The following is a 56,681-nucleotide window of genomic DNA, read 5'->3' on the forward strand; positions in this document are numbered from 1 at the left end:
AAGCTATAAATTTTCATTGGGCTTGAATCTTTTTATTTGGTAACAAATGTTTGTATTATATATTTCCTCTTTTATTACAACATGATTAGTGAGTGTGATGATCTTTTTGTTTTTGTAATTTAATGAGGTTTTCTTTGGGATGAATTTATGGTGAATTTTCATCAACGTACCAAATGAGCTTAAAAGGCATGTTTCTTTTATATCGGTTTATTCAAGCATTTTATGACTCAAATAATGTTTTTTGCTTGTATTTCTCAAAACTTGCAGGTTAAAAACTCTCATGACTATTGTGTTTTTGTTAGTTTCTCCTATCTCTAGGAAAATCTTTAAATTATTTTTTATTATTTGTATATTATGTGACTTGGTCATAAGGACTTTTTGTTGCCTAATATTAATATGGCATCCTTTGACCTTCTATGTTGCATTTTGTGACCTATCTTTGCCTCTCCTTACCCATGTTAGCGCTACTGTACTAGGGACCTCTGGAAATACAAATGTGACTTTATCACCACACTGCTTAAATCCTATGGCTGCTTATCACCCCTGGGACTAATCTCGGGTGCCTCCAGGAGGCATTCAATGCTCTGGGCATCCAAGACCTTGCACCCCTCCCAGCTGAGTCTCTCACTGCTAACTCTGTGACAGAATCACAACATTGCTTCTTTTTTCAGCATCCTGACCTTTGGCTACAATGGTCTGCCCACCTAGAAACCATACCTCCACAAGCATCTGCTCTTCTTTGAAATTGCCATCTACATGTCACCCGGAAAAGCCTGTTCTTCCCCTTGTTTAACCGGCTTCTCTCACCGGTGTGCTCCCACAATGCTTTTTGTACAATGCTTAAGGACAAGGACAGTATCTTACTCATCACGTATCTCATTCATCATTCATCACTAGTCTCCAGTGCAGCCGGCGTGTGGCTGGCACCTCACAGATACCGGCTGCGTAAGATGATTAATTGTGAACAGCGGCTCACGAAGAACAGTAACCCAGGGCGGTGGTAGCACAGGAGGGCAAACATGTATGATTCTGCTCACACAGACTGCCGCTGGCACCGGGGACTCCCACAATTAATATTTGCTGGATGAATGTTGAACGGATGGACAATGGTGTGACCACCTGTGTGAAGCAGGGAACACGAGCTTCCACAGACCTGTTTTCAGGAAGGTCTTCACTCATGGAACAGAATGCCGTCACATTGAGACAGTAAAGAAGTGACGGGAGGATGATCTGAATTCGGAGCAAGAGCAAAGTAAGGCAAGGTAGCAATCGCAGGCAGTGTGCCTACTTGGTATCAGTACTAGACATCCTCTTAACATATTTCTTTTGCACACTAAAGTGCAAATTAATAAATAACAATTATATGTCACAGCCTGTAATGGATTTCTCAGCTTAATATCAATTTTCTACAGCCTAGAAAAACTTACCACCTGAAGTCCCGATAGGGGAAGCCAAAATTCCTGGTGGGAAGGAAGCCCGTTTTTCCCTTGGTTGTACTGGAGAAGAAAACATTGTTTCTTTCCAGCTCCTTTTCCCATGTCTTACCTCAAGAACAGCTTGGTTTCCTCTTCTTATTTTCTATCCTTCATTTCTAGGGCCCAGAGTAAATAATTTAGATAATTTATCAACCTGAATTAAATCTGAATTGGAGAGACGGTGGTTTTTGTGACAGTAAACAAATCACTTTTGTGTTCCTAAAAGCGAAGGAGAGAAACTACATTAGTTATAGTTAAAAGAAAAGAAAAGAAAAGAAAAGCTTCATACACACGTATGAGGCAGAATAATTAGATTAAAATATTCCAGATCCAATGGGATACAGGTGTCTCCCATGTTACAAACGTTTGCATTACACCACTTGGCTTTTGTGAAAGACCTCCATGAGTGCCCGTTCGCACTAAGAGAAATTCAGAGAGGGTTTTGGCTTTTGCAGAGGGCTGGGTCTCTTCCCCTTCGTGAGGTCTTTGTTTCATTGGCTACAGGAGGACCTCGCAGCCCGTTTTCCTTGTGCCACACACCAATAACTGAAGGAAGCAAAAAGTGATATTCTGTGCTCCTGACTGATTGCACCCTAGACATTAGGATTTTATACCAAGGGTTCTTCTTAAACATTGGTTTTGGCCTGAGCTTCAAGCCAGACTACTGAGAATCATCCCGATTGGACCGTGCTGGGTCCCATGCCCTGGCTGAACCAATCACTGCGGTGGGCGGGGCCAAGGGCGCTGATTGACAGCCTGGAACCAGAGCACGCAGGAGAGGGGGTGGAGTCAGTTCCTCAAAACCACAGCGACCTCCAGGCACAATCAGGGGCTCTCGGGAAGCCCGCGGTGGGGAATGGATTTGAGGGGCTGTATGAGGCCCCATTTTCATGCTGCCGCATTTTCTGCTCTAATGCACCCAGAGATGCTTCCCTTAGCTTCTCTATAGAGGTCTTTTAGCAGCATTCCAACGTTCCTCAGGTCCACATTCACAATATTTAGAAAACGAGAGCGGAACGAACCTTCTGAGCAGTTATCCCGCGAAAAGCTATGTTTCTGGAGCCCGGCAGTTAACCTAGACCCACGACACTGTTTCCCCGCGCCACCGTGGTAGCTCGGAAGTGTCCGAAGGAAGGAGCTGGGTGGAGGAAAAGCAGCTTCGGCTTCCGTCCTCAAGGATGCCAGTCAATTCTACACGATGGATGAATTTAAAATAACTTAAAATCGAATTTGGGCACCTTTTAATGCTGTCTGCACCGGGTGGGGGGAGGCTGCTTTCTCTTTCAGAGGGTGGGCTTTGAGGAAACTGTGGTACTTTAATCGTTAGATTTCTCTAGAGAAACAGACCCAGTTGGAGGGGGAAGAAGAGGAGGAGGGGGAGGGGGAGGGCAGGGAGAGGGGGAGGGGAAGCAGGTAGGGGAGGAGAGGGAGAGAGGAGAAGCAGTTGGCTCACGTGGTTATGGAGGCAGGGAAGTCTCGCAGTCCTGCCTGCAAGCTGGAGAACCCAGCTGGGAAAGCAGGTGGTGTAATTCAGTCGGAATCCAAAGGCCTGAGAATATTAATCAAGCAATAGAATTCTTCTCAAAAATCTGAAAGTAGTTTAAAGGCAATTCTCAGGAAAACATACCAAGCTTCCAATTCCCAGCAGTTACACACAACCATGCCTTCCTTTCCCTCCTCACCCCACGCTGAGGCGCCACAAATGTTTTTGCAAACGCAGGAGGCCAAGACCCCTGTCTCAGACTCAAGCAGTGACTAGGAGGTGACATTCTATGGTGACCACCAGGGTGAGCGCTAATGGCAGAGTTGCAGCTGCCTTGAAAGATTTATTTTTATTTTCAAAGGCTGAAGCAAAGGAAACCCCCTTCCTCATGCCCTGGCAGAAAACAGAAACTGCCCATCTACATTTGTTTCAGTGGGAGCCTCAGCATAGAGGCTGCCAGGGGGGTGGGTCCTCTCCTGGAGTTGAGGGCCACTGACCCAGGCACTGCTGTGAGTCCCTTTGCTAAGGGTCTGCCCCCAGAGCTCATTCAGGGTCGGGGTGGGCTCAGAGAGGACACAGAGTGCACATCTAACCCTGCAGATCAGGTGCCTGAGAACCTTCCCTCTAGAAGCCTCTCTACTTACTTCCTCAAACAAAAAAATATGGCCTTGAGTGAGCACCTTCACTCCTCAGTGTTCTCCTCTCTCTGGGCAACAGGAAGAGTGGAACACAGGATACTAGCCTTGTGGACTCACAGGGTAAGAAATAATGATCCAACATTCATGGGTTTCCTTCTCTTCCTTTCTTTCCTGGCTTTGGCTTCTTAGACAGTAAAGCTAGTCCACCCATGCACAGCCTGTCTCCAGAGAGTCCGACCTCCGCTGTCCCCACTTCCCGCCACACACTTATCCCGAGACCCACTCAAGTGACTCTCTAGTACCATTCCTGTTGGCCCAGACAAAAAAGAAAAGCAATGTGTGGTGGAAAATTTGTATCAAATTCTTTACATATTGGATAGGGCCAAATGGTCCATCTGCTTTCTGAAGTCGTGTGTACACAGGTGCACCTGCACACGTGCCCAGGGCCACCACTTGTGAGTGTGCAGGTGGAACACAAAACTGAGAAGCTCTTCACTTTTGGAACCACCATGGATTTATGTGCTTCTTACAGCTTCCCGGTGAATAGGGAAAGGGTTAAGGTACAGACAGTGGGGGAGTGAAGGGGTCCTGCTCTAAATCTATTCCTGGCAGGCAGAAGTGCTAAGGCAGTTAGTTAACAAAAGATAAGGAAACAGACCTCCTGGCCCTGGATGTGAGGGAGTATTTTTCCTTGGTGGCTACAGTGTCATCATAGAAAGTAACCAAACCTCAAAGAATTAAGTCATTAAGGGTGTTATCGATAGTCCTTGCTCAAACCAAGAGGGCACAAGAATCTCAAGGCCACAAGCTTCCCAGGCAGTTCTCAGTAAAAGACGGCCACCAAAAGCCCTCAGTGGCAACCCATTTGGGACCCCTGTCACTGGAGAGAGCCCTTTCTGTATCCTTGCTTCATAAAACTCTATCTCCTGCGCTCACTTTCCTTTGCCCACAACATTCATTCTTTTACTCCATGAGACAAGAACCCTGCGATCCCGTAACACCAGCAGATGGCAGCCAAGTGTCCAGGAGAAGGGCAGAAGACACTGTAAAGACTAGAGGCTAAACTGTCCCTCTGGACCTTAACGGGACTCACATAGGAGACTGTGTTCCGTTTCATCCGAGGCCCAAAGACAACAGATGACAGTACCATGGGAGGGATCTGTCCCAGGGATAGGCCACTTTTATATTAGAATTTTGATCAATGAAAGATTTTTTTCCCCAGAGAGTATTTTATTATCAGTATTGTTTAGGATGCTTGCACATGGATGACATAAGGCAGAAGGCAGTTTTACTGCCTGCCCTGGGAGTGACTATGCCGATCACCACCCCCACCCCTTCGTGATTTGCCAGTGGAGCTGAAATGCCATTCACCCAAACAGAAATTGCAGAAGAAATAGCCAAAAACGGTTTTCTCAACCAGCCTATAAAAGAAACTTAAATATGGGTACCTGGGTGGCTCAGTGGGTTAAAGCCTCTGCCTTCAGCTCAGGGCATGATCCCAGGGTACTGGGATCGAGCCCTGCACCGGGCTTTCTACTTTAGCAGGGAGCCTGCTTCCTCCTCTCTCTCTGCCTACTTGTGATCTCTGTCTGTCAAACAAATAAATAAAATCTTAAAAAGAAAGAAAGAAAGAAAGAAAGAAAGAAAGAAAGAAAGAAAGAAACTTAAATACTGAGTTGGAACTCAGAGAATTTAATTAGCCACAGGATAGTACTTGAAAACTTTACTGAAAATTTCACTGGAAGAAACTTGAGGTTCTATGGGTTTTGTCCCCTCTTCCCACTGTAGGAGAAGGAAGGAGGACTTCTCTCTCTCACCTCTAGGCTCAGAAACAGATGCTGCAGTGGGAGTTGCAATGGGGGGAACTTAATGTGGAGGCTCACAATTTGGGGAAGACGGTAGACTGGAATCTAACACACTCCGAGGAACCAAAAGAGGCTAAGGTTTGGGCTTTCGACTCTGATGGCTGGAGTATTGTCTATCACTGCACACCAAATGACCACAACCTTACAGGTTTAATACAACACAACATTATTATCTCACAGTTTCTACAGGTCAGGGCTGGGCATGGCTTAACTAGGCTCTTCATTTCGGGGTCTCACAAGGCTGCAGTCAAGGTGTTGGCAGGGTTTTGGTCTCAACTGAGGCTTGTCTGGGGAAGGATCCACTTCCAAGCTTCCAGAGTTGGTGACAGAATCCAATTCCTTGCAGCTGTAGAACAAAAGGGCCCCCACCCTTTCTTTTTCTTTCTTTTTTTTTTTTTTTGGCTGGGTATTGCCTGGAAGTCTTTGTAGGCTGTTGGTTAGAGTCTACTCTAAGTTCCTAACAGCTACTCACAGTCCCTGGCCACGTGGAACTCCACAACACGGCTGCCTGCTTCCTCCAAGCAAGCAAGAAGGAGAAAGAGACACCAGTAAGGCATGCTACCATCTCTTGCATTGGGATCATGCAAGCATTCTGTCACCTTGCTGTGTTCTATTTATTCAAAGCAAGTCATAGGTCTCACCTCTACTCAAGGGGAAGCAATCACAAAGGGCATGAACACGAGTGATGATGGAGCAGGAGGCTGGCTGAGGACAAAGCAAAAGCTGGCGCCTTGCACCCCCCCTCCACCCGCTCCCCCCATATGTGTAGCATTCCTCAGGCACCCCTGACTGCCATAAAATGATAAATAGTTAACTTGCTGGAGATCACAATCCTGCAAGACAGGAGTCTCCCTTGGTTTGCAAATGTCCTTGAGATTCAAAAAAGAAGTTACCTTATCAATAGCCCAATTTCCAGGGACACAGAACTCAGTTCCTCAAGCCTAATGTCACCCTCCCCTCCATAAAAAAAAACCGAAGGAGGTGGAAGTAGAAGGAAAAGTAAATAAAGTTAAATTTCTTCTAAACCTAAATCTCATTAACAAGGAATGTAACATTTCACCAGGAGACTCTCAATTGTCTTTACTTGATAGTAACCAAGCCTTCAATATCCTGATAGTATTCTTTGCCCCAATAGCCCTTCTGGACACCCCTTTGTCCTCACCTACCGAACTCCTGTGTATATAACCAACCACTCCCCACAACCCGGTGCAGCAGCTCTTCCTGCCCAGCTCTTCCTGCCCACGGGTCCTGTCCCCATGCTTTAATAAACCACCATTTTGCACCAAAGATGTCTTAAGAATTCTTTCTTTAGTCGTCAGCTCCGAACCTCACCCCACCGAACCTGACTTAGGTTCTGGGACTTCATCACAAGGAGGCAGGAAGCATTAGAGCACCCTAGAGTCGGTCTGCCACAGCTAGCAGGAAAAGCAGGTTGTATTGGGATGGCCTGTCCTTCCATAAGTCAGCCATGTGAAAGTGAACTCCACCTGAGTGGTCTTAGACTTGCTCCAAAAGGATACAAAAAGAGGCAAGGAGAACTTAAAGAAAGAGGCTGGAGATTTTCGATAGACACCCAGGAGTGGGACGTAGGCGGAATCATGAACCACTGGCAGAGGAAGTGAATTAGAGTACTGCGAGGGCAAGCCAAGGAATCCCAGTGGTGCAGCTCTGGTGCACTCAGCCCCTAGCCCCCTGACATCACGGTGGGAAAGTACCCGTTGATGTTCTCTGTCCCTCAGCATTCCTCACTCCTGCCCCTGATTGCAAGGAACAGAAATCCTGTCAGCAAGCTGGGGAGGGCTGTTAGAGAGAAAAAGAGAGTACTCTTTCTTCCTTACCACAATAGATGTCCTGTCTAGAGCAGACCGGAACTGAGAGAGAAGCTTTCACAGTAAATGACAGCTGAACTTTGATTCTTATGTAAAACAGTACATTTTAAATATTCAAGTGGCTAGAATTCTCTACTCCCTGAAAGCAACTTACCTAAGATTTTAAATAATAAGCTGGGGACATGTCCTACTGAGATCGTCTGCATAGGACAGTTGTGGGGGAAGAATGAGGTTGTTTTCTTTGAATTCTGTAAGTCCTGCTTATTCAAATACAAGTTACAAAGATTTTGAAAATCCAAAAAAAAAAAAAGGTGCTATGTTATTATTATTATTATTATTTTTAGATTTTCTTAATTTATTCAAGAGAGAAAGAGCATGTGAGAGAGCACAAGCAGGGGGAGCTGCAGAGGTAAAGGGAGAAGCAGACTCCCCACTGAGTAGGAAGCTGGATGTGGGGCTTAGTCCCAGGACACTGGGATCATGACCTGAGCTGCAGGCAGATGCTTAACCGAGTCACCCAGGTGCCCCAGTGATATATTATTTTTGTGCTCTCCATGTTGCACACACTCATGCTTGAGAAATTGAGCCATTAGATTCCTAACACCATGGTATGCTCCTTAGAGAAGAACTGGGATTTCTTAAGTGCCCATATTAGAAAATGTGCCCTATCCCCAAATTCTAATTAAAGAACCATGACTGTAAACCAGTTGAAATTTAGCAATTTAAAAAAAAATTTTTTTATTTTTTATCCCCAGGGGTACAGGTCTGTGAATCACCAGGTTTACACACTTCACAGCACTCACCAAACACATACCCTCCCCAATGTCCATAATCCCACCCCCTTCTCCCAACCCCCCTCCCCCCAGCAACCCTCAGTTTGTTTTGTGAGATTAAGAGTCACTTATGGTTTGTCTCCCTCCCAATTCCATCTTGTTTCAAGTGGAGAAAGACAACTATCATATGATCTCCCTGATATGAGGAAGTGGTGATGCAACATGGGGGCTTAAGTGGGTAGAAATTTAGCAATTTTAACTAACTCACTTTTTCAACTTAAATAAATGCATTTTAAAAAGTAAATGTCAGGGGCGCCTGGGTGGCTCAGTAGTTAAGCCTCCATCTTTGGCTCAGGTCATGATTACAGGGCCCTGGGATCAAGCCCCACATCAGGCTCCCTGCTTAACAGAGAGCCTGCTTCTCTCTCTCCCTCTGCCTGCTGCTCTGCTTACTTCTACTCTCTCTCTCTCTCTGTCAAATAAATAAAAAATATTAAAAAAAAAAAGTAAACGTCATCATTGTATATTTTTGAGCAGTATTATTTGTTAAAATAAAAATAACCACGAATAAATGTAATTTTATATGACAATCATTGCATATTAAGTAAATAAGAAATATCTGTAGCAATAAATCTAGTTGACTATTTAATGGCAAAAGTTAGTATGATTATAATAGGTTAAGTGGTGAGGGGATTTTGTCTGAGTACCACTTACTTAAAGTGAAGGTGACATTTCATATCAATAAGGAGTTTTTATTCAAAATTTAACCAATATTAAGAATATCAAATCACAGAAGGTTGCTAAGATTTTATCTGATAAGATTTGACGTGTGTTGGGATGCCTGAGGGGCTCAGTCAGTTAAGTATCTGCCTTGGGCTCAGGTCATGATCCCAGGATTGGGTTCCTTACTCAACGAGGAGTCTGCTTCTCCCTCTGCCTCTACCATTCCCCCTGCTTGTGCTTTCTTTCTCTCTCCCTCTGACAAATAAAAACAATCTTTAAAAAAAAAAAAAGATTTGACATGTGTCAAAGAGCAAGATAAACATCATCAGAGCTACCAAACATGAAAGAAAGAAACAATGAAGGAAGGAAGGAAGGAAGGAAAGAAAGAAAGAAAGAGAAGAAAAGAAAAGAAAAGAAAGAGAGAAGGAGAGAGGGAAGGAAGGAAAAGAGGAAGGGAGGGGAGGGAGGAAAGCTCAGTTTATGTGTTGATATATGTGCCTGGTAAGGAAGCACCACAGGGAGTAAATTCATTAAGAAATCACTGAGTGGGGAAAGTAAGGCTTTTTCCAAATGGTAAGAAGGACATTTCACGGTGGTTATGTAAACTGAAGACTGAAAGCTAGCACTCTGGATAGGGAAAATTAGTTGTTTAGAACAAATCCTGCTATTCAACATTTATAATCATTTATTGGCTTCAGTGGGTGGAATCAGTTGTTACGAGACACAATACTCAGTTTTGATTTATTTCCTAGAAATATTTACCTTTCACACTCAAAATTATTTGCTAGCCCAGATTATAGGGAAAAAAAAAAACTAATGAAGAAATTTGGGTCTTCAAAATGTGATTAAAATGTGATATAATATAGGGGTGTGTGTGTGTGTTTAAAAATGAAATATAAAATTCTTCCAAATATATTTTAATATCTGCAAAGTGATGGTAAAATAGTTTCATATCCTTACACTGCTACTATCTGGTTTTAGAAAATAGGAAGAAATCTTCCCAAGTCTTAAATGTGCCATTTCATAATTTTTCAAATATTTTCAGCTATATCTTCAAATGAGTTCCTAACCAGCTTATGTGAACTATATAAATAATCCAGCTAACCAAGATGAATACACACACCTCAACAGAAATTACCTTGCAAATTCAACACTAATTGTAGCAAGATAATTTGTTTCTTCATTGTAGGGTCTCCTTACCTTTCTTACAAAATCATGGTGACTTTATTCAGGAATGGTGTAGTGCACAACTAAAAAATTGGTATTTTCTAGCTTATGGATGGAAATGGCAGTATGAAATGTTTCTGGACAATGAGACTTGAGAAGAATTTTGCTGGAGATCCATGGGAATGTGTCAATGTCTACCTTCTTCTTTGATATCTTTCTTCTGCCTTCCAAAAGTGGAGCACCCAAATTACTACCACCATACAGCTCCCATGAGGATGAAACCCTATTTTAGTTAAGGATAGCTGAGCAGAAAGATGGAGAGGAGGAGCTCAAATGTCAAAGACAATGAACCGTGCTCTGGGGAACCTCTTTTGGATAGTCTGTATCCCCTGTTTCTGGAGAAAAGAAATCTCAGTCATCTCTGTTCCAGTTCATAGATCTGAGATGCACTTCCATACTTACTAACTTCAGGGTCAGCCTGGACCAGGGAGGGGGAAATTGGGAAATTCTTGGACTTCACCCTTGAAGCAAGCTTAGCACCATGAGTCATTTGCCGTCTAAAGTGCTAGGACTCTGGAAAGGGCTGAGGATACCCAATCAATACACAGGAGCATTGATTTAGAGTACGTGTAGAAAAATTATTCATAGAGCCCAGAGATCAATCAAGACATGAAACATACTTTTCTATAAAGGGTGTGGGAGAAGATGTTGGGCAAAGAACACAAATTTTTATGAATTCTAATATATGTGAGAATTTATGCTGGGCACATTATAGACTTATATAAGTGACTTAATATATAACCAACTTCTCACAGAAATTCTGAAAACCTCTTTATTATCATTTTATATATGAGAAAACTGGTTATTTAACTGATTTCCCCAATAATTCCTTCTCAGACTCAGAAGAGGTGTGAGAGAAGCCCAATGACCTATGTCTTTCTTTGACAATTTGTTCAAAGCAGGTCACAGACCCAGAGGAAGGTCTGGACCATGAGGGTTTTTCTCAACGATGATGATGTTGGCCATGAGGATGGAGATGATGACAAAGTGACAGACTGTTGCCCTGATGCACACCTGACCCAGAAGCCAAGAAACTTGGATTCTAGTCCTACTTCTTCCACTGACATGATGAGTCATTTGTGGTAGTCTCCTTCAGTAGATACCTCACTTGGAGATAAAAGGACTAAATTTCTAAATTTGCTAAATTTCTCTCCACGATTTTATGAGTTCCTTAAATACCCCTGATTTAGTTTTGTTCCTCTCTCAGGGGACAGCTTTGCCACCTTCAGGAAATTGAGGAAGTGAATTGCTACCAGCTCTTGGTGTGCAGATCACACTTTCCAGAGCCATCTTAATCTCTGTCCTTCTGAGCAGAGGCTGTTCTCCAAGCAGTCTTTTTTTTTTTTTTTTTTTTTTTTTTTTTTTTTTTTTTTTTTTTCCAAGCAGTCTTAAAAGGAATGTTAAGGTGGCAACAATGTCCCTTCAGTACCCCTACTTCCCAGCATGTGAGCTTGTATGCAGTCTAGATGGCTGTGCTTCTGACTTCCATCTACTGTATCCTCCCCAAGATGTGCCTGGGCTTGCCTGAGCACGAAGTTATTAGGGAGATACAAAGCCAGAGGCAGAGAAAAAAAAAAAGCACCCAAAAAATGACAGTTGGGCAGCAAGTCTCCAGAGGTTGCTTTCAATTTGCCAAGAGCCTGGGAAATGGGAAAATAAATAAATTCTCCCAAACCCAAAATGAATATCACTGTTATCACTAGTTACAGAGTACCTACTTTTTGTAAGCTCTTTGCATCTTTTCTCTTTGTAAGCTCTTTGCATCTTTTCTCTTTAGTCCTCCCAACAGCCAACAGTGGAATCCCTATTATCCATCCCTATTCAGTAGACCAAAAACTCAGGCTCAGATAAACTAGTGGACTTACCTACAGGAATAGGGGAAATGAATTCTAACTGGGATCATGCAAGTCACTAGTCTTCACAAGCTATTTATTCTTTCTTTCTTTCTTTCTTTCTTTATTTTTAAATTTATTTTCTGCATAACCAGTATTCATTATTTTTTCACCACACCCAGTGCTCCTCAACTCTATGGGCAAATAATCTTCGACAAAGCAGGAAAAAATATACAGTGAAAAAAGGACAGTCTCTTCAATAAATGGTGCTGGGAAAACTGGGCAGCTATATGTAGAAGAATGAAGCTCGACCATTCTCTTACACCGTACACGAGCTATTTATTCTTATGTGTTACTTGTATTTTGTGTCAGTTTCCAGTCCTTGAAATTTAGAAAAAGAAAGCAGAGGTACTTCTCATGTATTGACTACAAGTATACCGAAGCTCTTATCTTGTGTAATCATAGCTACTGCTCTGAGAAAGGGGCAGGAAGTCTCAGAGGCTGGAGAGCAGAGGAGCGAGATCATTCTGGCAGGAACAGCAAGTAGGAAGTTCTGGCTGAGAGCTCCCCAGCAGAGAGCTGGCCCACCAACCACCACTTGCAGGACTCGGCTACAAGAACAGGTGGGCACCTTGGTTTGAATCCTGAATTTTGGGGGGAGACGACTGTCCTTAGAATAACCAGCCAGGAATCAGATTCTTATTCTTTCTTCTGAGTTCCTGCATGACTGGTGAGTTAATTCCCTGCTCTGATGATTAGTTTACCTACTTCCCAAACAAAAGAATTGGATGAAACAATCTCTCGGTTCCCTTCAAGAATTGAGGTGATGATTTTCTACAAGTCTCTGCATTTCTTGGCATGTCACTCATTTTTACACAGAATATGCTCTCAGAAATTATTGTGCGATTAGACTGATCCTGCATTAGGACCCCAAGGTTCCATTCTATTCCTGTCATAGAGAAGGTTGCTGGATGCAGAGCAGTTGTCTTCTAAGCTATGATTTGTCTCCAAAGTGGGGGTTTTAGAACTGTCTGGAAAATTTGTGGGCCACCCCAAGTTTGCCTCCACTTGACAAATGTGGAGGGACCAAGCATCCCTCTCAGACTTTGGAGACTGTGGGTGATGGCATCAGTCTGGAGACTCCTATGAAACCACAAAGAATGCTGGCTCTATAGAACTCCCCCTAAAAAGTAGCAATACATGTATCATAGCCTTAAACTCCACAAATCAACTTCTAAATGTTACTCTGAGGAGATAGTTGAATAGATGAGGCACCACAGAAGTGCAAAGACGTTCACTATAGCATTGTTCATAATGGTAAGGAGAGAGAGAGAGAGAAAAAGAGGGAAGGAGGGAGGAGAGAGAGAGAGAGATGAAAACAATCCAAATAACCTTCACTGGTTAAATGAATTTTGAAACATCACTCATTTGGATACACTGTCTTTTTTATTGTGGTAAAATATACATAACACAAGACTTAGCCTTTTAACTATTTTTAAGTGTATCATTCAGTGGTATTTAGTATATCTTTATTCTCGTGCAACCATCCCCACCAATGAACTCCGGAACTTTTCATCTTCCCAGAATGAAACTCCGTGCCCATTAAGCACTAGCCCACATTTCCCTCTCGTCCCAGCCATGGTATCCATTGTTCTACTTTCTGTCCTGATGAACTTGAGTACTCCGGCTGCCTCCCGGAAGTGCCATCATACAATATTTGTCCTTTTGTGACTGGTTATTTCACTTCACATACTGCCTTCAAGGTTTATCCACATTGTATCGTGTGTCAGAATGTACCACTTGGCTCTTAAGCTTAGGATTTTTGTCACCTACATTCATTAGTGTCAGAGATGTCCACAGAATAATGTTGAGTGCAGAAAGATCTCTAACCGGCATGGATAGAATGATTGTGTTTATGCAGAACACTGAATGTGTGTAAAGACATAAAAAGAAAGAAGGAGAAAATGCAAGAATGCAAAGGATACGTACGCAAGGCTAGTTACTGGGCAGAAGTTGGGATGCAAGGCTAGTTACTGGGCAGAAGTTGGGATGCAAGGCTAGTTACTGGGCAGAAGTTGGGATGCAAGGCTAGTTACTGGGCAGAAGTTGGGATTTAAGTAACTTCATTTTCTTCTTCAAAATGTACTTCCTTTTTCATTGTATTTGCTATGTTATATACGCTTTCAAACAGAACAATTAAAAAAATAATAAAAGAAAAGAAATGTACATGGTATCCAGAGTATGGTAATTGTACCAAGGAGGCTTCCAGATCCTAGCCTCAGGACTAGAATCAAGTATATCCTGTAGTCCTTGGGTATGAGGACTGAAAAATATAGGAAGGAATCCTACAGAACTCCTATAGGAAAGGAACCAGAACTAGAGACTATTGTTTTTAAAATCCTAAATTGGGATTTAAAAAAATTTTTTTAGGTTTTTATTGTGGTAAGAACACCTAACATGATATCTACTCTCAAAAATCTCTAAAAGATTTTTAAATGTTTAGTACAGTTGGTCTACCTATAGGCCCAATGCTGTGCAGCAGATCTCTAGAACTTACCTTGCACAACAGAAATTTTATACCCATTGTACAGCCATTCCCCATTCCTTCTTTCCCAGAGCCTGGCAACCACCATTCTAGTCTTTACCTCTGTGAGTGAGTCTATTTTAGGTACCTTATATAAGTTCAGTCACTCAGTATCTGTCATTCTGTGACCAGCTTGTTCCACTTAGCACAGTGTCCTCATGGTCTGCCTTACAAAGGAGGAAATCCTGCAATTTATGACAAAGTGGTTGAACCCCAAGAGACTGGTAATTAAGACTAGAAAGAGAAAGGGGTCTACTTAGCCCTTTGAGTTAGTAAACCACAGGAACTCAGCAGAAGCCAATTTACCAGGAATATGGGACCAAATGTCCAAGGTCAGAAATGCTCCTGTGGCTAATATCCGAAATCTATAAAGAACTTATCAAACTCAACACCCAAGGAACAAATAATCCAATCAAGAAATGGGCAGAAGGCATGAATAGACATTTCTGCAAAGAAGATATCCAAATAGCTAATAGACACATGAAAAAATACTCAACACCACTTGGGTTCAGGGAAATGCAAATCAAAACCACAATGAGATACCACTTCACACCAGTCAGAATGGCTCAAATTAACCAGTCAGGAAGGATAAATGAAGGGCAATAACCTGCCCATGGCCAGCAAATAAATATCTCTGGAATCCTACTGAGTTTTAGATACGACTAATATGTATTGAGAGTATATCATGTGCCTCTGTTCTATGTTGAAGCCATTACATTCATCATCTCATCTCTCCCTCACCATGAACCTATGAAGTGGCTAAAACAACTTGCTTATATTTAGTAATAACCGATGGGTATAGAACACAAGCACAGGACTGTTCTCCAAGACATAACACTCAAATGTGCAAACTGACACATTGGACTCCCAGCTCGATGTCCCTTCCCATCTCCCTCACTGGTAATGAGATTATAGATGCCAGTTTCAATCTTTATAGGTTATGCACTCCCTCCAGGAGAACCTGGATGTTGAGGAGAAGGATCAGGGAACAGAACTGTGGCACCATCAGATTATCACAAGCCTTTATTCAAACTACGGCCTTCAAGGGGGAGAATGTTGTACTGAGAACAGATCTAAGGAGCATCCCAGTGGCTGGACTCTGCTGTTCACACCACAGAGGCTCAGCAATTCTGCTGAGCTGGTGGGCAGCAGGCGACATGCCTCTTGAGTCTACACTGGCACTTCCAATATTAGGAAAGAAGGGAAGATGAGGAGAATTAATGTGGTATTGAGAAAACTGTTACAAGCTTCTGAGCCAGATCGACTTGGTTCAGACTGTCATGCAAATATAGGATAATAATAATTTTATTTCTGGGGCACCTGGGTGGCTCAGTGGGTTAAGCCTTTGCCTTCAGCTCAGGTCATGATCTCAGGGTCCTGGGATCGAGCCCCACCTCAGGCTCTCTGCTCAGCAGGAAGCCTGCTACTCCCTCTCTCTCTGCCTGCTGCTCTGCCTACTTGTGATCTGTCTGTCAAATAAATAAATAAAATCTTTAAAAATAATAATAATTTTATTTGCTACCATGTGTTAAACACCTCAGGCTCTCTGCTCAGCAGGAAGCCTGCTACTCCCTCTCTCTCTGCCTGCTGCTCTGCCTACTTGTGATCTGTCTGTCAAATAAATAAATAAAATCTTTTAAAAATAATAATAATTTTATTTGCTACCATGTGTGCGCCAGGCTGAGCACTTTGTATATTTCATATAATAAAAATCACTTGAACTTAGTCCTGAGTCTCTAATGCATGACGTGGAGTTAGTAACACCCAAGTTGTTATAAAGATTAAAGCTACTATGGCGTAGTGCCCAGAATTAGCAGGAGTTAAATAAAAGTTCATATTAACAGTCATTGAGCTACTATATGCAAGGGGGTCATTCCGTGTGGGACAGGACCGATACAAGAAAGAGATGTGGACTAGGAGTAACCAGCACCTGAATGGAAAGGAAACAAGACTCTGATGGAAGACTGAGCAGTACAGGTGCACGTGAAAGTACAATTCGGGGACATGGGTGTGGGAACGCAGCACAGGTGAAGTAGCCGCACCCGGCTATGAGAGTGGGGCTGGAAGCCGAGCTGGTTGGAAGGACAGTGAGGTGGATACACTCAAGGCTGCAAGGTAAGTTCTATACAAATTGTTTACCTCTCAACTGTGGGACTCCTCAAAATGCTTAGTTTTCCTCCAGTGCCTCCTGTCCACAATGCTTCCTGTCCACGTGGATGGATGGACTGTGCCAAGCGTGCTGGCCTTCCAATGCTTCCACTGCTCCCCACCTTCAGTTTTGTTCCTAAAGGACAGGTCACCCCTTAGGCAATGGAGAAAAATCTTTAACGGTTTCACACCTTCAAGTTGAACCTTGGGTCCTAAATGAATTCACTGCCTCTTCCAGCACCACCAGCATCATGCTGTTCCAGCCCAAGACCAAAGGAGACTTTGACTCCTTTACTCCAAATGGCATCATCATCCTCAAAAGAGAAAAACCCAAGCACAGCTACCAAAAGGAAGATAACCCACAGAACAGTCTGAAGGAAGAAGCTACAGTCCTTGGAGTAAGTTGATGTAGCTGCAAGGGGAACCCTGGGGGAAATGTGGTGACTGTCTTCTGATTACAGATCTATAGTGGATCTGGGAGAGTCTTTGATTTTTTTTCTGTCTGACTCCAGGCTAACTTGGACACGAAATGGGGCTTTATGGGAAGACTCTATCCAACTCTGGCTTTTCTATAAATTAAAACCACTAGGTCTTTACTTGAAATTTGTACCAAAAAAGTATCTTGCAACTTGTCTCTAATATAGTCGATTTTGGATTTAAACACATGATTTTACTCCATAAAGTTAAATTAGATTTTTCTGTTTTGAGCTTATTTCTTAACCATTTTGAGATGAGACAGTCTGGATTAACCTCACTGTACATGTTCTCCCTGTTCACTTATCTATAAGACATCCAAGTGTCTCCAGTCATACCAGGACTTTATTATGTTTTTAAATTTTTATTTATTTTTTAAATTTCTTTTCAGTGTTCCAGAATTCATTGTTTATGCACCACACCCAGTGCTCCATGCAATACCTGCCCTCCCTAATACCACCACCAGGCTCAGCCAACCCCCCACCCCTCTCCCCTCCAAAACCCTCAGTTTGTTTCTCAGAGTCCAGTCTCTCATGGTTCGTCTCCCCCTCCAATTGCCCCCAACTCCCTTCTCCAGGACTGTAATTCCCACCTGGCTCTGAATATCCCTTTTAAGACCTGACTCCTACTCATTTCCAACTTTGGAAACCTGCCTAGTTGTGGCCTCTGGAATTCAGGATCAGTTAACTTCATAATCCTCCTCATTCCTGAAGGTGTTTCTCAAAAGCCTCCAAATCTTTTGTGTAAACAGAAACCCTTGGGCGTTGTTTCCACTGCTACCTTCCTTCTGGGCCTGGAAATGAAAGCAATCCATTCTCTGTTTCTCAGGGACACTTCTAGATCAATCTTTCCCTCTCCATCTCTAAAAGCTCCTACTTTAGAATCTCATGTCATCCAACTAAGTAATTCAGTCCCACTTTTCTTTCTAAAGATTTTACTTATTTATTTGACAGAAAGAGAGAGCACAAGCAGGGAGGAGGAGGAGAAGAGGGAGAAGCAGGCTCCCTGCTGAGCAGGAAGCCCCAGTGTGGGCCTAGAGCCCAGGACCCAGGGATCATGACCTGAACCTCAGGCACAGGCATAACCAACTGAGCTACCCCTCACTAACCAACCCAGATACCGCTCACTCCCACTTCCTTTAAAAAACCACATATTGACTCTTTTTACATATTACTTGAAAAATCCTAATTCACCCTCCTAACCCCAAAAAAGATATTTTTAAAAAGTTATCTGTATTTTGAAAAAGTTATCTATATTTTGAGCATGGGAAAAAATAATTATCTCAAGCAATTTAAACAATTAAAACAATTAAAATCTTTTGATCTTCAAAAGATTCTATTAGGTAATTCCAGTATTTGGAATAATCGAGAATTGGTAGGAGAATTAAAATTTCAGAAGACTGAGTTTAGTTTAAAAACATAAAAATAGGGACGCCTGGGTGGCTTCGGCTCAGGTCATGATCCCAGGGTCCTGGGATCAAGTCCCACATCGGGCTCTCTGCTCAGCAGGGAGCCTGCTTCCTCCTCTTTCTGCCTGCCTCTCTGCCTACTTGTGACTTCTGTCTGTCAAATAAATAAATAAAATCTTTAAAAAAAAACATAAAAATAATCAGTGCTTAGGAAATAACATTAAATGATGTACTGGAAAATTTGAAAAGTGATCATCCTTAGAAAAATCTTTTGATGAATGTGTTGCTTGAAAATAAAACAAATCAATGTTTGTCATCCTGCCATATTAAGACTTAACTGCTTCAATCTTCATGTTTATGATCCCTCCAGTATCACATCCTCTCTGTTCCTTGACCTCTTCTCCCCAGGTATCTTGTCCATCCTTCCTTAGTCAAACATTCTATGAGTCATACCCTGGGCCTAATCAATACTAACAGCAATAAAGCCACCGTTACCTACATTTCGAGCATCCCATATTCCACCAACTCTGACCTTTCCAGATTAACTCCCTCTGACTCTACGTTGACTCTCTCTTTAACATCCCTGACTTATTGATAATATCCCTATTTCATAGAGCCTTTCTCACCTACGCAAGATCCCATAGTTCACTCTCACTTGTGAATACCCTCAACAGCCTTGTGTTCCTCAACTTAAGGCATAATCTTCAGGAAAAACAGCAACATTGTTTTACTTCTAGCTCTGCCCATTTGCCTATTCTACACCTGAACCCATGCAACTAAACTTGGCTGAAAATCCAATGTGGACTCCACTTCTGGTTTATGACCGTAACCTCAGATGGATGGTAAAAGTTGTCTGAAAAGAACATGATCTTTCCTTCATCTATTCACTTACCTACTACCCCAGATAACTATTTCATACATTCTACCTCCTGAAACCTCTGATGCTTCTTCCTTCTCCACTGATTACCTTGCTTCCTAAAATACTAAAAAAAATTGAGGCAATTTGGAAAGAATGTCCACAAGCTGCTACACATCTGCAATTACATCTGTGCCATATATTCTCCCTCCCCTCTCCATTACCAATATGATCTTCTAACTGATGATAACCCTCCCTTTGTGCAATAGATCCTATCCCTTATTACTCGTTCCAGTAAGTCTCTTTATTCTCTCTGCAAAAATTTTTATCAGTCCCATGAGCACAGAATCTTACAGTAATTTCTCCCATCCTGAGAACAAAAAAGCAGAAACAAATAATTATAATTTCACACTCCCTTCAACTATTGCCCACTGGCCAGTTGCTTTCCCAGCAACATTCCTCTAAGGGGTAGGAAGTCCATGTTTCCAGTTCCTCCAGAGCGATATTCTCTCTTGAATCACACCTAATGTCATTTGCCCCCATTGCTCCACATTAGTAACCTAATTTCCGAGTCTCAGTTGTTAATGTTCTTGAACTAATAGAAGTGTTTTACGCAGCTGACTACACTCTCCTACTTGAAATATTTTACTCACTTGGCTTCTTACACACCATGTTCTTCTGGTTTCCCTACTTCCCTCTTGGCTTGTCCTTTTATACTCCTTTACCATTCCTATTTATTTCTCAGATCCTACATTTGCAGTATTTGATAGTGCAGTCCTTAATTCTATTTTGTTTCTGTATCTGCTGCAATAGTGATCCCAACTGGTAATACAGTTTTAAATATCTTCACTTACAACTTTGGGGCAGTATTTGATAGTGCAGTCCTTAATTCTATTTTGTTTCTGTATCTGCTGCAATAGTGATCCCAACTGGTAATACAGTTTTAAATATTATCTTCACTTACAACTTTGGGGGGGGGGACTATATCCCTTACCTGGCTCTCTCCTCTAAACTTAAGATTTATTTACCCACCCCCTGGGTTATCTACTAGATATCTCTCCCCTAACCTGTCCCAGACTGAAATCATCATCTTTGTCCCCAGACCCACCCCTCATACAACATTCCCAGATCAGATCACTGTCAGTTCCATCATTTCAGATGCTCAAGCCAAAACCCTTGGAGGCAACCTTCATCCCTATGTTTCATAATCCACAAACTCTCAGCAAACCCTACAGATTTAATCTTCATCACGCATCTAGGATCCAACTCCATCTTGCTATCTCCATGGTCAACATCTTCTGTGAAGTCAACATCATCTCACATGAATTAATGCAACGTCCTCCTTATTGATCTCCCTACTCTGTTTCCTTATGATCTATTCTCAACACAGCAGGTGGAACGATCCTTTAAAAATATAAATTGGATCATGTAATCTCTTCACTTAAAATTATCCACTTCACTTCCCTTTTTACTTAGAATGATAGGCAACATTCGTAAAATAGCCTACAAAGTCCTACGTGGTTTGCACCATGCTGCCACTACTTTTTGAACCTCATTTCATGTTACTTTACTCTAAATTCGTTCTATAGTTTCCAAGGAACATATCTGTAAAGCACAAAATACGTGGCCAGTGGCAGTGATTTTCATTTGCTTCATTTCCCTGGTGCTGACCCAAAACAGATATTTAATACATATTAATTATATGAATTTTTGAATTCTCTTGACTTTAGGTTATTTCTCCTATGTTTATACCAACTTTAAATTGCATGTGCATTAAATCGTGGGTTACAGTGTGGGTTCCAGATCAAAGTAATAAGGGCTAAAACCTAGCTCTCCCACTTCGCCATTTGTGTGGTTTTGTACAAACTATTTTTAACCTGGTGCCTCATTTTTCTCACCCATAAATAAGATGAGAAGAATAATCAGAGTGTAGAAAGTGTTCAACAAATATAGATTATCATAATTATCACTAATGTCATGAAAATAGTAATTATTATTAAAATCCAATGATGAACAAAATGGATTATGGCACTAAAGACTTTCTACCTTATTTTATTTCAACTGAAATGAATTCAAATTAAAAAATTGAGTCCTTTATTAACTCTTCCTTGATAAGTTTGCTTTCTACATCCATCTAACTGGTGTCCAGAAAAATTTTCTCCATTTGCTTTACCTAGAACAATAAGAATAACAAATTGCCAATTATCTTTTTCAAAACAAAGTTAGGGGCGCCTGGGTGGCTCAGTGTTTAGCCTCTGCCTTCGGCTTGGGTCGTGATCCCAGGGTCCTGGGATCGAGTCCGACTTGCCTGCCTCTCTGCCTACTTGTGATCTCTGTCTGTCAAATAAATAAATAAAATCTTAAAAAAAAAACAAACAAAACAAGAAAACAAAGTTAAAGTGTACATATGATCACTTCCTGACTTGCTAATTTAATAATCCTATCAGAAAGAAGAGGTTGGTTATACATGGATTTCTTCCTCTTAGAAAATGCTTACTGACTCCTTGTAACACATTTTCCCCCTTTTAGTAAATAAAATAAATAAGTAAATTAATTAATTGTTAGAGAAGAGATAGATTGAGCACACATGAGCAGAGCGGGGGAGCAGAAAGAAAGGGAGAGAGAGAATTTTAAGCAGGCTTAATTGACTGAGCAACTCAGGTGTCCCTTTTTTCCTTTTTAATATGACAAATTATAGCAATTATAGCATATTTTATACTCTTTATAAACACAATTTACATTCAAACAGTCACTTTCATCTGTTTATGTGTTCTTAAAATTTTCCTTCTTGTCTCTTGTAGGTTATCCAGATCCTGTGTTGCCTGTTGATTTCAAGTTTGGGGGCCATTTTGGTTTCTGCTCCCTACTCTTCCCACTTCAAGCCAACAGTTTCCACCATTTTGATGTATTGGTATCCATTTGTAGGAGCACCATGTGTGAGTAGAGTGGGGTCTCCAAGAGATGACATGCTTTCTAAATGCTAAGTAGGTACTAAGTCACTCCATGACTCTCAAGAGGTAGGGATAGAGGACAAGGCAGCCAAGGCCTCTGACTTTCCCTCTGTCATTGTGCCACATCACATTTCTCCAATGCAGGAAGAGCAGCAGAGGGGCTTAATCACCTCCTCCTGTGTCAGCACCCCAAGGAGTGGCTCACTGGGGCAGGACACAAGAGGGTCATACAGTGGACATATCAGTCCAGCATTTCTTACCTGGCGTCACAGCCTACCTTTGGAATAATGGAAGATTTTTCACATTCTTCTTTGGGCTTTTGAGAAGGCCATTGGATTTCCTCCAGTTTAAGAATAATCCACCTGCCAGGTAGGGAGTAAAAAGATCATTTTTAAAATAGAATGAGCACCACTGGTAGATTACACAGATTGCAGGGAATTAAACTGGCAATGGTAAAATTCACAGGAAGCAAAGACTCTTGTTATCTGTACAGAAGTAATCCTGAGAATTTGGAAAACTTTTTTGCTGCCTTCCATTGAATCACTCATGGAGAAGGTCCTAGTTAATCTTTTTCTTTGAAGAGAGCCAGGGCCTAGTCATGCCTCCCACAGAGGGCCACTTATTTCCCATGTAGTATCTTGTACAAAATGAGAAAAAAGCACACATTCTGGGCAAATGAACTCTACAAAGGCACCATCACTGTATGGATATAGCCTCTGTGTGAACACAAACTATGCAGTGAGGCAAGGAAGCTGTGCTCCTGCCCCCAGAGCATAATTTGTCCTATATGTCTATCTGATCAGTAGTTGTGGTTCCCACATTCCCTTATGAAAGGTAGAAATAGGTCATGCTGGACCCTCTTTGTCTGTGACTACCCAACCCCTAAAAGCCACAAGCTTAACCAATGTTTCAGCTTCTCCAAACATTCTTCCTCCACCAGCTGGATCTGAAGCACCCCTGGTCTCAAATACTGAGTTCTGGGGCTTCAGGATGACTCTTCACATCTGTCCCTATAACTTTCCACCTTCCTCAGCAACTAGTCTAACACAGGTCCCCTACACTAATACTTGAAGCCCATGTGTTTCTGTACCTTGTGCCATAAGAGACCCTTTCCTAAGTGCTTCTTTTGGCTGCTCTCACCTTCCTATCCCTTCAAGTCATTGGTCTTTCTCAACCTCCACTCTCCCCACCTTGTAATTCAGCACTACTCTCCTCCCTCCCTGTACACCTCCTCTCTAGGCCACCTCAGCTCACAGCGACTTTTGCTAACACAAATCCAGATCCTCTGGATTTCTTCAAAGTCAACATAAGCATTGAGAGTAGATTTCCACATTGCCACTAGACAACTGAACTATTTCTCTCTTTTCTGAGCAGTTTGCCATTACTGGATGCCTCTCAATTATTTCTGGGAAAAAAGCAACTAAGCCCTTTGTAAGTATAAGAACTATCAAATCTCAGCTCATTGGAATAAAGGGAGTTTGACAGTTAATTACCCTAGTTTAGTTTCCATTCACAAGTTAGGAAAATGGCTATGAGCAGGGTAGAGAACCCAAATTCTCAGCACTGGTCCACTGGCAGAACCAGGTGGTAACATCAAATTCCCTACCTTCTAGACAGGTGCTCTTCCCCTACACAATGTCCTCCTGGATCATATTCCAAGTCTGGAGATTTACCTCAGTTGCTTAAACAGTAGAGATTTTTAAATACACCATGGAGTCTTTATAGTTTGTTATCTTGGCCCTGAATAGGGTAGATGACCATCCCAGCTAGAACCTAGACCTTCTTTTTCTGGAAAAACCTGTCTCATAATGAATCAATTTCCTAAATGGCAAGGTCAGAGGCACAGGTGTGTGGGCTTAGATCCTGCGGTTAGCTCCTCCACCCCCTCAGAAACAAGAAATTAGCAGACTGTAGCCACTTTCCTGACAAAAGTCGGGAATGTGTGGGTGGGGTCTTTGATCCTCTCATTGCAACCTTTCCCTTTCCCTTTCCACACACTCACAAAGATGACTCAGGGAAAAGCCACATCCTGATTCAGGAAGATCCAAGGTGTAGTTAGCCATGGATGAGGGAACCTAAGATGGTGTGTGAAGCTGGTATGTGTTCCTGGTACTTGAAGCTAGAATCTAAACCCCAGAATCAGTGGACAGAATTTTGAAATGTTTACCCCATTGGATGGAGTTCTGGACTTGGAACCAGGAAACCTATACTCTTGTCCCAGTGCTGTGACTGACCCATCTGTGTGCTCAAAAAAGTTCCTTCCTTCTCTGGGTTTCGGTATTCTCATTTATAAAATGTGGAAGATGAACATTTGGATCTCACAGGTGGCTTTCCAAGTGTCCTGAACACCCTAAAAGGGAAAACTATACTTGAGCATGATGTGGACTTCATACATAAGACAGAAGCCAACATGTGGGTTCCATTACCCATGTGGCAGCTCTGGGCAAAGGCACTACCCACTTCTGCTCTTCCTTCGGTAACTCAGCACTTGAAGCCACATAGCTACCAGGTCCAGGGAGAAGACGGAAGAGCAACCATTCTCCCACCCCATAGTATCCTATAATGATGTTTAATTAGAAAAGAACATATACTGGGAACCTAGCACAGAATCTAGCACTTCAGTTTCTTTGCAGAGGAACCATATTGTGTGAGAAACCTTTACTCTAAAATGTAGAACACAACTCAGGAGAGAGTGTGGTCCATGTGGTTCTCAGGCCTGACCCACCTATAGGTAAGTATTCCAGCTTCTCCAGTGTTATGGAAAGAAAAGGCACAGAGACCACTAAAGACCATATTCTAGAACATCTTAAAGCAACAGAATGATTCAAAGGCTGTTGAGGAAGTCAAGGAATAGACTAGTAGTGGTTTGAGCAGGGCCACCTCTGTCTGCAGAGAGCCAAGGAGCCAGAATCCCTACCCCGAAGAAATCATTCCTGTGTTCATGCACTGCACTCAACAAATGTGTTAATTATATCAGGTGATAAATTAGATAGTGAAGAGGGATACAGAGGTGAATAAAACACAGTCCGCGCCCCCAGGAGTACACAGATTAGAGAGGAAACAGACTCAGGGAAGCGCCACTGTAGTGTAATGGATGGAAAGATAACAGCATCACACGCTGCTTCTACCGTGAGATCCCAGTACAGATTTATCTTTTTCAGGCCGTGAGCAGCCTGACCTCAAGTGCAGTGAGTTCTCTCACTGCTGGAGCAGGCCTCTTCCTCCTTGCTGATGGTCTGGCAGCCCTAGAGACTGCTTCTCGACGGTGTGACTCAGAAAGGGAGTATCTATCCACACTGCCTTATTCGATGTACTATTATTCGATATATGAATTCAAAGGCTGTCTTCTGGATAGCGTCAGTCTAACAGTAAGTAGCTTCAGACTCAATATCCTGTCATGTGAAATCTCAGCTTCTCTCTTTTGCATGATTTCTGCTTTTTCAGCAGTCTGTATCTTGTTGATCTGAACTCCTGGAAGCAGACAGGAAAAAAAAAAATGTGGTTGAAAAAGTCCTATCATCAGACTGCGAAATCTAGGGGATGTATTGTGCCATGTCAAAATAGGAAATCAAGAAGGGCTGTGGGTTCAAGATATGTCTGGTCTGGCAAGAAAAATAAGCAGAAATAAATTACTGAGACTCCACCCAAAACAAAAAAGCTTCTAGACAGCAAGGGAAAACATCAACAAAAAGAAAAGGCAACCTACTAAATGGGAGAAGATATTTGCATCCTATATGGGGTTAATATCTAAAATACATAAAAACTTACACAACTCAACATTGGAAAAACAAATAATCCAACTTTAAAAATGGGCAGAAGACATGAATAGCTATTTTCCCAAAGAAGACACACCAGATGGCAGAGAGACACATGAAAAGACGTTCAACATCACTAATCATCAAGGAAATGCAATTCAAAACTGTAGTGAGGTATCACTCCATGTGTGTCAGAATGGCTAGTATCAGAAAGACAAGGAACAAGTGTTGGCACTACTGGGCATTGACTCGAAGAAAACAAAAACGCTGGTTTGAAAAGACACATGCACCCTTGTGTTTACTGCTGCATTACTGACGATAGCCAAGATATGGAAGCAACCTAAGAGCCCATCCATAGACAAATGGACAAAGAAGAGGTGGTCAGCAGTCCTTCTTACATTAAAAAATATTCCTTTCTCAGTAGGTTTAGCTCTTGAGGTGCCCCCTTTGTTGAGCAGGCATCTTTCCCCCTCAACACAGGCAGAAATATCCCTCTTTATTTGAATTTTACTTGATTTGCGATTAATGTAGCCACAGTAAGTTAGCTATGGAACTTGGACTTAAGCCCAAGCACATAACTACTATACTTTGGTCCAGGAAGGCTGGCAGAAGGAGAAGGGGATGGGAGATGGCCCACTAGTGGATTCCACTCCTAGCAAAAATGCCAACATCTCTGGGCAGCGTTTTCTTGCCTAAATTCCCCCCAAGCTGGATGGTCATCACCTGTTTGGTAAAAATCCTGGCATAGTCAATCCTTTATCCATAGGTTCATAGTTTTAAAACCATAAGCTCTGGCCTTTTAAGGAGAAAAATTTCTTCCTTTGTGACTCCTCTAGCAAGAAGCCAGGGAGACAAATCTCTTCTTCCCTTGGATCTGTCTCACGGATCCCAGAAAATGTGTGCAAGTTCCTGCCCGTGTGACCCAGAGGCTGTCAAAAGCAACCCTTCTGAGGAAGTAGAAGGGCTTGTAGCTTGAGGAAGTGAAAGGGCACAGAAATGCATCAGGTTAGAAATCAGTGCAAGGAAGCCTGGGAGACAGCATTACCCTGGTGCAGGGCAGACATCAGGCAAATCTGGGAGAGTGAAGGAGACATCCTTCCTGCCAGGATGCTGAAGGTTTAACTCGATGAAAACTACTCTCAATACATCAAACTGTCTCCTGCTCTCAGACAACCAGAGAATTTCCTGCAAAATCAGAGAAGTTGCAACAGGACTGACCCCGAACACCCATTCTTTCTTTATGAACACAAAGATAACCTAAGCAAAGTGATACATCAAAACATTTAAAATATATACCTGAGGTTGGAAGAAGGAAGGAAGGGAGGATTGAAAGAAGGAAGAAAAAATCAAGGAAGAAAGGCATCTTGTGTTCCAGGAGCTAAGAAGGATGCTGCAGCCAGGTAATCAAACAAGAGCTGGGACCAGAAAACCAGAGAAGTCTGGACGGGAACACAGGGGTTACCAGCTGGGGTAATGGCATTTTAATGCCCATGACAAATCTGAAGTTCTTCAGGACCACACTGAGTGTCCTGCAAAAACGTTAAAAGCAGAGACTGAATATTTACTGTATTTTTAAAAATAGGACAAGGAAATCCCTGCCCAACATCCCAGGAAGCATTAAGAAACTCTGCCATAAAGGATGCTAGGGTGAATTCACCTCACCAAGCCATGGGCAGGGATGGACGGCATCCAAATTGAAAATTACATATAATATAAAGGAATCTCGAATACAAGGATTAACTTAAAAACTTCCTGGGTCTGTGGAACTCCTGAGGTTCTATCAAAATCAAACATAAAATTCCCACTGGGGAGTCATCCATAAACCCAACCACTGGGTCTCCTATATATTAAAAAATTCCCCCTCCCCACCCATATGCTAAATCACCTAAGAGTGAAAATGTTTTGAAAAACATAGAATAAATGGGGAACAGCAGGAAATTGAACAAATATGAAAGTTAGATCAAGTTAGCTCAAGAATTGGAGGCTATATACTAATTTGGAAGACTATAATGAAAATGTCTTAAATGATTAAAGGCATAAAAAAGGAGCAAAAATCAAAATAAAAGAACATGATGGTAAGAAAAAGGAACAAGCAGATTTGAAAAAGAACTGAACAGTATGATTAGAAGGGCAAATTATAATCTTTGAAATTAAAAATTCAGCGTATCAGTTAAACTGTAACTCAATATACCCAAAGAAATTGCGAGATGGAATTTAGGTCTAATTAAATCACACAGAGCATACCGCATTGCAATAGAAATCTGAAAAATACGAGTGACAGGCTAACAGGAAGGACACAGTGAAGCACAAAGGGTCACATCTAACATGAGCTCCAGGAGGTTGGCCAAGGAGAGAAGAAATATACAAAGATAAATTACCGGCAAAATTTCAGAATTTTTTTTAAAAAAATGAGATTTCAGATGGAAGGTATGAACGGAGACTGTTCCTGGATAAATAAAAACAAATCCGCACTAGAAATATCATAACAAAGATAAACATTAAAAAACTAGAGATAAAGGAAAGGTTACTCTTCCTGCCGCTTCCCTTTCTGTCCACTGCTGGAACTTTTAAGCCCCAGGCTCCCCTCTGCGGTCAGGCACCAACCATCCCTGGCTTGATTCACAGGGGGTGCTGGTGGTGATGTTGGTCTTCACTGTGCTGGAGCTCTCACTGGCTGCATATGCTTCCATCCTTTGGTGGAAAGAGGTGTACTCCAGCAACCCTGGGGTGAGTACTCTGGTATGTCACACGAAGCTTGCTGGGTCCCAGCATCTGAGCTGTGATGATCCAGGTTGAGAAAGTGTCAGAAAGAGGAGTCAGTTGTTGGTCCTGTGGTTCGTGGAGAAGGCGACTTTCATAGTGAGGAGAGAGTTCTAAGAACGGGTTCCCCTTCATGATGACACTGGTATCTGAGATTATTAGTGGCTGACTTCTGGCCAGCAAGTCAGTTAGAGAACCACTTAATATGAGGTTGGAATGGGTTTAGAAATCATCTGCCTCAGGATGGCTGGGTGGCTCAGTCAGTTAAGTGTCTACTTTAGGCTCAGATCATGATATTGGGGTCCTGGAATTGAGCCCCTCATCGGGCTCCCTGCTCAGCAGGGAGTCTGTTTCTCCCTCTCCTCTCCCGTGCACTTCCCCCCAACTTACGCTCTCTTTTTCTCTCTCAAATGAATAAATAAAATGTTAAACAAACAAACAGAAATCACGGGCCCCCAGCCCTTATGAAAGAACTGAGGGTTGGATAAAATCACATGGACAATGAGTGACACAGACAAACCGGCTGAGAATGAAAACTGGCATCTCCTCCTTCTTGTCACAGACACAGCCACCTGCCTTGGTAGAGTCTCCAGGGCTCCATTCTCCTGCTATGTGATGAGATCTTATTGGGCATCTCTGTTCTGTTGATACTTTCTGTGTTCTTCCTTATCCCTTCTTAGGGCGTGACATTACAATTTAAAAATCTTTGCTTTTTCTCTAAAAGCCATGATTTTTTTTTTTAAGATTTTATTTATTTATTTGACAGAGATCACAAGTAGGCAGAGAGGCAGGCAGAGAGGAGGAATCAGGCTCCCTGCTGAGCAGAAAGCCTGATGTGGGGCTCAATCCCAGGACCCTGGGATCATGACCTGAGCCAAAGGCAGAGACTTAACCCACTGAGCCACCCAGGTTCCCAAAGCCATATATATATATATATATATATATATATATATATATATATATATATATATTTTTTTTTTTTTTTTAAAGGAAATTATTTAAAGGGACAGAATAATGATTCAATTATGGTCTTAAATGGTAACATGGTTAGCAGATTAAAGAATGGAATCTATTTGAAACTAATACTGAATCAATCATATATTTTGGTAAAGTTGGAAAGGCTACTACTGTACAACATGTGGGGAGAATGCATTCTAAATATGGATCAAAGAAAGCCTCCAAAATCAGGTTTTAGTAACGACTACTACTAGACTGATGATTCACAGACCTGTACCCCTGAAACAAATAATATATTATATGTTAATTAAAATAATACTAATATTATTATTATTCACAGACATGTACCCCTGAAGCAAATAATACATTATATGTTAATTAAAATAACAGTAATAATTTAAAAATAATAAAATAATACACTTTCTCTTTTCTAGAGCACATCTTCCTTGCCAAGGTCATATTCAGCATGTCAAAAAGCTCTTCAAGGTCATGTATGAAAGTAATGCTTCAGAAAAAAAAGGAGAAATCCAGCACTCCTGGCAAAGTGTGATTAGAATTTCCTGAAATTTCAGCTACTACAGACGCTGAAAGAAACTTTCAGAAAACAGCTTTGGTGTTGCACTTGCTCAGTGTGAGCGATTTCATTGCTCTTGAAAATAATCTCTCAAAAGCCCAGGTGGGTAAGCTGAACAGAAAGTGATTCACCTACCCATGAATAAGAAGAGAAAATGTGCACTCTTGTGCTAGTGTGAAGTGGCCAAGTCACGTGGCTTTGCAGGCTCTGAGCCTGTATTAGTTTCACACTATGTTGCTTAAACACTGGATATTAGGGACTGCAAGAACTTTTAAATTAGAAGTACTTTAAAAATATATTGCTCCATTTCTGCCAATTGAAGTGCATTTCTGCCAACTAAATGTGGCTCGGTATTCTGTCTCATTTTATGACTTTATTCTTAAATATGTGGCTTCAGAGATTATAATTTATCATAACGCTCTTCCCGATCTAAGTTCTAGACCAAATAAGAAATTAGCCATATAGAATGAATATCCACCCTGTTACTGTATTGGAATAAACAATAAATAACATGACCTACCCAATAAAGAGGGTCCCACTATTGTCCCCTGGATCTAGGCCTTGGGTCCTATCCCAAGACAAGGATGCAGCAGAAATGCATACACGTGTTTTCCAAATGACATGTACAAAAATGGTCATAGAGCCAATACACATAGTTGCCTCCAAAAGGAAACTATCCAAATGACTATAAATAATAAAAGAGAGAAATAAAAATTGTAGTATAGTCATACAATGGAGTACTAAACAGTAATGTGAACGGGCAGACTATAATTACATGCAGCCATGTAGATAGATCCCACAAACATAATGTTCGGGGGGGAAGGGCCTTTTATAAAAGAGTAAATACTGTATGTGTATAAAGTTTAAACACAAGCTGAATTAGCAGGTGGTGTTAGAAGCAGGACGGTGGTTGCCCTTGGGGGCAGATAGTTATAGGAAGGGAACCCAGGGGGTCTATGGGCTTGCAGAAACGTTCTTCTCCTTGATCTGGGTGCTGGTGTCATACGTAGGTGACTTGGGTTCTCTTTCTTCTGTTATAATTGAATAAAAATGTTTTTGAAAAAGTTGCTTTTGACCCCTTGGCCTGTCTAGTTATTAAGCCCCCTCACTTCTCCAGAGTCAATTTCCTTTGAAACATCATCTTCCAAAAACCAAGGAGTTGTCTCTGGCTCTTCTATTTTTTTCATACACTATATCCAGTCTATCATTAAGACTTCAAAATATACTGAGTCTGATTAATTCTCACCATCTCATGAGTCCTCTGGCTCATCATCTCCCACGGACATTACTGCAATGGGCAACTAGCTGGGCACCCACACCAGGTGGTTTGTTCTCCATATAGCGAATAACAGACTTTTTTCCCCATCTAAAATCAGACCATGTCATTCCTCTGTTCAAACCCATTCTATGCCATTCCAAAGAAAAGCCAGAGTCCCTAAATTTCTTTACAGGATCTGAACTGTCATATCTGCTCTGACCTTCTGACAATCCCCCCTGGCTCCTCTATTCCAGGCACATGGGCCTTTTGCTGTCCCTTAACACATTCTTTCTTTAGAAATTTTACACTGGCAGGCCCTCTACCTGGAGTACTTTTCCTGTAATTACTTCCATTGCTTCCTTTCTCACTTCTTTCAGGTCTTTCTTCAAATCTCTTAATTGCAGTAAAATTCTCCCCACCGACACACACAAAATTATGGGCCTCTCTCCCATTCACTTCCTTATTTGTTTCCCCAAAGCACTTATGGCCATCTGACGGGCTATGTATTTTCTTGGTTTGTTAATTTTATGTCTACCCCCACCAGTCTGTAAGCTATGACACTCCCTTACTACTCTCTACTGAGGCTTTCAGCTCCTGTTTATGTGTTTTCAAATCTGTGTGTGTGTGTTTATGCGTGTGTGTGTGTGTTAGTATTTTACATAGGGGGCGGGGGGCCTTGGAGATTCCTCCTCATTCTATAAGCCAAAAATGTAATAAAATATTTAATCCAAGACCTATTTCTTATTTTTTGTTTCTCTGTTAATAGGAAAGCTCTTCAGAATATTTGAAGAATTATATTTAGAATTATCTGGAATAATATTTTAGATAATGCTATCTGGAATGTATCCAGAATTATCTGGAATAATATTCCAAACTGATACTAGGTACAGTAAAGACAATGTATATTTCATTTGCAACTTCCCTCCACTCCCTCAGCCTGATGGCCAAATGATATGTCCATCCACTCAATTTCTAAAGTCAGAAATTTGGGAGTCATTTTTGACTCCATCTTTTGCCTCACTACCTTATTCACTTTGGGAACCCAATTAGGCAAAAAACCATTAGCATGAACGTCGAATCAATTAATGGAAAGAAAAAGAGTTAACAGTTTCAACCAATTCCAAACAGACACTGCAGATACTGAACATACATAATACAATTCTGTGTTCTTTCAATATTTTGGAAAAAAATTGCAGGTTCCCCAAAAGGAACCCCAAATTTGTGGCTGAGCCGCACATACCCAAATCCTTATTACAAACTCTCCATCCTTCCTCCATCTTAACCAATGGGGGTGAAGGATTCTCCCTGTTGGCCTGATGTAAGCAGTCATGTTGAGAAAAAGAGGAACAGGGCGTTCAGCTGGCAAAACCCAGGGCCCTGAGTCATACAAGCACAAGGAAATAGATTCTGTCAATTATCTGACTGCCCTTGCAAGTGGGTTTTTCCCCACTTGAGCTTCTAGATGAAAATACAATCTGTCTGACACTTTGACTGTAGGCATCCCTGTGAGACCCTGACAGAGGTACCCAACCAGGCTATGCCTCAACTCCCAATCTATGAAAATTGTAAGATGATAAATGTGTGTTGTTCTGAGCTCCTAAAAATTTATGGTAGATAATAGCAATTAAAAAAAAAAAAAACTAATAGACACGAGATTGTTGCATAGAAAATGAAAGGGGGGAAGGCCAAGCTCAGATTTTGGTTTCAACCCTTACCAGCAGTAACATCGGACCTCAGTTTCCTCTTCTTTAAAGTGGATGTGATAGGGGCGCATGGATGGCTCAGTGGGTTAAGCCTTTGCCTTCAGCTCAGGTCATGATCCCAGGGTTCTGGGATTGAGTCCCACACTGGGCTCTCTGCTAGGTGGGGAGACTGCTTCCTCCTCTCTCTCTGCCTGCCTCTGCCTACTTGTGATCTCTCTCTCTCCATCAAATAAATAAAATCTTTTTAAAAAACAGACAATCATATCAAAAAATGGGCAGAAGATATGAACAGACACTTCTCCAATGAAGACATACAAATGGTTATCAGACACATGAAAAAATGTTCATCATCACCAGCCACCAGGGAGATTCAAATTAAAACCACATTGAGATACCACCTTACACCACTTAGAATGGCCAAAATTAGCAAGACAGGAAACAACATGTGTTGGAGGGGATGTGGAGAAAGGGGAACCCTCTTACACTGTTGGTGGGAATGCAAGTTGGTGCAGCCACTTTGGAGAACAATGTGGAGATTCCTCAAGAAATTAAAAATAAAGCTTCCCTATGACCATGCCATTGCACTACTGGGTATTTACCCCAAAGATACAGATGTCGTGAAAAGAAGGGATATCTGTACTCCAATGTTTATAGCAGCAATGGCCATGGTCGCCAAACTGTGGAAAGAACCAAGATGTCTTTCAACAGATGAATGGATAAGGAAGATGTGGTCCATATACACTATGGAGTATGATGCCTCCATCAGAAAGGATGAATACCCAACTTTTGTAGCAACATGGACTGGACTGGAAGAGATTATGCTGAGTGAAATAAGTCAAGCAGAGAGAGTCAATTATCATATGGTTTCACTTATTTGTGGAGCATAATAAATAGCACGGAGGGCATGGGAGATAGAGAGGAGAAGGGAGTTGGGGGAAATTGGAAGGGGAGGTGAACCATGAGAGACTATGGACTCTGAAAAGCAATCTGAGGGGTTTGAAGTGGCGGGAGGGTGGGAGGTTGGGGTAACAGGTGGTGGGTATTACAGAGGGCACGGATTGTATGGAGCACTGGGTGTGGTAAAAAAATAATGAATACTGTTATGCTGAAAATAAATTTAAAAAATTATTTAAAAAATTAAAATAAAATGGATGTGATAGTATAAGAAGAAGGAGGAATTTAGTGAGAGAGTAAATACCTCATTTTATTTAAAGCAGCATCGGCACATGCTAAGTGTTACCTGTCACATGCTGAGTGGCCTTCTGCTGGTGGAAAGCAAGAGGGAATGCCATTTTGACCCAAAGTGTATCTCCCTGCTTGTAGCTGTCCCACAGAGATCCTGTCATTTCGCCTTTCCATGGAATAGCCTAGTTCCTTCTGGTCTGAGTCTGTGGGCTGATGTGAAACAACCCATCTTTAGGAAGCTTGAAAGTCAGAAGCAGGGGCAGAGAGCTGAAACTGACAACTATAACTAAGTTGAAATAATAAAATGAGATGCATTTTTGAAAAAAACAAGACAATGAAATTTGAAGTGTCTCCTGCTGCATATCCCTTATTCCTTCCTAAAAACCAGGTATGCTGCATGAAGACAGCTCTTTCCCAGCATTCTAAGGGAAAAATCATATGCTTTCAGTCAACCCAAACTCCCATCAATTTCCCAAAATATAAGTAGAAGGCAATAAAATATCTACGTGTGAATAGTAAATTACATGTCAGGCTATAAAAATGCTTAAAATCCTATGATTCCTTCAATGCCACATAATCACAATGGTTGGCTTTTTTTTGGCAGTGCATGGGTGTAATCTGAGTCAGAGCCATCCTGGGGGCACTTCCCCTTTTTGGACCAGCATGCTTTTCATAACTTCACATGATTCTGATGATCTATCAGTTCTGCTTACAATTTAAATACAGACTGGTCCCACACTCGGTTTTGTTTGAAAGATTGCCTTGTGCTTTGGGTACATGAATTAAAATTTACTTGAATAAATGTTGGTAGGAAAATGTTGTACTGAGAAATATGCCCCCTTGTTGTGAAAACGAAGAGTCATTCTGTCAGGAAAAAAAATAAATAAATAAGAGAGAAGAGTCTGCAATTATTTCTCTCCAGAAGTGGTTCTCAACCTGAAATGATTTTACCCCACCCCAACCCCCAAGGGACATTTGGCAATGTCTGCAGACAATTTTGGCTGTCACAACTGGGGATATGGTAGTAGCATCTTGCCAAATATCCTACAATGCATAGAACAACTCCTTATGGCAAAGAATTAGCAGACTCCAAATGCCAGCAGGGCTGAGGCTGAGAAACCCTGCTAGGCATGGTTGCCACAAACTAGGAATTACTCAAGAGAACATTTGTGCATATAATTTTTTTGGATTTGTTAAACCATTTACCTTTGTGGTTTAATAGTTAAAATCATAACAAATACAGGATTATAAATGATTAAATGTGGGAAGCAAAATTCCAAAAGGCACTTTTTGTTTTTTTTACTGTACTTGTGTAGTTTGAAATCAGGAAGGCTTTGAGCAGGATTAGCTTTACTTGTCCTTCTGAAAGCTAAAATATGCTCTCATAAAGTGGCAATTACATCCAGCCCTATACCTCCTTAAATATGGATTTTTACACTATGAAGGAATAGGATCAAACAGCAAATGAGACAACTCATCAACTACGAGTGGAAAACTCCTTTTGAAAGAGGGTGGAAGAAACACAAATTTGAGAGATAAAACAGGTGGAGTTTGGCTCCTTTCCCAATCCCTTAGTATGTTACCTTGGGCAATGTAGTCTTTCTGTACCTCAGTTTTGGGACTACAGAATTGTTAAAAGGATAGAACTGTTTAATAGATATTAAAACAAAGCACTCTTGAACACAGGTACTGGGATTTGTTTTCATATACATCATCTATTTATTTTTGTAGATTCCACTTGTAATCAAACTGACAAGGAAGTTGGCCTTCTGGAAAACTGGACTATCCTTCACCGGGATCTAGGGCCAGGATATGCTCTAGAATTCTGAGACTCTATGACTCAATGACTGTGATTCTGTGGTTCTAGGAGTGAGAAGAGCAGGCTCATTGCTAAGGACTCCATGTGAAACTGATGGAAGACCATGATTTTTGCTGCAATGTTCAATCACTCACTCTTTTAATAGAGTTCTACCATTGAAACATGGAGTCATCATCCGAGGTCAAAAGATCGACCCATGTCATCACTGTACAACCAAATGATAAAGTACTAACTGCATTTCCCTACAGACCTCATGCCTCACTGTTGGATTTTCTGAAGGGAGAACCAAAAGTCTTAGGGGTAAGTCCTCTCCCATCCATTGGTTTTCCTGGAAGGGTGAAAAGAAGCTATTTTTCCAGGTGTGACCATATGGATGCTTTTTCAGGGAGGGATTTGATTCCCCTTCTTTTCTCTCACCTTTTGTCTGTAATGTTTCCTTCTTGATTAATCATAAAAACCTCTAAGTCACTTGCTTGTACAAATAACTCGATCTTCAGTAGAAGAGCCAATATGTAGCCAATAATACCATTTCCCTAGATTTTGATAAACAAGAGAAATAAATATTCTGCTTAGAAAATGCCCACAGTTTGCCTTAGAAATGTCTTATTTATAAGCATGCCTTGGAGATGCTTCTGGGGGCTTATGGAACTCTGGGAAATAGAGTATTTATTTATTTATTTAGAAAGCATCTTTATTTTTCTTCCATTTAAATTCAATTAGCCAACATATAGTACATCATTAGTTTTAGATGTAGAATTAAGTTAATCATCAGCTGCACATAACACTCAGTGCTCTTCTCATCACCTGCTCTCCTTAATGCCCACCACCCAGTTATGCCGTCCCCCCACCTACCTCCCCTCCAACAACCCTGTTTGTTTCCTGTACTTAAGAGTTTCTTATGGTTTTTCCCCCTCTTTGATTTCTTCCCATTGACTTTTCCCTCCCTTCCTCTATGATCCTCTGCTCTGTTTCTTATGCTCCACATATAATTGAAACCATATAATTGTCTTTCTCTGATTGACTTATTTCGCTTAGCATAAGCAATCAATGTAAATTTCATCCTTTTTATGGCCGAGTAATATTCTATTGTAGATATAGACCACATCTTCTTTACCCATTCAGCTGTTGATGGACATCTGGGCTCCTTTCACAGTTTGGCTATAACTTCCTAATACTGAGGAAATCCTGGGCGTGTTTCATGAGGAGTTAGTACTGCTCCCTGAATCCTAGCAGAGAGGATGCAGGAAACTGGTATAATTTTTCCAAATATTTTACTGAGGCAGTGACCTCAGGGTGTAACACCTTCCGTGGAGCTAAAAGCCACCCATGGAGAGGTTAAACTTCCCCTTTGTGCTGTCATTGGCATTGGGAGTTCTTTGAAAATTATATTCAAAGCTCCATAGTGAGCCACGAGGTAGAAAAAAAAAATTTTCAATCATAAATGTACCCAGAGGAGGGCTGTACACAGAGCCTCCATCCCTGGTACAAAAGGAAAATACACAACCTGTGGTACAGTGCTCCACAGCTGTGGCCTGGGGAAAACCCAGAATGCTTGAGGAGAAACTCTGTCCTGAGAAGAACTGCCAACCCCAAGACCACCATGGTGCAGACTCCTAACAGGCTGATGAACCCACTGGATTAGTCTCACCTCTAGACAAGCCCTTGCCCAAAGAGCAGATGAGACAGAGAGCTCACCCCAGCTTCTACACTCTAGATCAGCAAACTTCAGACTTTAAGAGAAGTGGACTTGAGCCTTAACTCCAAAAGCATAAACTGAATGTGGAAAATATGTGCGGTGGGGGGTGGGGATGATAGGATGCTGGAGCTACAGAAGGGCCACCCTGAAGAAGCTTGCAAGTAGGTCAGGTTTATAGTTAAATCTAGTGCAAGGTAAATTGGCAATAGAGGGGATATAATAGGTAGGGAAGGATGAGAGTGAGGAATGTGAAGGACCCAGGTAAGCATGATGAGGAAAGAGACAGAGGACTTTTTGCAAATCTCAAGGGCGTTGGCACACGGAAGAGGAAGGCGTTCATGTGGAGGGAGGTGTGACATAAAAATAGCAGGATGCCTCAGGAACCTAGAAGAGTCCAAAGAGGCTGGGGCACTTGTGATCTCATGGACCCATTTCTTTCCTCACAGGCTATCCAGATCCTCCTGGCACTGATCATTTTGGGCGTCGGAACTATATTTGCATTTAATTACATCAGTTTCTCCCAGAAATTCCCCCTCGTTTTCCTCACAGGATATCCGTTCTGGGGAGCACTTGTTGTGAGTATTCTCAGGAGGTTTTGACAAATTACAATCAAGACTGGTTTAAGCTACCTCAGGTCCTGGAATAATGAATCCTATGAATATGGTCCCCAAGGAGACCAGATAGCCAGTCCCTTCTTGGCAAGAGAAGTCACTCCATCTGGTCATTGCACTACCAGCATCACAACAGTGCGCTTCTAGGTGTACAGTGTTTAAAAGTTTCCAAAGCCCTGTGTGTAGGATAAGTCATCTGCTCCTTACTACCAATGGGAGATCAGATGGGCAAATATCCAACTTTCTCTTTTGCAAATACAGAATTGGAGTTTGAGAGTAGATAATAATTCTTACTTGAGTGTAGTTGACACACAATATTACGTTAGTTTCAGGTGTACAACAGGGTAATTTGACAAGTTTATACATTATGCTATGCTCACCATAAGTGTAGCTGCCATCCATCACCATACATCTCTAACTCAGTACCATTGACTATATGACTTATGCTGTGTCATTTACTCCTATGACTTATTCATTCCATAACTGGAAGTCTGTTTTTCCCTCTCCTTTTCACCCATTTTCTCCATTCCCCCACCCCCTCCCCTCTGGCAACTGTTTTGTTCTCTGTATTTATAGGTCTGAATCTGCTTTTTGTTTGTTCATTCAATTTTTTTTAGATTCCACATATGAGTGAAGTCACATTATATCTCTTTTTCCGTGTGACTTATTTCACTCATACTTTCTAGTCCCATCCATGTTGTCTCAAATGGCACAAACTCATCCTTTTCAATACTGTGTAATATTCCACTGTATATACCACATCTTCCTTATCAATTTGTCTATCAGTAGACACTTAGGTTGCTTCCATATCTTGGTGGTTGTAAATAATGCTGCAATAAACATAAGGGTGCATATATATATTTTTTGAATTAGCGTTTTCTTGTTTTCTTGATAAATAATGGTGGAATTACTATATCATACAGTTTTTCTATTTTTAATTTTTTAGAGAACCTCCACACTATTTTCCACAGTGGCATTACATGAGAGTTCCTTTTTCTCCACATTCTCATCGAGACTTGTTATTTCTTATCTTTTTTATTTTAGTCATCTTAACAGGTATAAGATGATATCCCAATTATGGTTTTGATTTGCTCTTTTCATGTGTCTGTTGGCCATGTATATGTCTTCTTTGGGAAAATGTCTATTCAGTTCCTCTGCCCATTTTTTAATCACATTGTTTGCTTTTTGTGTGTGTGTGTGTTGAGTTGTGTAAATTCTTTTTATATTTTGGATATTAATCCCTTATTGGATATATCATTTGCAAAAATCTTCTCCCATTCAGTAGGTTATCTTTTAAAATTTTGTTGATGGTTTCCTTCACTGTGCGAAAGCTTTTATTTTGAGGTAATCCCAATAATTTTATTTTTGCTTTTGTTAAACCCTTGCCTTAGGAGACACGTCCAGAAAAATGTTTCTATGGCCAGTGTCAGAAGAATTACTGCCTATGTTCCCTTCTAAGATTTTTATAGTTTCAGGTTTAGGTGTTTAATCCATTTTGAGTTTATTTTTGTATATGGTGCTAAAGAAAGTGGTCCAGTTTCATTCTTTTTTACATGTAGCTGCCCAGTTTTCCCAGCATCATTCATTGAAGAGGCTGTCTTTTACCCATTATTTATTCTTCCCTCTTTTGTCACAGATTAACTGAACCTATAATCATAGGTTTCTTTCTGAGCTCTCTATGATCTCTATGTCTATTTTTGTGCCGGTACCATACTGTTTTAATTACTGCAACTTTGTATGATATCTTGAAATCTGGAACTGTGATACCTCCAGCTTGTTTTTCTTTCTCAAGATTGCTTTGGCTGTTCAGGGTCTTTTGTGGTTCCAAACAAATTCAGTACTTCTGTATTATTTGTTCTAGTTCTGTGAAAAATGTTGGATATTTTGATGAGGATTACCATGGCCAAGATATAAGAGCACCCTGAGGGTCCATAAATAGGTAGACTCTTTACATTCCAGATAAATAAGTGGCATGAGAAATTCTCCCTCCATCAGCTAGAGCAGACACAGCTCACCTGTCCCTTCTCTCCACCAGGCCCAGAGCCCAGAATTATCTTCCTGTTTAGAGCCCAGCCAGGCAAAACATCTGGGTGGTATGTCTGGGACGTTAAGGAGGAGGCTGACTCTTCCGCTGCCCCTGGCAAAAGGGATGTTGCTCAGTGCTGCCTATGCCCAACACAATATTTCATCTTATATCAGTGTCTACTATTCTTCCTCCTTGATGCTCAGGTCGAAAGACTATACGGTCGAGGAGAGTCACAGACATATAGACTACAATAGAATCTCCAAAGGAAATTACAATATGCGATATTACAATATAATTTACTTTGGAGATTATATTGTAAGGGAGTCAAGGACATCACCTGTTAACTTTTATATCTTTTCTTCTTAACAGTATGTTGTTACAGGATGCCTTATCACAGGAGCACATGAAAAGGGAAAATGCCAGGTAAGTTACTTTTGTGACTTCTTTGTAATTTATGACCTTCTACTTGCTTTACATCATCTTTGTATATAAAGTCTTTCGTAAGAAAGGATCTCCCAGGAAAATCTTTAGACACCAAATCTGCAGTTCAGGACACTGCTATTTGTGTCAAGGTGAAGGCCATCAGCCTTCACCCTTCTACTGGTTCCCATTTCCCTAGGGTCAAGTATTGTGAGAGAGTTATTTGTTGGAAACCAGTCTACATTCCTCTAACTCAATGGTTCTTAACTGGGAATAATTTTGCCTCCTCCCCCAGAAATATCTGACAGTATCTGAAGACATTTTTAGTTGTCACAACTGGGTTGCAGGGTACTATTGTTACCCAGGCGTAGAAGTCAGGAATGTGCCTAAACATCCTAAAGTGCACAATAAAGTCCATCATTACAAAAAATAAATGATCTAGCCCAAAATGTCTGTAGTGCCAAGTTTGGGAAACTCGATTCTAACCAAAAACAGTCCCAGGATCGCTGTAATCTCCCTGCCCCTCACCCCTACCTACAGATTTTCTTTGGGACCTGCCCAAAGTCTGAAGGAAAGAGTCTGACATTGATGCCAGATCATTCTGGGATAGAATCAAGGCTAACACTCATTCCTGTGTCAACTTAGAGGGAAAAGTACCTAAAGTACCTACTTCAAAGGGTTATTCTGAGAATTTAATAAGATATTACATATAGGAGTGCCTGGGTGGCTCAGGGGCTTCAGGGTCTGCCTTTGGCTCAGGTCATGATTTCAGGGTCCTGGGATCAAGCCCTGCATTGGTTTTCCTGCTCAGTAGGGAGTCTGCGTTTCCCTCTCCCTCTGTTCCTCACCCCTGCTCGTGCTCTCTCTCACTCTGCTCTCTCTCTCAAATAAACAAAATCTTTTTTAAAAAAGATATTATGTATAAAAGATACTTGACATTTGTACTCCTTTCTAACAACTCATTTTTTTTTTTTTAGTGTTAATGCTTCATTTCCGTTTATTTAATCAACTTCCTTAGCTTATATACAGCAGGGTGACCAATAAGGGGTCAAGCAATGGGGAGAGCCAATGAGAGTCCTGTTACTATGCTGATTAAATTTGATACAGCCAACTCATTTTTTTAAGGCTCTGGAGATGTAAGGGTTCTTTTAAAGCCATTTTAACTGTGTTTTTATGATCCTTTGCCACTTTCCTCTAAGGATAGTGACAGACCATAGGAAAGTTCTGAGAGCATGAAAGCCACCATCTCTCTCTACCTGTAGAAATAAATACAGACAATGCAGATAGGTCCAGATGCTGTTCTTCCCACCATATCGATTCCCTTCAGAGCTCAGGAATAAACTAAGGGTAGGCAGACCCATCCCCCACTCACTGAGAGCTGCACAGATGAAGGCAGGCAGGAAAACATGGTGCAAGAACCCTGAATTTTGGGCATCAGAAGGTCCGGTTTTCCATCCCAGCTCTTCCACCAACTGCAGGATTACTCACAATCACTTAGTCTCTGAATCTTATTCAGCTGTCATGTGGGGATAAGCAGTGGTCTGCCTACATCACAAAACCATAATGAGGATCAGATAAGACAAAGGCTGGGATATTTTTTGTAGACCATAGAGCCAAAAGCACATGGGGGATTGCTTACTTAGAAATTTTTGTCCATTAAACGTCCTATGGGAGCCAGAACAGAGCTCAGAAAGAGCGAAAAACTGAGGATTGATAGAAACAACATTTGTATGTCCCTGTGCATTTTCTACCGAAAATGCCTGTGTGTAGTAAAGACCTGGGCATGGGCTAAGCATGAAGTCATAGGTATGCTTCTAAGTCCTGCCACACTAAGCCACAGCTTCTCCTGGACAAGACAGGCTCTGTAAATGCACCACTGCCTTGCCCATCACAACAGGCATACATAAATCAAGAAGAGTAATGATCTACTGAATTGAGATATGGGGCTTTTCTTTGTTTTTCCTTTATAAAAGCAATAGCATGACCATTCACAGACCTCTACTCCCTGGGGCAAATAACACATTATATGTTAATAAAAATAATTTTAAAAATTAAAAAAAAATAAATAAAAAAGCAATAGCAGTGCTGGGAGTAGGTATGAATAAGACAGTTCCCCCTTCCTGGCATTTTCTTTTCCTAAGGCAGTGCTGGGACACATAGTTGGGGCACACTGAACACTTGTTAAAATAAGTGAATAAGTGGATAAATTAGTGACATTATTCTCATTTTTTTGAGGGTAAAAATTGAGATTTCCAAGGGATTAAGTTACCTTGTACAAGGTCCTAGTTTAATAGGACTGAAAATCAGGTCTAATTATAAGGCGAAGATAGTTCCTGACACACCATTTTGCTTGTAGATTATGAAAGACCATGTAATAGGACAGAGTGAATGTTTTCTTTAGCATTAGCCATAGAGCATTCCTTCTTCTCTACCTGTCCTCATTCTTGTCTTCCTAGCTCATTCTAAAACTTAGTTTCTCTTCTGAATTCAATGAATCAGGATTTAACATCATGCTTTTCAGGCATACTGACTTGACAAAGGAATTCATCCCTGAGGAGTATCTGGAAAGACAAAGGCACTAAGAATTTCTTACAAGGTATTTTTGGTTTGGGTTGGGTTTTATTTATTTTAATATTATTTCAAAAACTATTTTTCAGAGACAAGGTATCATGGTCATGAATGTCATCAGTTGCTTGGCTGCAGTGGCTGGGATTACTCTAACCATTATCAGCTACAGATATCAACACAAGTATTGTCAGACGCCTTCCCTCGAGGGAATATGTGTCATAGGTAGAGTTCTTTTCAATGTAAGTGGTCCTACTCTGTAACGTGAATCTGTACAATCTTATTTGAACTACGTTCACGATGCATCAATTCATTAATTTTGATTCCAAGAATGGAAGTTGAGTTAGCATTTGAGCTGACTGTTGAGAACTATATTGTGATTCAGGATCTGAATCTGACTTTTGTAAGTTCTCTGAGCCCCAGTTTTCTTTTGTGGAAAATGAAGATGTTAAAAATATGTCCTGCATTGGGTTGTCATGAGGATTACTTAAATTAGAACACCGTCTGTCACAGTGTAAACAGTCAATAGGTTTTGGTTATTACCATTATTACTGACATAGATTGGATTAAATTTTGCCTTTAAAGAATCAGTGAGGACAAAATGATCTAAAAAGTTTACCCAACTGGGGCACCTGGTTGCCTTAGTTGGTTAAGCGGCTGCCTTTGGCTAAGGTCATGATCTCAATGAACTGTTATCAAACCCAGCATCGCATGGGTCTCTCTGATCAGTGAGGAGTCTGCCTCTCCCTCTCCCTCGGTCCCTCCCCTAGCTTGTGCCCTCTCTCACATGATCTCTCTCTCTCTCTCAAATAAATAAATAAAATCCTTAAAAAATAAAGTTTACCCAATTAATACTAAAAACAAAATATAGTGGGAGCCACTTAATAGGTGTTTGAGCTACTTAATAAAGTATTCTAATAATTTTAGAACATAAGTTATTTTACACAAATGTAACAATTTTATTCATTACAGCAGACAAGATGTATCATTATTGCCAGGAAATACAACTGTAGGTGTAGTTTTCAGTATTTATCTAGTAAGCATTCAATGACATCATTTTTATGAATGTCAAGGACTCCAAAAGGCCTTGCCCTTTACTTCCCCAATAAAATCCTGGCTTTCATTTTATTTCTGTCAGCCACATCTTGAAGGATTTGTTCCTAAAATGTTAATGAGATTTGACCTGCTTGGATGGAAGTGAAAAAGAATCACAGGAAATGTCTCCCCCCAAAAAGAAGGAAAGAGAGAAGAGCTACCTGTTCCTGGATACAAGATCTTATTTATCCTTATAATCATCCATAAAAGCGAGCCTAAAGAATGCTCATATATTCTGAGATAAATTCCAGAATTAGACTCAAAAAAAGTTACTAAGGAAAGCCAGAAAACTATATGAGGAACATAATATTGTCCTAATTGGGCCAAGACATAGAGCATTATAATCCCTTACTCTTTTATCTAGTGGACAGGAGACCACTACTGTACATTATGTTAGTAATGTAAGTATCAGGAAGTTAGTAAGTATCAGGAAGAAACTGTACACTGAAAGTGCTAAATGTCCAGATTTTTGACTCTGCTCAGATGGCAACTGCAGGATTAGTTTCTGTATATATAATCAGGGAGAATCTGTTCCAAAATCTCAGGTGTATGATGCTGCTATTCCTTGGTGTAATTTAAATGTCACAAATAAACTTTAAAAAAAAAAAAAAAAGCCAGATCAGTGGGCTCTAGACATCTCCTGAATGGACCTCTGTCTCCAAGACCAATCCACTGTCTACACCATGACCAAAGCCATCATTTAAAAATGCAAGTCTGATGGCCTAGGAATAAGTGACTTTTTGTGAAACACAGAATTAAAATCCAAATCTTAAAAGGCTTACAAGACCCTGTAACACCTACCTAGCCTACCTTTCCAACACTGTTTCAGGTCTTTATCTTTCTTACTCCTCACATCCGGTACTTCTCAAATTCCTTAATGTGTTAAATACTCACTGTCCCAGGACCATAAGACCAGCTTTCTCTTGCTTCCAGTGTTTTCTGGCCTGGTTCCAACCCTTTTCCACACCTCCCCCAATTAAAACTCCTCCTTGTTCTTGAACCTCAGAAGTCCTTCCTGATTGCCCTCTACCCCTCCCAGTACAGGCTTGTTGGGATCTCCCATTATAGTAGGGTGTAGTTCCAATACTTACTTATGACGCTTATCACAACTTAGTTAAGTAAATAATTGTCTAATTATTTTCCACTGTCTGCCTCCCTTATTATGATCTAAGTTCCACAATGACCAGGGGTGGTCTATCTTCCCCAACAGCAAATTTATAGTAGACACTTCATACATTTCAGTTTTACCAACAAATGGGAGAATACCCAAGCCTCTGAATGTACTGCAGCGAGACCAAGGTTCAGACAAACCCAGTTCTTTGACCAGGTTAAGTGTGGCCTGACTGCACCCAGTTCTTACAGTGCCCTCAGCCCAAGCTTTCTGGACACCATGCTACTTCTTACCCTGATTTTTGATCTAGCTCTTAACTTAAAGCAGAGTGTGCAAAACAGCAATCTGTGGGCTATATCCAGCCTGCAGATATGTTCTATTTGGTACACACAAGTCAATGAATAGCTGGAAAATTTCACATTAAAAATATGCATATCCAGCTTCGTTAGGAAAGAAAAAAAAAACATCATGGGGCCCATGTTCCCACATGGTTAACTATTGCTCAGAACTGATTAATGGAAACATTCTAGGAATACCCTTATTCTCTACTGTCTTGCCTCCTAACTGTTCCACTCATTTGGGATGGTTGCCTGGCTCCTATAAGCACTGGAGTTTGTTACCTCTGCTTATCAAAAAGACATAAGATGAAAATTGTTCAATCATTGATGGCTATGGGAGCATATAAAACGTGAGTTTTCCCCTAGCTGGTCATACAGTATAAATAGTCTTTGGCTTATATCTTTAAAATGATACAGCTTTCATTCCAAACGCCATCCTCATTACTTGCAGGGAATCTTGTCGGTCTTACTGATCATCAGCATAGTGGAGCTCAGCATCGCGGTGACTATCGCCTCCTTCAGAAGCAAGTGCTGGACAAACTCTGATGAGGTGCGTTCAGTGTTGTTAGAAGAAGGGGTTCCAGCTGGGATGCTGCAAGATGACCTCTGGCCTATTAGTTGCCAGAGCACTATTCTCAGATGCTGAACTAGAAATTATAGAGGGTCAAGGAGAGAAAAGCTTAACATTGATGGCTCATTCCGCACTGGGAGATAATGATGCTTCTTTTTCCTGCCCTCTACAATATCCCGTAGACTCTGTTCAGACACAGCTCCTTATCTCCCTGACAAAATAAATGAAGAGAAACAGACTTAATGGGAACCTATATTATTATGTCATGGGGAGCTTATTCCTAGGCCATAAGGGTGTGTGAGACAATCCCCTCATCAGAGTGGAAGCAGAAAAGAAAAATATTTAACAGTGATACTTATCAAACCTATCAAGGCTCCCTATTTGACCTATGAAAGAACTAAAGCACAAAGAGCACCCTCTCCGGTGTCACAGAACATCAGGGTTTTGACTAAAATAAAGAGGGTCCAGAACCTGTTCTCTAAATCCCAAAAAACAGTTCCACACCCTGTGTTAGGTGGTTTTTTTTTCTTTTTTATATTAATTTTATAGAAGTATAGTTTATTAACAGTCTAATTTACCCATTTTAAGAATACCTAATCCAAGGGGCGCCTGGGTGGCTTAGTGGGTTAAAGCCTCTGCCTTCGGCTCAGGTCATGATCTCAGGGTCCTGGGATCCATCCCCACATCGGGCTCTCTGGTCATTGGGGAGCTTCCTTCTCCCTCTCCCTCTGCTGTTCCCTTGTTTGTGCTCGCTCGCTCTCTCTCTTTCCAATAAATAAATAAATCTTAAAAAAATATTTAGTGCATTCCTATCACTCCAAAAGATTCTCTGGAACCTCTTCACAGTCAGTATCTCTCTCTCTCTTTTTTTTTTTAAAGATTTTATTTATTTATTTGACAGACAGAGACCACAAGTAGGCAGAGAGGCAGGCAGAGAGAGAGGAGGAAGCAGGCTCCCTGCTGAGCAGAGAGCCCGATGCGGGGCTCAATCCTAGGACCCTGAGACCATGACCTGAGCCGAAAGCAGAGGCTTTAACCCACTGAGCCACCCAGGCGCCCCAGTTATCTCTGTCTTGATTAGTTTTTACTTTTTCAAATTCATGTACATGGATTATAAATAAGTCCTCTTTTTTGTGTGTGTCTGGGCTCCTTTCTCCAAGCAACACTTTCATGAGCTTCACCCATGATGTTGCATGTATCAATACTGTGTTCCTTTTACGTGAGGGCACGCCACAATTTGCTTATCCATGTACTTCCTGACGGGCACTTGATTGCCAGGAACATTTGAGTTCATGTCTTTGTGTAGACATGTGGTTTCATTTCTCTTGGAGCATCATATCTTGGATTTGGTTGCTAGGTCAGATGGCAAGGGGACGTTTAACTTTGTAAGAAAATGTCAAACAGTTCTCCAAAGCGGCTGTATCATTTTGCACTCTTATCAGCAATATATGAGAGGTATATAACATTGATGGTTCACTCTACCTTTTGAGATAACTATGTTTCTTTTTCCTGTCTTCTCTGCTATCCAGTCATCTCTGTTCAGATATAGCTCCTTTTCTCCCTGCCAGGCTGCTCCATATAAATACCGACACTTGGAATTGCCAGTTATATTAATAACTTTGCTTTTCTAGTGGGCATATAGTGGAATCTCATTGTAGTTTTAATTTGCATTTCCCTGATGACATTATGTCAATGACTATTTTTGTGTTTATTGTCCATTTGTATATCTTTTTTTTTTTTTTTTTGGAGATGTGTGTTCAAATCGTTAGCCAACTTTTATTACATTATCTTATTGAGTTATAAGAACTTAAATGATTCTTAATAAAAGTCCTTTTTTGAAATAGGTGTATTGCTAACATTTTTCCCAGGCTTGGTTTGCCTTTTTATTTTCTTAATTGTTTCTTTCAAATAACAAATTTGTTGAAGTCCAATTTATGACTTATTTTCTTTTATGGTTAGTCCTTTTTGTGTTTTAACAAAGCTTTCCCTATACCAAGATTGTGAAGATTTTCTTCTCTATTTTCTTGTAGAATTAGCTTTTGTATTTAGGTCTATAACAGATTTCAAGTTAACTTTTACATGCTATGCAGCAGTAAGGTAAGACGTTCATGCAACCCCCCCACCATAGAGATACCCAGCTGTGCCAATGCTATTTGTTGGAAAATGCATTGGTTTCCCCCATTACCTTGGTACATTGGCTGAAAATCAACTGACCTCTTATCTATAGGTCTCTTGTGGATGCTACCTTGTCCCAATTGATCTATATGTCTATTCTTCCACATATTCCACACTGTCCTAATTCCTGCAGCTTTAGTATAGTAACCTTTTTTTATTGTGGTAAAATATACATAACATACTAGTTATCATTTTAGTCATTTGTTAAATATACATCCAGTGGCATTAAATATATTCAGAATGATGTGAAACCGTCACCACTAGCTATGCCCAAACTTTTCCATTATCCCAGTACGATCTCTGTGCCCATAAACACTATGCCCCTTTCCTCCTTCTTCCAGCCCCTGGTAGCTTCTAGTCTATTTTATGTTTCTCCATCTACTTTCCATTATCTACTGATTATTCAAATAATTCATAAAAGTGGAATCATATAATACTTTTCCTTCGGTATCTGTTTTACTCTACTAATAATGTTTTTCAGGTTCATTAATATTCATCTATCAAAATTTCATTCCTTTTATGGATGAACAGTGGTCCATTTTGTGTATATTTCACATTTTGTCTAGCTTCAATTATTGATGGACACCACTTTTTTGTACCATTTGGCTATTGTGAAAAATGTCTGTGGGAATATTGGTGTACAAATATCTGTTCTAGTCAATTATTTTGGATACATATCTAAGAGTGTAATTCCTGAGTCATGTGGTAGTTCTGTATTTAACTTTTGGAGAAACTGCAAAAACGTTTTGACAATGGCTGCATCATTTTACATTCCCATCAGGAGTGCAGAAGGGTTCCAGTTTCTCCACATCCTCATGAACATTTGCTATTTCCGATCTTTTCATTATAATAACCATCTTAATGGGTATGTTGTGGTAGACAGCTCATCATGATTTTGATTTGAACTTCCCAGCAATTAGTGATGTTGAGCACCTGCTCATGTACCTATTGATTGTATATCTTCTTTGGAGAAATGTTTATTATATTCCTTTCCACATTTTTTAAAAGATTTTATTTATTTATTTGACAGATGAGATCACAAGTAGGCAGAGAGGCAGACAGAGAGAGAAAGGGAGAAGCAGGCTCCCTGATGAGCAGAGAGCCTGATGTGGGGCTCAATCCTAGGACCCTGAGATCATGACCCGAGCCGAAGGCAGAGGCTTTAACCCACTGAGCCACCCAAGTGCCCCTCCTTTGCACGTTTTTAATTGGATTATTTTGATGTTGTTGTTGAACTGTAGGAGTTCTTTTTTATATTCTAGATATTAACCCCTTAGTTGGTATATGATTTGTAAATATCCTCTGTCATTCTCTAAGTAGTCTTTTTCTCTTCTTGGCAGCATTTTCTGATGCACGTCCGTTCTTAATTCTGATGAGGTTCAATTACTACTTGTTTCTTTTGTTGTCTGTGCTTTTAGTGTCATATCCATGAAATCACTGCCAAATCCAATGTCATGAAGAATTCCCTCAATATTTTCTATGAGTTTTGTAGATTTGGCTACTTTTAGCACTAGATTTTTTTTATCCATTTTGGGTTCAACTTTATATATGGTGTAAGGAAAGGTTCTAAATTCATTTTTTGCATGTGGATATATGGTTTTCCAGCACTGTTTGTTGAGACTATCCTTTCCCCTACTGAATGGTCTTAGCACTCTTGTCAAAAATCTGTCTATGAGGTGGCACAGTCAGTTGAGCATCGGACTCTTGGTTTCAGCTCAGGTCATGATCTTGGGGTCATGGGACAGAGCTCTGTGTCAGGATCCATGCTCAGGGCAGAATCTGCTTGGGATTCTCTCTCCCTCTCCCTCTGCCCCTTCCCATACACTCTCTCTCTCCCTCAAATAAATCTTTTTTAAAAAATCCATCTACCATACATAAGAGTTTATTTCTTGACTCTGTGTTTGACTCCATTTGTCTATATGTCTGCCTTTATGCCAGAACCATACTGTCTTATTTACTGTAGTTGGGATTAAGTTTCATAGTTGGGAAGTGTGATTCTTTCAACATTATTTTTTTCCAAGATGTTTTTTGACCACTTGGGCCCTCTGGAATTCCATATGAATCTGAGAAATGATTTTGCCATTTTTGAGAAAAAGGCTGTTGGAATTTTAATAGGAACACTGACAATTTTCTATCCTTGCAATGTCTTTATCTGGCTTTGGTATCAGAGTAAAGTCAGCCTCATAGCATGAATTGGAAATTTTCCCCTTCTCTTCAGTTTTTTAGAAGCATTAAGAGAAGGAGTAGTATTAATTCTTCTTTAATATTTGTGAATTTTTCAGTTTTCCTTATATTATTAGTTTCTGTCTTCATCCAGGTATGGACAGAAAAGGTACTTTGTATAGTATCTTTTAAATCTATCAAGACTTGTTCTGTGACATACTATGTAGTCTATCCTGAAGAATGTCCCACGTGAATGTGCTTTTTGCTGTTGTTGGTTGGAATGTTCAGTTCACGTCTGTCAAGTCTAATTGGTTTACTGTGTTGTTTAACTCTCTGTTTCTGTACTTATCATCTGTCTGGTCATTCTACGAATTTTGAAAGTGGAGTGTAGAAGCTTCCAACTATTCTGGTCAAATAGTCTATCTCTCTCTTGCACTTTACCAATTTTGCTTCATATATTTCGAGGGTCTGTTATCAGATGTGTAAACGTTTTTAATTGTTATATCCTCATCTTCTATTGAAACTTTTATTAATATATAAAGTCCTTCATTGTCTCCTACAATTTTTTTGGTTTAAAGTTTATCTGATATTAGTGTAGCCCCTCCCCAAGCTTTCCTTTGGTTGCTATTTGCATCGAATAATTTTTCAATAATTTCACTTTCAATCTCTTTGTGCCTTTGGAGCTACAGTGAGTCTCTTGTACACAGTATATAACTGAACTGTTTTGTTTTGTTTTAATCCATTTAGCCAATCCCTGTCTCTTGACTGGAGAGTTTAAACCTTTCACATTTAAAGTAAATACGAGCAAAGAAGAAGAACTACCATTTTGGGTTTCCTATATACCTTATAGCAAGACACTTGGACTCTGTTCACTTTTGTAAATTCTTATTCTGTTCCTCAATAATTCCTCAATAATTTCAATTGTTCTATCTTCAAGTTCATTGGTTATTTCTTCTGCTTCCTCAAATCTGTTTTGGAACCCCTTAGTGTATATTTTATTGTACTTTTTGGCTCCAGAAACTCCTTTGAGTTCTGTTTTATAATTTATATCTCCTTATTGATATTCTCATTTTGTTCATACATCATTTTCCTATGACTTTCTTTAGCCCTTTTAGCATCCTTATTATAGTTGTTTGAAAGTCTTTGTCTCATAAACACGAAGTCTGGGCTTTCTTGGGTATGTTTGTGTTCATTAGTTTTGTTCCACTGAATAGACCATACTTTCCTGATTCTTTGTATACCTTCTTTTATTGAAAAGTCATTATTTGAATCTTATAATGTGTTAACTCTGGAAATCAGATTATCCATCTGCCTTAGGGTTTTGCTGGGTGGTTTTGCTTGTTTGTTTTTATTGTTGTAAAACATCTCTGTGCCAGAGATAAGCCTGAGAGGAAAGCTTCAGGTCTTCTCATTTTCTGGGGATGCATGGTGGGTTTCTACATTCTCCCATAAATACCATTGTTTTTAAATATCAAGAAAACAAAATTAACCCAAAACCCAAGCAAAAATAGTTGGAAGTTGAATAATTTCCTCTACAAACTGTTGCAGCCAATATGGGTCAAAATAATGGCACCTAGCCTCTGTGCCTACATATCAGTGATCAGAAGCAGCAATCCACAGTAAGAATACAGAAAACTTGATATTTGGAAAACATGACCCTAATTGCCTACCCTGGCTCCAGCAGCATGGGTTGCCACCTCCCAGCTGCCTGTCAGGGACTTGGAGTGAGAGATAAGTAGTCACTACCTTGCTAAAGGTTTATATTGACAGACAAAAAGCCATGAATCTACCAGCCAAGCTTTCATCTGGATGCTGCAAGTGTTCACATAGAATCCAGAGTTGCAAAATAGTTATTTCAGAGTGCTTCTACCAGTACAACTGTTGTCTCTGAACAGGCAGATTCTAGGAGCTTCCTATTCTGTTTTCTTCTCTGAGGTTCCCCTAGAATAATTCTTAAAATCACATAGTGTCAATCTTCTAAATTTGTTGTTTTCAAAATCATTTTTGGCTAGCCTACATCCTATAGATTTCCATATAAGTTTTAGAATTAGTTTATCAATTCCTTAAAAAATGTTGTTAGGCTTTTGACTGGAGTTTCACTAGACTTATAAATGATTTAGGAAACATTTATTTATTAGTAATATTTAGTCTGCTTGCCCATGTCATAGAATGCATCTACATTTTCTTACATTTCATTTGATTTCTCTCAGCAATATATTGTAGTTTTCATATTTTGTTAAATTTATCCCTAAGTATTTCATGTTTTTTCTTGTTATTGTACATGTATTTTAAAACTTTATTTTCCTAGTATCTATTCCTACATATAGAAATGCAATTTATTTTTATATACCAGCATACTAAGACTTTAATAAACTTATTAATTCTAGTAGCATTTATATAGATTTCCTAGAATTTTCTAAGTAGACAATGGTTATACTAGTAAATAAAAACATTTTTATCTGCAAATTTTATTCCTTATTTTTCTTGATTTTTGCACCGTGTAGAGCCTCCAGCACAATTTTTTTTTAATGCTGAGTATAGCCAATCTTCTCGTGTTCAAAACCATAGATTGAAAGTTTTACATTTTACCTTTAAATATGATGTTACCTATAGGGTTTTCATAAACTAAATTTATCCTCATTTGTAGGCAACTTTTTTTTTTATCATGAAGGAGCATCAACTTTTATCATTTTTCATGTCAAGCTTGCGTTTTTATAATATTATCTCAGCCCAGGTATTTGATGTGTTGTTCTTTTCTTGATACAACCACAGGAGAATACAAAACCCTTTAGGAGCAATATTAAAACAAATTACTCACACTGAATAACTACTCAATTTAATTCCACAAAAAGGGCTTTTTAATGGCATAGCAATCTGCAAAGTACAGCAGAGAATACAAAGGTACTATGTAATATGCACTCTGAACTCAAAAAGAGGAAAGGGAATGGGAACTCTTAGTATTTATGAATTAAGTTCTCTGTGCCAATCACCATGCCTAAAGCATTATTTTATATAGTCTTCAGCCACCCTGGAATAAGGTCGTGAAGTGCTTATCATAAAGAAGCATGTATTAGAAATTAGGATAGATTAGATGGAGAGAAAAGCACAGAATCCAGAATTCAACTGCAGTATATGACTCCTAGACACTGGCTGAACTCAGTTCTCTCAAATAACCTCATAGGAATATTATATGTATTACTTGAGACGACTTTGGAAACTTATCCAGCACCTGGTAATCACTGATGAGTACATTTAAAGTTATACACTTAAAATCTTGAATAAAGTTAAAGAACTTATAATTCATGCTTCTAAATCTTTTAACAAGTGAAAAAAAATTACTCTTCAAATGAAACAAAGGTTTGAGGATGAGTAAAAATGTATCACATAAATACCCTTCCAATGGTGATAAAATATAGATGTGAAAACCAATTAGAAGTTGGGAATGAGGGGCGCCTGGGTGGCTCAGTGGGTTAAAGCCTCTGCCTTCAGCTCAGGTCATGATCCCGGTGTCATGGGATCGAGCCCCGCATCGGGCTCTCTGCTCTGCGGAGAGCCTGCTTCCCCCTCTCTGCCTGCCTCTCTGCCTGCTTGTGATCTCTCTCTCTGTCAAATAAATGGATAGAATCTTTAAAAAAAAAAAAAAAAAAAAAAAAAAAAAAAAAAAAAAAAAAAAAAAAGAAGTTGGGAATGACAATGTGTAATATAAGAGAACATGAAGATTCATTTTAGACCAGCCATCAATCAAATAGGCAACCATAATTAGGTCATTTAATCACTCAGAATTCCAATCACTTCATCAAATAGAACAAGTAGTCTATTCTGACTCTGTGGTTGACCTTAGAAAGGACACAGGCTGACAGGACTCAGTAGATTGGTCTGTAATGTCAACCACTCTCAAAAAAAAAAAAAAAAAAAAAAAAAAGGGAAAACGAGAAAATGGGAAGAATGAGCAGCATTGGCTAAAGATTGTATCGGCTGCTGTCATTTAGTTGTTTAAAAAATTTCCATAGATCTCACTTGTCTGTAGAGGAAAGCTCAAATTTCCTGGCACAGGGTCTTGGTACATTCATGTTGCTATAACAAAAATACCACGGACTAGGTAGCTTGAATAACAAAAACTTCTCTGAGTTCTGGAGGCTGGAAGTGCAAGATCAGAGTGCTAGTAGATTCAGAGCCTGGTGGGTGCCCACTTCTTGGTTCATAGATGCCATGTTCTCACTGTGTCTTCACATGAAGGGAAGGGAAAGGTCACTATCTGGGTTTCTTTTTATAAAAACTCATAATCTAATCATGTCCCAAAGGCCCCACCTCCAAATACCATCACACTGGGGATTAAGTTTAAGTTACAAATTTAGGGGGAACACATTCAATCCATAGTATTCCATCCCTTCCCACTCCCCAAATTCATGTCCTTTTCATATATTATTTATATATTATTTCCATCCCAATAGGCCCACAAGTTTTATCTTTTTTCAGCACTAACTTTAAAGTCAAGTCCAAAGTCTCATATAAGTATCATCTAAATCAGATAGGGGTAAGACTGAACATACGATCCATCCTGAAGCAAATTTCCCTCTAGCTGTGAACCTATGAAACCAAACATGTTATGACACTGAACTTCCAAAATACAATGGTATATTCTTCTAAAAGGGAGAAATCGCAAAAAAAAATTTTTTTTTTTTAATTTAACAAATATAAGAAGTTCAAGTCCCACTTATGGCTAAAGCCTAACAGGGCAGAACAAACCTTAAGGCAAGAATAATCCTCTTTGACTCAATGCTCTGCCTTCCAAGCTCACTGGGGAGTGACATCTTCACTGTGGCTTAGCATTAAGGCACCACAGTAACTCTTCACCTGAGGTCTACCCCTGCAGCTGCTCTCTGCCTGGGCCCTGTGGCTCTCCTGGGCAGGAGTCCCATGCCTGTAGCTCTTCTGGGTTGGGGTCCCAAACCCATGGCTCTGTCGGAGAAGCACTGTCTTTTGAAATCTCAGTGGAAGTGGTCATGATCCCATGGCTCAGCTGGTTGCAGTCATGCAGCAGGACTCTGCAGTGGCCCAACTCGGAGACACTGAGAAGGGGCATCCTGGATTAGCTTGAAACCAGAGAGGTGGTCTTATCCTTCAAAAGCATTCTTCTCCCAGGGCCCTTTACTCTGGGCGCATGATAGGAGTGGCGGCCCTGATGCTCTCTGAATGTCATTCTTGCATTGTTTTGGAGAACATGTTCTGGCTATTGTTGAGATGGCTGATCCATACCAGTTTCTTCATCGAACAAGTCACTTGGTCAGATTCTTAGTGTTCTCATTTTCTGCAGTATGGTTAAACTGGGAATCTTCCAAACAATTAAGTCCTGTTTCCTTTTTGCTTAACAATTCCATTTTTAAGTAATTTCTCTCTTCTCACATTTTATTATTAGCTGTCCAAAGGAGATAAGTCTCACATTCAGCACTGTTTAGAAATAGCTTCAGCTTGGTGATTCACAGACCTGTACCCCTGGGGATAAAAACATATGTTTATAAAAAATAAAAAATTTTATTAAAAAAAAAAGAAATAGCTTCAGCTAAATTTCATTATTTATTTCATAAAATACTTATTATTCATTATTAATAATATCATTTACTACATGAAATTTC

At 40.4% G+C, this 56,681-nt stretch overlaps 2 protein-coding genes across 3 annotated transcripts in view; both read left to right on the top strand.

Annotated features, from left to right (window-relative positions):
* Positions 1-12,308: 12,308 nt before the first annotated feature.
* On the top strand, positions 12,309-31,379 carry MS4A7 (membrane spanning 4-domains A7). 2 transcript variants are annotated; one of them, XM_059143570.1, is made up of 7 exons: positions 12,309-12,468; positions 16,816-16,975; positions 22,117-22,251; positions 23,641-23,697; positions 25,428-25,634; positions 28,647-28,748; positions 30,173-31,379. In XM_059143570.1, the coding sequence occupies exons 2-7, from the start codon at positions 16,829-16,831 to the stop codon at positions 30,233-30,235; spliced, it is 711 nt and encodes a 236-aa protein (XP_058999553.1). In that variant the 5' UTR covers positions 12,309-12,468; positions 16,816-16,828; the 3' UTR covers positions 30,236-31,379. The 2 variants fall into 2 exon arrangements, with proteins under 2 accessions (XP_058999553.1, XP_058999562.1); XM_059143579.1 differs by lacking the exon at positions 28,647-28,748.
* Positions 31,380-36,321: 4,942 nt separating this feature from the next.
* The window catches only part of MS4A14 (membrane spanning 4-domains A14), a 24,308-nt gene continuing 3,948 nt past the window's right edge, over positions 36,322-56,681 (top strand). Inside the window, exons 1-5 of the mRNA XM_059159005.1 lie at positions 36,322-36,577; positions 38,420-38,548; positions 40,980-41,033; positions 43,688-43,837; positions 46,591-46,689. Coding sequence (XP_059014988.1) covers positions 36,440-36,577; positions 38,420-38,548; positions 40,980-41,033; positions 43,688-43,837; positions 46,591-46,689 — 570 coding nt within the window. The 5' untranslated portion in view covers positions 36,322-36,439. The remainder of the gene's footprint in view (positions 36,578-38,419; positions 38,549-40,979; positions 41,034-43,687; positions 43,838-46,590; positions 46,690-56,681) is intronic.

Source organism: Mustela lutreola, chromosome 1 (genome assembly GCF_030435805.1).
Source record: "Mustela lutreola isolate mMusLut2 chromosome 1, mMusLut2.pri, whole genome shotgun sequence".
NCBI lineage: Eukaryota > Metazoa > Chordata > Mammalia > Carnivora > Mustelidae > Mustela > Mustela lutreola.

What these genes read in the sequence shown, in the direction of transcription:
- MS4A7 (XM_059143570.1), top strand. Translation starts at nt 16,829, where the DNA reads ATGCTGTTCCAGCCCAAGACCAAAGGAGACTTTGACTCCTTTACTCCA. An exon ending in CATTTGTAGGAGCACCATGT is followed by an intron (nt 22,252 to 23,640) that starts GTGAGTAGAGTG and finishes TTTTCTGAGCAG; the next exon opens with TTTGCCATTACTGGATGCCT. An exon ending in TGTACTCCAGCAACCCTGGG is followed by an intron (nt 28,749 to 30,172) that starts GTGAGTACTCTG and finishes TCTCTTTTCTAG; the next exon opens with AGCACATCTTCCTTGCCAAG.